This window comes from Rhipicephalus microplus, chromosome 3 (genome assembly GCF_043290135.1).
Source record: "Rhipicephalus microplus isolate Deutch F79 chromosome 3, USDA_Rmic, whole genome shotgun sequence".
In the NCBI taxonomy this organism is placed as follows: domain Eukaryota; kingdom Metazoa; phylum Arthropoda; class Arachnida; order Ixodida; family Ixodidae; genus Rhipicephalus; species Rhipicephalus microplus.
In genome coordinates, this window is record NC_134702.1 from 89,838,068 (window position 1) to 89,910,156 (window position 72,089).

Below are 72,089 nucleotides of genomic sequence, written 5' to 3' on the forward strand. Positions count from 1 at the left end.
GGAAGAATGTGGACGGACCAGAAAGCAGCGTGGCTGACGAACATGGCCCTTCGAACTTTGGTAGATAATAATTCGTAAGAACACTAGCAAAATGTTTTGGTTATATATTTAGGGCAAACTGCACAAATTTTCTATTGCAGAGGTCGCACTCAGTGCGCGAGAAAGTTAGAAAATTTGGTGTCATTCACTGACAGCTTTTTTGTATAGCTGGAAAGTGGTCTACTCCGAGCGTAACGTCAGGTAGTGTAACATCCCCGGAGGGACTCTCCTAGAGCCCCCTGGAGTCTTACCCTTGGGTGAATGACTTCCGATAATGGCTCTATCATTTCCTGGATGGCAGTCGCGTTGTTGACGTATACCAGCATGTTGCAATACTGGCCTTCCGAAAGCACATTCCCAAAGCCGTCACGTACTACGGTGCCGATGCATTCGTCAAACGCCCCCATATCCACGTGGGCGCCTTCAAGTAGTCCAGTGGGGTACTTGCCAGACGCATCGAACACTGTGCACGAAACACATGCGAAGACATTGAGGACACAGAGGAGTTAGAGAGGTTACTTCATAACGCTTGCTGGGAAGAAGTAAAAACAGGGGCTTTGATTGGTCTCACTACCACAACTACAAAAAGTCCACAGATACAGCGAGTCTGATACCGAAGACTTGTGTTTCTGTGGTCAGCCCTTACGAAAGCAGTGTCTAGCTATCTAACAGGTTATAAGTGGACGCAGCTATAGGATGACAATAGAGAGCAAGTAACTCTCATTATAAAACAAAATGAGTCAGGTTACGGGTTTGAAAACTGTATTATGACATTACATAATCAGAGACTGCCATTTGGTTTGATTCAAGAGCCACGTGCAAGTGGCACATGGCTCTTCAGATAGAATTCAACGGCTGTTTTCACGTGTTTGACCACTATAATTTGTCATATCAACAGGTATGCCATGGATAACTAGTTAGGCACCAGGTATCATCACGTGTGTGTTCTTAACACCAAGATTTTCACGAGAGTGTCGCGATAAAATGCAGTAAAAATAGCTGAGACATGGTCCACTTCACTACGTCTACTGTAGGGCAAATGTCTCTCCCGTGTTTTACCAATCAACCCTGCCCAGCGCTTTCTGCTGCCACGTTTGATCAGCAAACTTCGCAATCTCATTTGCTCACCTAACTTTCTCCCTAGCCCTCGCACATTGTTCTCTCTTTGAAACCAGATATTCACCCTTAATTATCCACGTTATCTTGCCTACGCACCATGTGCCCCGTCAATATTCATTTCTTTTTTATTTCAACTATGCTGTCATTAACACTTTTTTGTACTCTGACCCACACTGCTTTATTCCTGTCTGTTAAGATTACACTTATCAATTTCCTGTACATTTTTGGTTGCGTCGTCCTCAATTTATGATGAAGCCTCTTCATAAGCTTCCAGGTTCTTATTCCGTAAGTGCCGGTAAATGCAGCTGTTATATACCTTTCTCTTGAAGAATAGAGGTAAACTATTATTCATAGTTTAAGAATGCTTGCCTAATGTCCCCCACTTCGTCCTTATTCTTCCAGTTCATCTACGTATTGCGCATCGGTGTTCTTTCCAGAGACTATTAGTATTTTCCTTTCCACGAATTCCAATATAGCTAGTAAACTTATGCCTAAGAGGCAGTGAACTAGGCAGGACATTTTAGGAAAAGATGAATAGGCTTATAATAGACGTGCTTTCGTTCATCGTGAGTTCACTGATACATTCGATTAGTATTTTTAGTCTGGTGAGAAAAGAGGAAAATTTATAGTAATTTGCTGCTCTTAGCGGACGTAATGCCGTCAACTGAGTCAACTTGCTGTGACGGCAACATAGTATAGATTATGCAGTTCCAGTAAAGCTTCAAGACACTTTTTGTAAGCGTATGAACAGCATCAACGCACCTGGTTGTTGATTGTCGTTGGCCTGCAATATACGGCAAAGGAGCGGGCGCACGTCAGCCCAAGTGCGTACATGTTCAGGACGTACTACGTTCTACCTAAATTTTGGGGCACAGGGAATTGCCCATCTAGCGCTCATTAAGTGTGGCCAGTGCGGGAAATAACGGAGACCACATCCTCGTGCTTACTAGCACAACGTTATAGGCGCACAGTCACAAGAGTGGGCTTTCTTCACGGGAAACAAAGCCTTTTGAACAGACCATACGAGCCGCACCAAGGCTATACTGCTGGCATGTGACCACAACAAAGATGTACTCACATCTGAACACCCATGGTTCCAGGTTCTGAAACCCGCGTACGGCCCGAAGTAGGCCCGCCATGCACTCCGGTCGCACGTCGGCTTGCAGCAACTTTCGCCTTAGAGACACTGGTATACTCGAAAGCACCTTGGGCAATAATTCCCGCAGCAAGTTCGCATAATCGGTCCCGCCATGATCATGCGGAGAAGTGGTAGACGCCTTAATTGGCATCGTTGTCTCCCACATGTCGACGTTTGATGAATTCGCCGTTCCGTTCCATGCCGGCGAAGCCTGCGACAACTGTGTCGACGCTAACAGGAACAACAGCGCGAGCATCAGATCTTCGAACGACAGCTGGCCGAACCGTCTGGCGGACAAACGTGTTGGTGACATCGGCCACAATTCGGATGCCATAAACGTGCGGTATAGAAAGTGATCCTCGATGTACTCTACAACTAGTTTTCCTCTCGGTTTCTAGTCAGTGCTTTTTGAGGATAAGGCAGGTTTTCTTTCTTCCATAATGAAGCCGGGTGACAAAACTAATACCAGTGCCTTCTTTGTTTCTTGTTTTTCTTTGGATTTTTCGTTCAATGTTTTGAAGCTGTGTGACGTCTCTAAACCAGCGTAGCCTCACGTGTGTGCACAGCAAGGAAAGTCGCCGATCAGTTTTTTTTTTCTCGTATAAGCAAATGGCCTTAGAAGAGAAGAGTGTAAGGCGATGCACGGGTGAGTCAACACATTCATAGAATGGAGCATTCACTGTGATTTTCTGCGCAGCCGACGTAATTCTTTCGGCGTCTACGTTTCAGGAATTCGTAATGAGCACTGCAACTTACCTCTGCGGTTAACTGCTTGTCCAACAGCAGCGAACATGAAAACAAAACATATCGCGAATTAAATAACACAACCCCGGTTCTATAGCCGCACGTTCGGCAGCTAAGATCTCGATGTTTTCTACCCACTCACTCGACTGAAGCGAAAAAAACCTGCGTCTCGCAAGAACGACCCTACCAGAGAAAATAAAAACACAGGTTCGATAACACAAGCGCCAGGATGCTTATGAAAGTACCCATGCTTACGCATTGACCCTGGTATGTTTAGTAAGACGTTAGCATAAGCATTTGGTTTCTGTTTCATGAAGTCAGCATGCATGGACTTTGTGGTTCTTTGTATTGGAAACGGGCAGATAATTTCGCATGATCCGTGATGCATTAGTCGATGATGACTCAAAGGCGGAAGCCGTTTTTTTTTCTTCCCAGTCAATTGTATTAACCTTCCCCTATCCCCGCTCCCCAACGAAACCTTTCTGCACCCGAAGTGGCTTAGCATAGCCGCCGTGACTCGAGACATTGGAAGCTTTCTGCTTCTAACTTGGCTTGACAATGCCTCCGAGATCGACGTAATTTTGACCAAACGGAAACGTCACGTGGTGCCATCAACATCTGGTTCGGTTCACTTAGTTTCACCTTTGTTGATGCCGACGCACTTCCACGTTGGATGAGGAGTCTTAGACCTTCGTCTTAATAGGGCCGTGCTGTAAAAAAACCTACGAAATAGTTTGACGTTCGGCTACCATGCAAGACTGGGCACATCATACGTAAGATTCATCATAGTATTGTAGCATTGATACCAGTGCTTCCGCTACACAATGTTCGAGTATTTGGGAATCCGTAAAGAGAATATTAAATCTCTGAGTCATGAATACGCCGAGTGCGTCTACGTTAGATGCGTAAACGTGCTCATGTTTTGACATTAACCTCATACCAAAAACATACGCGGTTATTGACCTACATATATAGCAGAGCCAAAGATAAGGCCATTTATTCTGTCATCTTCGGTGAACTAATGAAGCTCGCTCATTTTGTGTGGATGCTATAGTATACAGGTATCCCTCCATCGGTACGTTGACAAAGAAATTGTTCTATAATAATTGTTCCGTAATCTTCTAGGCGGCCAGTGATGCCAGCCTATGACAAAAATTTATCCCTACATTGACCCTTGGCAATTGCTTAAAATATAAAAAAATCTCTAGATTACATTTATAATGTCGTTATTGACCCTAAGTGGCTCTTAACCAAGTATTGAAATAGTGCACCCTGTTACCGAGTTCATCTTAACTTGTTGAAATAAGAAGCACCATATTAAGCACCGTTTGAGGTATTTTCTTTCTACATGTTCTGTGGAGTGGCACATAAAGTTCTTGCAGATGGCACCAGTAGCCATAGAGACAGATTTGCTGATTGAAGGCATAGATGTAATCCTACCAGTCAACTGCAATAGTGCATTTCTTCTACTTGCAGCTTGGGATGTTGTGATCGATCTTTAAATTTCTACTTGAGAAATTACTGTCTCATTATTTTAGTAGATGTGCGTGCGTCGTGACTGATAGCTATGCCTTTCCTCTGCACTTCAACTCAGCTGCCCGTACGCCATCGAGATTTCGTCACTTATCACTCTCATGCAAAGGGCACGATGGAAAGACTGAGGACATCCGAACAGTCAGTCGTCTTGCCTCTGTTGATCACGTGGTTTCGGTAATATTAAACCCGTAACACTTTACCTAATCTTCAGTTTTATTTTTGCTTTGCTCCTACCTAAGCGTTCCTGTTGAGATGTTTACATCATTTATGAGGAGGCACGCAGTAAGCGGAAACTTGGCACGGGTTTATAAGCACTACAAGACAAAATTTATGAGAATTTCACAGAGTAACACTCAATCAGGGTGCTTAAAATATGCGCTTACTTGCCTCACCCTTGCGTGGACAGAGTTTAATTTTATTCAGTATTCGGCACATAATATCGGGTTACAGAATGGTTATCCCTTTCACTGGGCACAATAAAACACCGAGACTTTTAAACAGAAAAAACATTAAATAGAAGAAGTGATCATTTTTACGGCCTTTTTTAGTTTAAAGAGAGTGAATATCAAGTAGAGCCTTCGATCACGCCAAGTAATGTGACATTTCCAGCCTTATGAAAATTCCTAGGCCTAATAAAAAAGACGCCGAATCCTCAAAGAACACAGGAAATCCATAATTCTAGAGATATACTTCTAAAGTTGGCATCACTGCCGGCGGCGGGCGAGCACCGCGCGAACGCAAGTCACCGGAAGAGGAGGCTCACGCGCAGCCAATCAAGATGGGCGGAGCACCATGACGCAAGCTAGCGTGACGTAAAGGGGAGGTGCGGTGTCCGGGCCTTTTAAGACATGTGTCTCCACACAGGACAACTGACGCATGGCTCGCCCCAGACCAAAGGGCCTGGTAGCGAAACCATGGTGGCCACGTTCCCGACACTCGATGAGCGCGCGTAAGCGCACGTGCAAGCTTGGGGAACAAGGCGCCAAAGGGGAAGGCACGCTCAATTCCCAGAAAGTCCATTGCTGCTCCCTACGCAGGCGGCGCTGCCGCTGCTCGTTCCTAGTACGTCACGCTCGCAGCAGCGCCAGTGGTGCGCCTTGCAACATATTCGTATAAGCACAGGTGAAGATGACGCCCATCTCGATGTTTCTATCATGCAGTGACGACTCTTTCACTGCATATCGAGCACCAGCCAATACGTCAGTGTTTGCTTGATATTCGCGCTGCACTGCACATATTCTGCATCCATACAGGTGTTTGTAAGCTACATCAGCCAGCACATAAGTTTAACCACTATCAAGTATGTTAGTGCTTGGGATGGAAGTATACCTCTTGTCTTCAACGCTGGTGCGTCCACGTCAAACGATGCCGCAGCTGCCAAACACCAGACGATATTGTGCACGGTTTATTTTTGTCTTAAACCAAGTTCCATGTAAGAGGGATAACCGTGATTTTTCAGGGGACTGATGTGCATCATCTTGCCTTTCGCTCACCCCCGTTCAGCATGCCAGCTAATCTCGACATCCCCACACCCATTTCATTCCTTATGCCTCAACCGCTTCTGCGCGCTTTTCTCTACAAAGGTGCGTAGTTATTACATTAAAGTCAGTAGTTACTGCGAAAAGCAGAACGTCTCTCATCTCTCGCTCGAAAACGAATGTGCAATGGTATTTACCATTTGGAGTACAGATATGCAAGTCGTATGCCAAAAGCAGATTCTCACGGCAACGATTATCTGTTTCTTCCTAAATGGCAAGCGCTCATTTCCAACGTTGACTTCGTAATAACGCAACAGCTCTTTCAGGGATGCTATCTCCGATTGATTTTATCATTTCTTGGTGTTTCTTAGCGTGATGAATTTTTATGGACGCGCGTCAGAGCAAATATTCTTTAGTTGTTCATGCACTTATGTGTTGCGTAAACTGATGGCTCTAATAGAGTTTCCATTTTATAGTTATCGCATTTGTGCCCTCACTTTAGGAAAAATAACGTCGACGTCAGCCAGCGCGTTAATGAATGTTAATTATACACTCACGACTTGAGATTGCACGGGAATCATTCTGGTATTCCTCTCAACTCGATAATGTTTTGTTCCAGTCTTCCCGAGACCCTTTCTTCAAGAGGGTGCAATTGTAAGGTAAGCAACTGCTGTCGCTGCGCAGTTGTTTGTTAACTTCTTTCATAATGATTTCCTCGAAGTCCGCAATGTATAACTGAAGACCGCATAATAAAAAAATGAACATTCGGCAGATTCATCAGACCCTTGCATAAACATTTACTCCTTCACCTTGTCATTTCAAGGAAGACCCGCGTTTAATGTTCGCCCTAAGTAAAGTCACTGAGAAATTACTTCTTACGCGTCTTCGCTAAACCTTCATAAAATAACTGTCCATCAATAACCAATTTGGTTTACGCCCTGACAGTTCCAAAATTTTTGTTGGGCTGTCTTTAACTGACTGCTTAAGGAATCAAATTGATCCCTTCAGGAAGTTTAGTAGAATTTTTTTTTACTTTGTTAAAGCATTTCAAAGGATTAGCCCCAAACACTGTTTAATAAACTTTAGTGTTTTGATGTAGCGGCTCCTGCTCCAACATAACTAAACACGTCTTAATTGAGCGACAATACACAGTGCATGTAGTAAGCATTCTCAGCAGTTAAGTGGGTTATTAAGGGTCAAGGATGTACCACAAGACTTCGTTATGTCATTGGCTTTTTGTATTGTACATTAACGATCTTCCTAATTTCCTCAACTCTTCCAGTAACGACGATTGCGTTTTATACGCAGGGGCCACTATGAAGTAGTCGTCTGATAAGTGTATAACTGCCCTTACTTCAAGCCTAAATATTGCAACGTGTAACATTATAAATTGGTACTACATTAACTTGGTTTTTGATTCTCTCAAAACAAATTGTACCTTGTTTAATACTGCCGAAAAAACCAATAACATCTCTCCCTGAACTAAAACTTGGGACGCATTGTATACCCGCTTGCAAGAATGTTACTTTTCTAAGCATGCATCCTGACCCTAACCTTACGCTCTGCTATCACTTCCACGTATCGACAGAAGCCTTTATTTGGCCACCATTCATTCATCAAAGTTTAACCTTTCCTTCTTGCCGTGGGACCCTCCTACCACGTTACACTCTGCTGTCAATCATACTCACATTAACTACGGTATCGTTTCATGGGACCAGACCTAAGCTTGTCACTTCTCATCGATTCATCATATACTAAATCAATCAATACGTCATATCACTTCTAGTTCCATGCAGTGTAAGGCCTTTGTGTTACTCCTTACTTATAATATCTTGGCTCTTAATTGCTTGTTCCAGTTCGACACAGTCGTGTTATTCCACAAGCGTATTCATAACATTTTGAATGCTACACCGACAATTGGACTTCTGGACCAATATTTGGACTTCCGGACCGAACAGGCCTTGTATAATAAATAACTAAGCTTTTGCTCATACTGGTTTGCATAGAATTCTCACGTCCTTGGCCTCGTCATGATTGTGGCATAAACAGCGTCATAATTGGAATCCAAATGCGAACTATTTTGTAGGTGGTAAACCAAAAGTATTTGTACTGCTTTGAGGCCAACATAACAAAGCATCGGCTGAAATTCGGACAAACGCTATCTGGAAATCTGATGTGGGGCGTTGGCAATGAATGAATCAATCAATCAATCAATTTTAATCAGCTACTTTGTATACAATGTAACGGAGTTAGTGAAGTATTACATTAGCAGGTCCCTTAGTTTGAAAAACTGACAGGGGACTTCCTACGATTGGAACATATGTATGTTAAGTGTCTTAGGCAACATGAAAAAAAATACAGGTGTAAAACTTACAGGAAGCTAAAGGAGTTACGTAAGAAAAATTATCACAACAAACGAACGAAAAAGAAGAAGCAATCAGAAAAGCTGGCATGGTATATAAATTTAAGACTGTAATAAAGGCTACAAAACAAATCACAAAGGTATACTCGAAATCTTCATGACACAGGCGTCATGAATTCATTAAAACAAAGTGAACACAAAGTGAACAACAACAGCAGAGTATAAAAGAATGAATACCACACAATATAAAAAATTGTGGCTACGCATCATTGTCATGTATAATGAAAGCGAAATATAAATTTGGAGATCAAAACTGTCAGTATTTCATTTGCAGCCAAGCCTGCAAAGCATGTTATATGCACATGATACGAGCACGCGAGTAGGATGTTAAGTGGTTTGGGATTTTGGTGGCTATCAATTTCTAATAGAATGAAATAAGCGAAATGGGTTTAGCTCATAATAGAAATAGCCCTAAGCAAGTTCAGCGCGGCTGAATGAAGACTTATGTCAAAAATTTAACGCTCTAGATTACATCATAAAAGTATTTTGCCGATTCTTCTCGTGAACTTTCTTAATCAGATGCTGACGCAACAATCATCTCCGAACATTTCGACTAGCTTGAGAGAAAATACAATTTGTTGAAAAGCGTTCTAAAGCGATCAAAACAAACCGGTATCAGAGCGAACAAAGCAGTACATGGCGTACGCCTAGAGTCTGCGTTGAGCGAGGGGCACTGGCCTAATAAAGGGATGTCATTTCAATGAGCGCCATGAAAGGTATCGCTTGCCACATGTGCGTCATCATTCGTGACAATTTCATTCCTGTACACCAATGCTACCCAATTTGTAATGAGGCCATCGCAGCTTAACTGCAGTTACAAATATTTTTTTCCGCACCCTCCTGCATCTGTGCATAATCTATCGCGATGCCTCTGGTCTTGCTTTTGTTTATGTACTTGAAATGTTTGCCGTCTCATCACAATGAGGCAGACTATGGTTTCAATTCATGTAACGATGATGGCGTTCAGCTACGTCACTCCGCAGCTGAATCTCGTAAACATGTGTAGTTGTTCCAAATCATTACGGATTACAACCGAACGAAACGGCCAGTTGGTCGATACATCACTGGATGGACAAATTGTTTATGTTTATTGAGTTTAGGCATTTAAAACGGTGATTAGCTGGGATAATTTTCTATCCACAGGGAATCATTCCTGGAAATAATAACAAAATCAACAAAATTTCATCACTTTAAATTTTCCTGTAAATCTCGTGGCTGTTAAACAAGTGATGGGGAGATTACGATCCCGTGTTCTTTATTGAAGTTATGGCCAGGCATTTTAGCTCCTGTGGAACTCTGTTTGGTAACAGAAACCGTAGAGCACTATTTTGTATCATGCTACCGGTGCATAATTAGAAAATGACTTCTTGAAAATCATCGTTATAAAATATGGTTTAGTTTAAAATCCGTAGCTGCAGTCACTCCCGATGTTTGGCCTCCGCATATTGCGGCAGTGGTATGTATGTTATGTGATTTGCTGCTTTATTCAAGCAACTAAACCTACAGAAAAATAATTTGTTTTTTTTTTTTGTGAACAGTCGTGAAGTACTAAAGACTAGCATTTGTTATTTCGAGTCGAAATTCATCAGGTCACTTCATAATACATCTTTCTAATTTCATTACGTTATGGCAAGGAGGAAGATTCAACCTTATTCACGCTGAAGGCGCTGGCCTTAGTTTGGCTGCACGTGAGCAGACCCCTTCGGCTTAGGAAGCTATGACAAGCTGTTTTTGCTTCATCGCAAAATGTTTGAAGTTTTAGGGACGAAGGTCCTCTTGTGTAGAGAAGAGACTAGAAAGAAAGCAAGGCATTCTCGTCTCATTTTTTTAGATGGCGCTATTGTGCCGCTGCTATCCGAAGTGCCACTACTCTACGATTGGCTGCTGTGCGTTCTTTGCCTAAGTGCACGGGGATCGAGTGCCTCTCTTTGATTGTATCGTCTCCGTACAGCTCGGATTGTTGGTGGGGAAGGAACGAAGCAGAGCGGCGGGCGCGTTGAAGACCTTTGCGCTTGGCTTCCTTGGCTCATGTCTCGTTGGTGTTACCCGCGCGCCGTCTGCATGCACGAACGCGATCGAACGCATGCACGGAGGGACGGACACATGAACGGATGGACGAATGAACGCACGCACGCACGCACGCGCGCACCGACAGACAGACAGACAGACAGACAGACAGACAGACAGACAGACAGACAGACAGACAGACAGGCGGACGGACGGACGGACGGACGGATGGACAGATAGACAAGCATATGGACGGACGCACAGAAATACAGACAGACGCTTCGACTGTTGCATGGATGGACGTAAGGAAGGACGCTCAAACGGACGAATGGCCGGACGGAAAGAAGCACAGAAGAACGTATGGACGCTTCGCCACACTCATCATCATTCATTCTATGGATATCCTGTGATTTTTTTCTACTCTAATTATTCTTCTTTATTTCGTCTTTGATGTATTTTCTGAACTAACGCATAAATGTTTCGAAAACCAATTCTTGACCATTCCCACAGAGTGTGTATGGTTTTGATGGAAAAGTAAACTAACACTCCTTCCACATCGAAGCAGCAAAATATAAGAAAGCTTCAAAATTTTCATCGAGTCGATCATCAGTGTCCCTACAGAATATTTCCAATAAATTCACCCACTACCACCCTGCATTGCGTATTAGTCTTGTTCACAGGAAAACAATAACAACAAGCAGGTCTGTGTGAGCGCTTTTTTATTGTGGTGTAGGTTCGACGTCGTTCGAACGAGGAATTTGCTCAGTCTATTGAGAGGGGTTCGGCCGCATTTTAGCATTGTCACTTCTTTCTTTTTCTGCTTCACTTTTTCTTTCTGTTTTCCTTTAAGGACAGTCAGTGCCAGGCTGATTGTTTGATATGTGAGGTTTAACGTCCCAAAACCACCATATCATTATGAGAGTCGCCGTAGTGGAGGGCTCCGGAAATTTCGACCACCTGGGGTTCTTTAACGTGCACCAACATCTGTGCACACGGGCCTACAACATCTCCGCCTCCATCTGAAATGCAGCCGCCGCAGCCGGGAAAGTACTCGGCTGCTGGCCAGCAGCCGAGTACCTTCGCCACTAGACCACCGTGGCAGGGCCAGTGCCCGGCTCCAGCCCCAGCCAAGGCTCGCCCTGGTGAGCAAGCCACCCTACTGAGTCGGTACCACTCGATTGTTTGCTTTGGTAGAAGATTCTACAAGCTTGCACTTTTTGCTCGCAGCTTTTCCTGTAGTGGTGGCCGGCGTGTGCACCACTGTTGCCAATGTTAACACTTCCGCGGTGACGCTCAATGTCGCCTCTCCAGTGATTTTAACATTGCTGACTAAATGGCGCACCGCCAGCGAAGGCGCCGGTTTTCGATGGCCCGCGCGCTCACCTCTTAGAAGTGGATTTAAAAGAAAGGGAAGTGAACAGAAAAGTGTGTTGCCGTAACCGTCTTTCTCTCAGGAGGCCACCTCCACAACACCACATGGGAGATGGGCATTGGCGGAGAGAAGGTAATCTGAAAGAGAGGAAAAGAGGAGTGTGTCAGTAGTGTTTGGTACGGCCGAGTGATAACGCGCGCCACCTCCGAGCCAGGAGGAGAGAAAAAAAATTGGCCCCATATCTTCATGTTAATCTGCAAATGTCGTCAAAAGACGATAGTCTTGCGTCTGGAGAGACTGAACAAAACGTTTATTTGATGTTCTGCGCAAGAAAATCGGTGAATGGTTTTCTGGAGGCGCTGCGTTAGAGTGCCTCGAGCATGCAGCGGAAGCGAACGAGCCCAGCAATCACGTCACACGTGAGACATGAGTGCTATCTGGCTGTAATCTTAGAAAACAAAACGCATGGCTCAGAGACGGGCGTGCGCACTCGTCTCAGAGGTGATAAGGTGTAGAACGCAAGGCGACGGGTAGGTGCCACCACCATCTCGTCTTAGCAAAGCGTTGGAAACACTCGCCTTTTCGTGCAAGTGTTGCATGGTCAGCGCAGCGTGATAAGCGCTACGGTCCTTAAAATTACTTATGTATGCCTTTTCTAGTAAAAGGCGAACATGCAGTATATATACGTGTTGTTATAGTGCCTCAGATATGCACGATAATTGCTTTTTAATTGACAATCGCACAAGTATGAACGCTGAATATTGAGCAACATTGGTGGGTTCTGCGGATGGGGTCAGCCGTTAGGGATATTCGCTGGTGCCGTTTAAAGTGCCCGCTACCGTTAGGGTGGACAAACAGACATATGAACAGCCAGACAGACAGACCAAAATTTTTGCGTCGGAGGTCCCCAAGAAAGACTACCGTCTTTAAAAAAACGTCAGGCAGGCCAGGATTGTCACTTCGTAGGCACTGCAGCGCGGGACCAGTTCCCACGATGAGTGTAATGAGGGAACCTGCCTTCCCTCAACCCCGTTGAAGAACGTCTGACCGCTCCATGTCTGCCATTTATGAGCGTTAGGAATTCGAATCACGGCAGTGACCAGTATGGCATAGATTGATTCGATTGATATATCTATCAATCGAATCAATCTGTAGGGTTTAACGTCCCGAAACCACCATATGATTATGTCACAGAACGAGCGCTAAAAATGAGCGCGCCGCCAAATTCTTGCGACAACGGGCGGGAGAAACGCCGCGAAGTCAAAAGAAAAAAAAAGGAAAGAAAAAGAAAACAAACGGCCAAGGCTCCCCGGGCGCGCGCTCTCCCCGCAGAAGCGTGGCTTCATCGACGAACCTCCTCACCCCACAACGGCGGCCGAGCAAGCCCGCGATTTTTCTAGAACGAAGGAGGCGTGGCCACGCCGAGATGAGTCATCCGACGCGGAGGGCAGTCGAACCGTCTCGCGCCTCTCCCCAGCCTTCGCTGCGCATCGCGCCGACGAAATGAGGAGAACTTTCTGGAAGGTGGCGCGGAAGGTATTTAATCGAGCGGCCGAGACGAGAGAGCAGGAGGAGACGGAAGTGAGCGCCAGAGCGCGTAGGGATTCCGCCGTGTAGTCGGCGAAGGTTTTGGTCCGTAGGGACGAAGCCGGAGATGAAGAGGATTTCCACCTGAGGAGTGAAGGCTCGGGCTACAGGCAAGAGCGTGTGTTTACCGCTATCGAGCGAAGACCCGTGGCAACAGCTGCGGGTGTGAAGCCGACGTGTTCCGGCGAAGACGTTGAAGTTTGGAGAGTGGCCAATTGAAGACGCGAGGTTTCCTGGAAGAGAAACTTCAGGGCGCAGCGGAACGACAACAACGCTGGACTTTGAGTGAGTGATTCTAGGAAGAGTATCATTCAGACTTTTGTTCCAAGGACTTTGGACTGAATAGGTTTTCTATCTCTTTAGTCTTTAAGTGTCTTGGTTGTTAAATGCATGCGACTGCACTGTAGTGTGAATTGTTGTCTGTGTCCGTTGTTTCGAGTGTGGCTGGTTGTTCTGTGTAGTACACTGTTTGATTGGTGACAATATTGTATGCAACTATTGTGGAGTGTGCATTCTTGGGTATTGTTTTCGATCTGCCAATTTTGAGAATATAATTTTTGTTCTGTTTATCAACTCTCGGCTCTGACTTGTTCTTTGGGCCACAGCCGGCGTCTGCTGGCGCGCCAATAAGGACCACTTCTAAATTGTCCACGCTTTCGTGGTGCGGTTCGGGGGGCCGATATTTCGGCTCTTGGAATTAGCCCGGCGATCGCCTCCCTAATAAACGGGACATGTGAGAGATTATGAGAGACGCCGTAGTGGAAGGCTCCAGAAAATTCGACCACCTGGGGTTCTTCAGCGTGCACCCAAATCTGAGCACATGGGCCTACAGCATTTCCGCCTCCATCCGAAATGCAGCTGCCGCAGCCGGGATTTGAACCCGCGAGCTACAGGTCAGCAGCCGAGTACCTTATCCACTAGACCACCGCAGAGAGGCCCAGTATGGGATAGAGGGAGAGGTGTTAAAGGGCCGATTGAATTTGGCCAACACTGTGTAGTGCCGGCCGCGGAACGTGCCCCACAACACTGCCTTCGACGTACACATCATGCTCTGGCTCGTTAAGAAGCCTTCCTGCAAAAATTGACCTGGCAATAAACGTCCCGTGCACCTCCTAGCAGCTTCTCTTACATCATTTGCTTTGTGGATATCGTGTAATTTTTTTCATTGATATCTGTGCAGCTTAAACAGGCATTCACTTTGGCATTTTGGAGTGAGCTGCTTCGACAAGACTGGCATACCATGTAAGCCTTCAGATGTTCAGTGTTTCACTTAATTGCTTGCACGTACGAAATTTGCTTACTTTAATGTTCACTGTTTTGTAAAACGCCCTCTCTGTTGCTGTAAAGGCACTGATGGCCTGTTAAACAAGCGTGTTTCTACCAATATCAGTGCCGAGGCCTTCTTACAGATGGTCTCTCCAGCTGCCATGTAGTCAGTTTACAGATGCAACAGTCGGTACGTGATACCCGGGTACCAGCTGAAAGCATTATGATCTATTTATCCAGACTATTTTGTCCATCTGAACTGAACAAAATAGGTTTCTTAGTCCGTGCAGATGCGTTGACAGCTAAGTCACTGCTGTGTCATAGCTTGTGGCGATTAGAGCAATGCTTGCTGGGCCTCGTTGGTAGTGTCTATTGTGGTAGATTGCATTCCGCATCAGATGCCCCGCCGCGGTGGTCTAGTGGCTAAGGTACTCGGCTGCTGACCCGCAGGTCGCGGGTTTGAATCCCGGCTGCGGCGGCTGCATTTCAAATGGAGGCGGAAATGTTGTAGGCCCGTGTGCTCAGGTTTGGGTGCACGTTAAAGAACCCCAGGTGGTCGAAATTTCCGGAGCCCTCCACTACGGCGTCTCTCACAATGTTATGGTGGTTTTGGGACATTAAACCCCACAAATCAATCAATGCATTCCGCATCAGAGGTGATCGCACAATTTGCGTTTATGACGGATCATATGCAGCCACGGACGATATATATCTCGCTAATAATTGCGAGACGCACACTTTTGAGGTTGTGGAGACGCGTTATTTGTGGACACACACTGCATCCTTCATTAAATAGCGTGCTCTCGGGTATGGCGAGACTGCGTCTCGTAAATTTGGGTCTCTAGACGTGCTGCAGAAATTTATGAAGCTATCGAAGAACTAGCAAAACGGCTGTCAAGCCGGTTTGCTAAAGCTTTGACTGAGTTTTTAGTCCCAACTGAAGTCTTGTTCTCTTCTACCTCGCCCCCACGGTCACATTTATAGGTGAGTATGAACCCCACGGCCGTGAATAGAACTTCGCGTACCCAATCTTCGCTGTCGGAGCAGTGATTCCCGTGGTCAATCACCACCGCTATTTAGGGGTCATCGTTGATCGCAACCTGTCCTGGTCGAAGCATGTGACTGCGCTGTGGAACAAACTAATCAGTTTTGTGTATGTTTTTCGTGTTATAGCAGGACTGAGATGGGGTCCTTCAGAGAAAAGTCTTCTGCAGTTATACAAGGCATTGTTTGTGGGCTATATACGGTACAGCTCACCTGTACTTTTCGGCGTGCGTGCAATGTGCCTTCGTACTTTAGAGAGCCTTCAGGCACGAGCACTGAGAACATGCCTAGGCCTGCCACAGTGCACGACAACCTCTGGCACTACAGAGGAGTCCCACACCTACTGTATACAGGTTTACACGTCTTGTGAGCCTCTTCGAGTGCACCTTCGTCTGCTCCCCCGACATGCACAGTACCCGTTGTGTTCGCTACAAGCGTACCGACCAGGCTGTACCTATTCGCGATGCCTCGATATGCATAGACACATGATCTCTTCAGGCTTTGCACCTGTCGCAATCTCTGCAGTGCCTCAAAGGACATTGTCTAGATCACTGGTCTGCCTTCAGATACGTGGAATTTCGTATAAGTCGCGTACTTTCTATTTTGCCCTCAAGCAACTCACCTTGGCACATTTGGATGACCGATACAGCAACTCTGTGCACAGTCACACCGGTGGATCCGTAACTTCGTTCGCCTCAGCTGCAGCCTTCGTGCTCTCTCAACTCGGTATTTCCCGACAGCACAAATTAGATCACAGGTCATCTTCGACAGCTGCAGAACTTGTTGCTATACAGGAAGCCATGAAATTTGTGAGCGACCAAGCACCGCGTAAAAGGACGATTCTGTCCGATTCAAAATGAGCGTATCAAGCTATCAATTCTTTCTCAAGAAGAGGCCAATTTTACGTGTTAGTTTTAGGAATCGTCCAAGCATTTGACCTAACACACAAGAGCGGTCACTTGACTACACTCCAATGGATTCCGGGACACTGCGGCTTGGTTGGCAACGAAACCGCCGATAGCGAAGCAACAGCGGCAATATACCGGGTGTTCAAAATTAAGCTTTATGATTTTTTTAAAATTAGGCGCTCGAAGGCACGTGAGAACCACTTGTGCAAATAAGTTAAGCGGCCAGGGGGACAGAAAGTTAGATGATAATTATCGCTGTCAGCAGCCCAATTAACTAAAATTTAATAATTAACTTTTTACTGGCTGCGGTAAGTTGGCATGTTTATATTGAAAAAATGTAGGCAGTGGTGTTTGTACACAGTTTCAGTTGGAAGATTTTTTCTAGCACGCCTGTGTTCCGAGATATCCGGCTCCAAAGTTTAATTGTCTTTCGCACGATTACGCATGCAAGAGGGTGAGGGTCCGCGCAAAGCTCCTCCCTAAAGTGACGCATCTGTTGCGTGTGGTGTTTAGTGTGTGAAGAGGGTGGAAGCGTAGGCATAGGTGATAGCAATTACCCTTGCCCTCTTCGGCCGGCGAAATCAAAATGTGACAGCGCGGTGCGCCATGAGCCTTACGCATGATCCTGATGAACGCGATAACAGGAGACCATTTTTCGCGACGTTTTTTCGTGACTTTAGATCACACTGAGACATCTTCTTGTGAACGCGTTAGCAGGACCGTCCTGCACTAGGGTGCCTCCGGTTAGAGCACAGCGTCTCTGCATTGAAGGTCTACCAAGGAAATCCACGTGGAGTCCTTTCGAGCTAATATGGCTGCTTCTGGCGTGAGGTATTCTACCAAAGTAAAAGTAGACGTGGTGCTTGCAATGGCTGAAATGAATGGCAACGCTTCGTTAGCAATGGAGCTTTACGCGTCTCGCCACCCACACCGTCCCCTTCCAACAAGGCCCACTTTCACAAACCTGTTTCGACGCTTCTGCACAACAGGCTCTGTCCACCTTCCGAGACGGACCAGGAAGGCAATCGTCGATGAAGACTTTGAAATCGACGTTGTCGCGTGCGTAACCTCGATGCCAGAGCTCAGCATCCGACAGATTGCCGATCAGTGCGGTCGCAGCATCGGAACAGTCACAAATGTTTTAAGAAAGCACAAGTTCCATCCATATCACGTTTACCTTCATCAGGACCTAAATGAGGCGGACTTTGAAAGGCGAGTTGACTTCTGCAATTGGGGCCTCATCAAAACTGATCAAGAAAATGACTTTTTGCACAGAATAATTTGGACTGATGAAGCTCGGTTTTGCCGAAATGGAAGTGTTAATCTTCACAACGCCCATTATTGGGCACAAGAAAACCCACACTGGCTGAGGCAGCACAAGCATCAAGTTCGCTGGAGTGTGAATGTGTGGTGCGGCATACTCGGGGACAGGATCATCGGACCTCACTTTTTTGAGGACAACTTGAACGGAAAGATGTACACAGAAGAAATATTAGGTGTTGTCATTGATGATCTTGTCTGCAGTCTTTCCCTGAATGACCTGCGCCAAGTATGGTTTCAGCACGATGGAGCACCACCACATTTTTCTACCAGGGCGAAGAACTGGTTGGACAGACGTTTTCCACAACAGTGGATTGGGCGCGCAGGAGCGATGTTTTGGCCACCAAGATCACCTGACCTTTCTCCGCTCGACTTTTTCCTTTGGGGCTACGTTAAAGATCGAGTTTACGTAACAGAGCCCAGCGATGTTAATGACATGAAGGACAGGATAACATCTGCCTGTGCGAGTATTCCTGCAGAAGTACTGCGCCGAGTCATCGAGTCGACGCGACAGCGGTTCATGCTTTGCGTTGCTGCCGAAGGCAGGCATTTTGAACACTTTTTGGGGCATTGACGTCTTGAGAGGTGAAGAGTTTCGATGAGATTTGTGCATGACCGAAATATGCTTATGTAGCAGCAGGAAATATGCGTTAGCAAGGATAAAACTGTTTCAGTTATTATTGGTGGAGTTGTTGCTCTTGTTTCAATAAAAGTTACAGTACTCGGACATCAGCAGTCACGCTATTCGCGTAGCCCAGGCAACGACCACGCATGCTTCTCTAGTGATTATTACGCACGCGCACTGGCATCCAGATTCTCCGCTCGCACCATTATCTCGGCATGGTATCTGCCACTATCGTTAGAGGCTCTGCAGTTGCGTGTTACGACACTGGTTGCAAGCGTTCTTCGATTTTTGATTTCGACGGCCGAAGAGGGCAAGGGTAATTGCTATCACCTATGCCTACGCTTCCACCCTCTTCACACACTAAACACCACACGCAACAGATGCGTCACTTTAGGGAGGAGCTTTGCGCGGACCCTCACCCTCTTGCATGCGTAATCGTGCGAAAGACAATTAAACTTTGGAGCCGGATATCTCGGAACACAGGCGTGCTAGAAAAAATCTTCCAACTGAAACTGTGTACAAACACCACTGCCTACATTTTTTCAATATAAACATGCCAACTTACCGCAGCCAGTAAAAAGTTAATTATTAAATTTTAGTTAATTGGGCTGCTGACAGCGATAATTATCATCTAACTTTCTGTCCCCCTGGCCGCTTAACTTATTTGCACAAGTGGTTCTCACGTGCCTTCGAGCGCCTAATTTTAAAAAAATCATAAAGCTTAATTTTGAACACCCGGTACAATGCTCCTGTGTACGTCAAAGTACCGTATTCGCGAAGTGACGTCAACGCATTGTTGAGATCGCTCATGCGTGATTGCACTCCCACTTACTGGTCGCTACCAGATAACCGGAAGAGGCGTCTGTTCGAAACTGACCCCGGTATGACTTTTCGTCTTCCAGCTAAAATCAGCCGAAGACATGCTAATATACTGCACCGAATTCGCCTGGGCGCCGCCTTCACTCACCACTACACCCACCTAATCGGCCGTGCGGACAGCCCGAATTGGGAGCTCTGCGAAGTGCGCGAAACTTTAGCTCACATATTTTGTGACTGTGCATTATACGTGGTGCAAAGAAAAATGCTAACTGCAACGTTGGAAAGCATCGGGCGAACGCCATTGAGTGAAAGCCACATATTGTCAGCAATTAACAACCAAATAGTATCAAAAACTGCTACAAAGGCTGTTTTAGACTTTGTCAGAAGCGCTGGACTAGATACTACACTGTAGGGTACTATGCTAAGTGGCCACTGTACATACGCACCACCTCTTCGTGTCCCCATCATCATCCTTCGGCCCTCTTTCCCTCCCCCTTCCCTTATCCCCTGAGTAGAGTAGCAGGCAAGAGCGAACTAGCTCAGGCCGACCTCTCTGCCTTCTAATAAAATCTCACTCTCACTCACACTCTCGCGAGTCTGACAGATATCCCAGAAAAGCTCGCCAGTCTTCATTTTGCCGGTCTCTGTGAGACCCTCTAAACCATTTGGTTACGTAAAGCTTGGAAACACTATCAATTAGTGAATGAGTGCCCCATTATTCCCAATGCATTCTTCAATGTCGGAACGAAATTGTGCTATGAAGATAATAAACCCCAGTGTTGTTGATGATAACTGGTGCTTTATGACACAAGGAACACTCATGGCCAAAGAATTATAGTACACGATATGGTACATGGACGATGATAGTGTTAAGGGGGGGGGGGGGGGTACTAAAGTTTTGCGCAGTAAAGTGCGTGAGACGTGTAATAGAGGAAATTATATGAATGACATGAGAGAGAATGATAGGAACGAGTGGTGAGAAGTCACACAGGTAACACTGTAAGAATAACGAATAATGTAAAGCTCACCTGCCTTTCGTCGTTTTCTTCCTCCAGCTTGGCCAGCATGCTCCCTGGCAATAGCGACACTGTCTTCTTTACAATAAGCACGACAGGCTGAGATGTAGGTGCTTTCAAGAAGAAAAATACCGCTACCACAGCATCTGTTGAGAGGCTGCGCTAAAGATTAACTGAATATATGACCATAATAGTATGCACATCTTTTAAAAATGATAAAATTGATTCATGTCAATTGAGAAGCTTGTTACCTGAAAACATTATATAATGGTTAAGAATTTGGTACTTGTAAAGTAATGGGAAATGCATTCTTCTATACGGCTATTCAGTGGCTGAGAACATACATCGCTGCTAGGTGACTCAACCCCGAACAAAAGGTGTGTGTGTGTGTGTGTGTGTGTGTGTGTGTGTGTGTGTGTGTGTGTGTGTGTGTGTGTGTGTGTGTGTGTGTGTGTGTGTGTGTGTGTGTGTGTGTGTGTGTGTGTGTGTGTGTGTGTGTGTGTGTGTGTGTGTGTGTGTGTGTGTGTGTGTGTGTGTGTGTGTGTGTGTGTGTGTGTGTGTGTGTGTGTGTGTGTGTGTGTGTGTGTGTGTGTGTGTGTGTGTGTGTGTGTGTGTGTGTGTGTGTGTGTGTGTGTGGAATTTTTCATCTGCCAACTGTGACTTCTGTACGACGTGTCTTTGATGTAGGTGGCAAGTTACCGAGCTCTGTCTCTACCATGTGCATTTTATTTTGTGTTTCGTTGCCCCACCGATGTTACCAATGTGACTTGGGGTCTTCTAAAAGCAATGTTTGTGTCTTTTAAATAAACGTCTTTGGATGTGCCGTAGCTGTCTGCATGGAAAGATGGGAAAATCATGTCAGTGAGCTCATTGCTCTTAATATCTCGATGCCCTGGCCCCCAGCATATCACAACATTCTGCTAGAACTAATAACGTCTACATAAAAGAGAATATAGCCGCAAGATTACTGAATTGTCGGACACGACACTGTTGGTGTATAAGGAAAGCACTATATTACAGTTGCCACCGGTTCCTATATCATTCACTTGGTATAGAGAAATATCAATACTCGGTGCTTCTGCATGAAGCAGTAAAACAATAGTATGCATCCGCCCCAAAAGAATATAGGTCACTTTACAGATGCCCCCCCGAAAAGTGACTATAGTACAAAAAATGTGCGCAAAGAAAGCAGAACTAGAAACCAAAAGCTAATAATTCACGGACAATCTGACAAAAGTTCCAGTATACGATGCAGTTCACTGCACCAATTTATTGATGATGGGGAATTTTGATGACATTGCCCAGGACTTGTAGTAGCTTGCAGAGCCTCAGCGTGGTCGTGATGAATTCCATGGCACTGTTGTTATCTGCTTCAAGAATGCCGTTTTCTTTTGCAGAAGTCTAACTCTTCCCCCTCGCCCAACATGCTAAACGCTAAGTCCCGCATCACAATCACATTGATGGCGGGTGACACCGCCACTTTCCATGAGTTCCAGCGATGAATAAAAGCAAGATTTTAGAACTCGTCTACCTACATGATGATTGGCCTACTGCAAGGCGTGCGCTGTTTCAACCTATTCTCGCTTAAAACACGGTATACGCTTTCCGTCGAGCAACATTCCGTGCCAGAATATGGGCTCGCCAGGCGCTAGAGAAACCGAAGTCCGGCATTGTGCTATAGGCTTAGCAGCGATAGACCACGTTGTCTTCTGAGTTACGTGATTTCTTCACGTCGCTCCCATTCATTCGAGTGTTTCCGGGTAGCACCTTGCGCGAGTTGTTGATAGTTTCTTCATTTCTTCCACCGCCCATTAACCTCGTAAGTACCAGCTTGTCAAGTGCAGCAGTCGGAGCCTCGCAAACGAGGAATGCTAAATAGGAAAGTAGGAAGCTCCAGACGAGCAGCGCGAACAGCAGCGTGACCTGAAACAGAAGCCCAAATAATGGCAGATTGTTTGTTATTGTTCAATAAAGATGTTGAAAAAACATTATCTGGAAGAATTTATAGAAGTTCCGGTTACAAATTTAGTGTTTTTGTATAGCGACATCCGTTATGTTGTTGTTGTGCTGAACGGGTTAGTCGGAAGGGCAGGCGCTTATACAGCCCACAACGTTCTTTGGGAAACTGCGTTTTTATCTATTTCGGCTATTGTAGCCAAGCTTGCACACACAATTTTCAGAACAACATTGGAAACTATTTTTACTCTAAGTTTGATGACATTTATACCAGTGTCACCTAGTATGACGTTGCTGCTTTTACTGTTTATTTTGTGGTCATGAGTTATGAGTAGTGTTTCTACTTGCATTTTTACCAAGCCTACAGTTACACTGTTTTCTAAATCTGCCGTGAGCATCCTTATTCATTCCTTTACGGCACAAGAAAGGGTTGAAACTTTCCTATGATTGAGTACAGCTCCACCTACTTACTTCTTCTCTTTGTACACAATCCTTATATTTTGTTCTCTCTAAATTATTTATTAGCTAGAATCGTATAAGTAAAAAATAGTGTTTCACACCCACTCCATAAGGCCTTTGGCCCGAAGGGTATTACGAAATACGAATACAAGGGCAGTGTGCCCACCTTACAGTTAATGTTCATGAAAAGGGGGGCAGTGACAAACAGAAACCAAATTAATAGGCGTGGTTTTGCTCAAATTCTGTTGAAAAGCCTTGCAGTAAGCAATCCTAGCAGAATAGTATATTCTCAGCGAAGCAACCAAACACTCTGAATTGCAGCACTTGTGCGTGTGTGTCTTTAAAAAAGTATCTCATAATGAGGCACACCACAAGGAGAACTATAGGGGAAATGAGGCACCTTTTGGTTTTTATTGAACGTTTATAAAAACGAGTAACAGTGTTCTGTGATCCGTCACAAAGGGAACCAGACTCACCGCTGCGTCCTCATCGGGGCGTCAACACAGCCACTCAGGTGGACAGGGGTAGATTCTTGTAACACGAAGTATCGACACCGACCCTCGGCATCATAAAGCTTACAATATCCTTCATTCATTCGCCTAAAGCAGCTCAAAGGTGGAATTCGCCTCTTTTTTGTTTTTCTCCATCGATTTGCTTATTCCCAACTGACCACCGACCTCACTTAAAGCTTTCTGCAGCTAACGTGCGCCTTGGTACGAATGGATGAACAGCGTGTCGAAAGTGTCTCACCTTCACGTGTGACGGGAGAGTTTCACCCTTGAATATGATCTTCACGCAGCGTGACGTGCCGAGACGAAAAGCACTTGTGATGATGGTGCATTCTGTAGCGGGCCTAATCCGGATTGGCAAGTCTGCGTTGACATTGGTCTCGTTAACATCATAGATTACTACAGTGCTGACTTCTTTGTGCAGCGCTTGGTAAGAGCGGACTCCCATGCCAATAATGTCTTTGAAATTGCGCAATACATCCAGCACAGCCATGTGGTTGACGTCAATCACTGAAACACTCTTGCGCGTGATCACTCTGACATCTTTGGTTTCGTTTGACACCAGTGCCTCTAGCTGTGCAGACAAGGCTTGTCTCTTGAGGCGCCTCATATTGTCTGTGGCGAGAACTGGCATAAATAGGACGGTGAATGCCTCAATACTACGCGAAGATCTTATGGGGGGCGCCCTCGAATCAGATGGCGTGCCCAGAAACCGTCTCTCAGCCTTGCGGCTCCTCACAAGCTCGAAAGTGTCGTCACGGGTCTCTTCACTGCGGACAAAGTAGTTTCATGGCATCGTCGATGTCACTGTCACTCACGGTGCCATTGCGCTTCCTGGAGGCTGCTGCTGCAGGCTTCGTGGGGTCTGGCGGACGCATGTGCGACTCCATCTCCATCGCACACCAGCAGGAACCCACATATCGGTATTGCATCGAAGATTGGAGGCGTTGCGAGCTTTCTTCACTTTACCTGGTTTTACATAGCATCCGTGATCAGCTCACCTTTAACCAAACTACGATGTAATATGATGACGTCAATTACGTTGCAAGAATACCTCATATGTTGGCGTTTGGTGACATCATGAAGACGTCGTAGGATTACGCCGTTAAGTGACGAAGAATTCTTGCATCATTCATGTAACAGCCGACTCCGTGGATGCCTACGGTAAATTTTCGCGTTTGATGAGGCTCGTAAGGTTTTCTTCGTATACACATACTAAAAAAATTGGCAGCATATCCACGGAGTGAATGATGGAGAGTTAGGCGAAGCATTCGCCCGTCCATTCGTTCTTGCTTCCGTCCGTCCATGTGTCTGTCTGTGTGACCGTCCATGCGTCCATCCGCCCGTCCGTGCGTGCGTCTGTTCGTGCGTCCGTCCCTGCGTCCGTTCATGCGACCATCCATGCATCTGTCTGTGTGTCCACTCGTCCATCTATTCAACACTCGAAGTACCACCATCTAGCATCTTTTCATCATATATTCCTCATATAGAAGCACCGCCATCCAGCAGACATTCCAAAGACTAAATGAGAGGTGGCACACGCACACTTTCTTATGACTTGCGCTTCGATCTACTTCCCACCTTTAACCACCTCGAGTTCGTGGTATATACTAGTTCACTGTATTCATGGCACAGCAGCCCAACGCTCGCTAAACCTTTCTAAAACCAAGGAGGTTACACCCAGCGAGTATAAAGTAGCAACCTTTTCTTGTCAAATAGTGCTCAATGTTCATGCCAATGGCTGCTAATGGGAAATGCGAGACAGGAGAATTCGGCTTTTACTTTCTTACGGCTTGCGCTTCGCATCTTTTTCCCACTTTTAACCACCTCGAGTTCATTCATGGTATATACTAGTTCAATGTATTCATGGCACTGCGGCTCAACGCTCGCTAAGCCTTTCTAAAAAACTAAGGAGGTTACACCCAGCGAGTATAACGTAGCAACCTTTTCTTGTCAGATAGTGCTCAATGTACATGCCAATGGCTGCTAATGGGGATCGCAGTGTGCGCGTTAACTAAAAGTCGAATGCTCCTGTCTCTCATTCGACATTAGCAGCCATTGACACGTACATTGAGCACTATTTTCTATTGTTCAACAATGCACAGAAGAAATCTCTCACCGGCACCACCTTGGAAGTCAAAATGTTATACTTGTTACACACTACAACGGCTACGATGGACGAATGGGTGCTGCTATAAAAAGCTTCGCCCCTAAAATAAAGCCTCGTACGGGAACTGCAGGCTCAGGCGGTACGGTATAACCTCCTCGAGACATGTGTTGCACACTCACTACTAATACTTCTGACATAAAACACACCATTCACCTGATTGAACACTGACCAGAACCTTCGTTCTCTGGACGAGTAAAACCACAGGTGCAGGAAAGGCACGTGAATGAGGTAGACGCCGAAGGAGAGCTTACTCAGGGGCACGTAGGCGTTCCAAGACAGCAGTTTGGATAGAACTCCTACATAGACAATACGAGTGAAAACAACCACATTGGCTTTTAGCGAAGTCGTATACTTGAAAGTTACCTGAAAAAACGTGAACTACTCTACATGTAATATGCACGCCCGAAAAATGCTTCTATTGGTGAATGAAAAGAAATCGTACCCATTCAACTTGCTTCTGCGAACTGGATTTGCTCTAGCCACTTGATGCCACCCGCACTAAAGGTGGTGGCCTCTCTACCATTGCACGAAAAGCAAGCAAACTCCCGTTGACTGTTCAACTTTTGATAATTTCTTAAAGGGACCGTGCCACACTTTTCCGGGTAACCTTTGCACGGTTTCATTAAAATAATATGACAGGGCATATCCCCAAAAATCTTATTTGCAATTTTCACGCTGAACAATGGACTTCACACTAAGGAACAACAATACGCACCCTCTGTGGCTGTATGTAGTAATTTTATTTGTTTTTGACAAACACTCCAAGAAGGATGCGTACTTTTTAGTTGAGCTATAACCTACGAGTCTCTACAATAACGCAGCTGAATATCATTAAATTCGTTTCAGTGGCTGCAAAGAAAAGGTAAACGGAATAGGTGAAACCACCTTAAAATTTGGGAGTGGGCCATAGGAAGGCTTGGCAGTCTAGCCATAGAAAAGTTTGTCACGTGATAGCCAGTGGCATTCTTCGTAGGCACGTGAAGCTTTATGTTAATACTTGCAGCAGTTTCTCAAATACTATGCAAAAACTGTCCTATATCATTTAACCACCATAACCCTACCGTAACCCCCTAAGTAAATGTATCGTCTTCTGAGTCGCCCATTGCAAGAACATGCAGTTATATATTTTTCACACGTGCTGAATGTTTCGTCGCTTTTCTCGCGTCGACGAGCCTGCTGGAAACTAAAGCAAGGGGTGAAGAAGTTGCTTTACGTGCGTTATAACCCTGTTTTTTTTTGTTTTTTTTTCTCGAACGTGCTCTTTACCTTCAGGACGATCACGAGCGCATTCGTGGACGCGTGGCGGCCTCTCACGGCGATTGCTTCAACTATTTAGATCACGATGTATAGCTCATGATGCGCCTTACGATGGGATCATTAAGTTATATGACATCATAAGCAGAAAGAAGAGGGAATGAACTCCAGTTTACCGTTAGAATTGTTTGTAAACTCGATGTCGTATGTTGGGCTTGAATGTTTTGCTCGCGTGTTTACTGAAGTATCTACTCCTGATCGGCAGGGTTCTCTGCCAAAACAAAAAAAAATGTTACAGGGCCCCTTTAAATCACTGAGAAAGTCCACTCAATATAAATCATTTTAGGCCTCAGTCTCATGCTTCTAGTCACAAGCTGAGAGCGGTCTTTCAGCGCTTTCAGCTTCGAGTGCTCTCCGGTTTTCGTGGCTCTCTAAACTAACCGGGCAAATATATTACTTATTCCTGCCTCTTGAAATGCCTCGAAGGCAACTATTTCGCGAGAGTGGTTCAGAACACATCGTGGCTCTGTGCCAGCGCTTTCTTTAATGTGAAGTAATTTGTGGGGAGCAAGTGAGTGTTTTTAGGGCAACCTTTCGGCCAGTTTTCTGCCCAGCATAATAAAAATTGAATGTGTTGATGTGCAATAGGGCATACCTGTAGGATCAGAGAAATACGATCGCAACTTACGCTGCAACAAGAAGTACGTTGCTATAGATTATGCAAAATATGGGAAGCCTACAGAACTTAATCCCATGTATGTTTACTACCATGTTCAATGTCGGCTTGGGCTGGGCCGAATGATTTTTTTTATTTATTTCGCCGTGTGGGAATGGCATAACGGCTATTCTTGACTAAATTTACGCTACATTTTCTCTCTATATGCCATTGCATGTATAATTCGGTCAATACATGGCCTAACTTTATTACACAATCTCGCCCTTCATTTTATATATGCTAGCTCATCCATCTGTCAGAACAATTAGCTTGTTTGTGTAAGTTATGGACGTATCACGCGAACAAATTCAATGCACGTCAACATACTGGCCACTTTGGAATTTTCGGGCATCGTCACGAAAATTTTAAGGGTACAGTAAGGAATAAAAAACAAAACGTTGGCAGAAAATTATTGTACGAGATCCTGTACACCTGTAAACGTGGCATCCATTTAGTACGGAAGAAAAACATCGTGAACATCAAGAAGGATATTGTTAAGCATGCTTGATAAAATTAAATCATTAAGTGGTGGGTGTCAAGCTTCTCAAGTGGACTCCTAGACTGCAGACAAAGGCTTTATTGGGAACCATAGCTTCGTTTTGTCGCCAAATGAGAAAAGGGCACAGGAAGACAAACCATGCACAAGAGCGTGAGCATGCTTTGCCTTTCGTGTTCCTGTGCCATTTCATTCGGCGTAAAAACGCAGTCACAGGGGACGGGCGCCAAGATTATCAAATGCCTACCTTACCAATATATAGTGAGGATATTGTTGTAACATGGATGCGGATTGGTATCTTCGACGTTCATGTGAATTCCAAGATTGCAATAGTTTATTGTTCTGTGCCCAACGGAATGCTGTCGTTTCAGGTAAAATCGGAAGAAGTGTCCTTTTCCTTAGGCGATGATTGCGATAGTGAGAGTAACAGCGTGGTTTCCTTTATATTGGATCAGAGCACAACAGAAAGAAATAATTCTATAAGTGATCTAGACAACATGGTAATAAGGGCTGCAGCGCGAGCACGGATGTGCTAGAAGAAACAGACAAAGTCGAGGTACGAAGGCAAAAGAGGACAACACGAATTACTATGAATTCAAACCAACTAGCCCAAATCGCCATTCTTCTTCTAGACAACATGGTTTCACAATATTTACTTTTACTGAATTTCATTGTGTGCCCTTTTTCTACATAGGTAACCACATTTGGTCCATCAGCCAAGTGATGTGTACATGTCAACCAAAGATGTGAGATAGCGTCATCAGACAGCGTATAGCACCTTGTCGCCTTACATCTGGCTGAAGGGTGCATTTATTTGCGCTGAAAGGCCTGTACCCCTCCTCTTCGGCTATACATCAACAACGACGAAATAAAACAGTGAGCTTTGGCGTGTTACAACTCCGTATGCAATATGTCAAAAAAAAAAACTAAGACAGGCAGCCTTACCCCCTCGCCCCATGCAGCATGTGAGCGTGATCCATGAAAGGAAGAGCGTCCACAGGATGCGGTCGGAGAATGCCGCTAAGAGTGCCACACCCATTGGCACGGGATTGGGGCTAGTGTACCAGGCGAACTTCACAAATACGCAAAACAAACCGCAGGCAACGGACCCACACCAGCCAACCTGCTGTAGCCTCTGGAGAAGTAAACGCAAAACAGAGGCATCACTTTATCACTGTACTAGCACAACATACATTATATCTATTGTACTACACTGTATATAAGGTGGAACTGAGTCCTGCAACGAATGACTCGGACTCAATCCGAAGAGCGATTGAGATTTTGCGTGAGTTCGGCTATGCAGAATATTGATTAGCCCATGTGTCAAAAAGCCGAACTGAGTATATACAACTATTATAATTGGGAAAAGAAAGCAGAACGGTATGTTAAAAAAATAATACAAAAAACGGCATGTCTCATCAGTAATATGCACAAAACTGAAGTTTAAAATATCATGGGAGAGAACAACGCCTTGCGATATGACGCCATGCAGCGAAAGAGATAAGGTATACGTATACGTAGAGGAGATGTAGTGGCCACAAATTCGGGAGATGGCATAAACTTGAAGAATAAGAATGAGCTGGAGTCCACTTGGTGGGTACCCTTAGATCTTTGATGGCAGTTTTTCGGTATTTCAAGAGAAAGCCAATATAGCAAATGCGTCCTACCGGTAAGTTAATTACGTAACAGAAACGTGTAAGCTTAAAAGACAGTTCATTTTAAATTGAAGACAACGCAACAAGGCATGGAAAGCAAAATAATAGGTATAACCTTCGGCGAAATCAAGAGAGCTGGGTGGGCCATGGGAAGCACACGTGTAAAGTGCACTTTAGTCTAAATGGCGAGGGGGAAAATGAACATGGGTAGCGTACGCAGCGAGGATGCAAGATACCCGCTTGTCACTACGGGTAGCAGACTTTAGATTCCAAGAGAAGCCAAGCATAGAGTTTCTCAAAATTAACTAGAGGGCACTCTGGCGCTGCGATTTCTCAGCGACCATGGGTAGTACACACATTTGCCTAGTACTCGTACTTGCGGCTTCGTTACGGTTTTGTTTTGAAAGAAAGATTGAACCCTTTTGAAATTCGCGACCCAGTTTGGAAAGGTAAGTCTAAACCAACAAGATGGTGAAGCGCAACCGCTGAACATTTGCTGATTTTCGTTTCGTGACAAAACAGCTCCAAGCCACACGAACACACACGGAGCCAGAAGCAGGCCAGAAGTACGAAAATTAGTCAAATGTGTGTACTACCCATCATTCCCATGCTCGTTGAAGCGCCGTGTGTTGCAACTCCCTTAGACACTAGCGCCAGAGTTCCCTCTAGTAAGTATTGTCGGAAACTTTATAAAGCCAAGCAACGCAGGAAGTTGGGTGGGCAGGTGAGATCGAGTTTTCGAGGATTACTTCGGCACAGCAAGCACCGGGCCGGATCCGTTATACGACCATGGGCGATGTCATTGCTCTGCTATAGGTGTTGTAAGGTTGACAATATAATATTTTTAAACAAAATACTTCATCTGTCTAAACTCATCCAGAGTTAGTACACACTGTATCTCAACGTGTAAAGGTTGGTGAAGCATTACCTTGGATATCTTGGACTCCCTGAAGTCATCTACGATGAGGTACGTCATGCAGCCGCCAAAGAAGCACACGGCGTGGTAGTAAGGCCGGATGTAGTATTCGCTGAGAGTTCGCAGGGTGAGGCTGCAGTGGTTCACAGAAAAAAAGAAGCAAAGAGCTAAAAACAGAAATCAGGAGCCCTTCCTCAATCAGAAAATTGGAAGATGGGCAAGCGAAGCTTTGCGCATCTCTCTCTCTCTCGGTCGGTCGGTCGGTCGGTCGGTCGGTCGGTCGGTCGGTCGGTCGGTCGGTCGGTCGGTCGGTCGGTCGGTCGGTCCTCAGGGTCCTGGTGCAACGCACCATGGGAGATCGACCTGCTAGCATCTACTTCCTTTTCTTTCTTTCGCCTCGTGCAATGCTCCTTCCTAATTGTTTTGCTTACCAGAGGCGGCAGTCTGACCTTCATATTCCTGCTCAGCAGTGCAAATACAAGGTACGAATCAATGAAACGCAACAATTACACGCAACAACGAAATAAGACATTGATGAAGTCGCAATCCGTTTTGCTAAAACATCAGATTTACACATGTTCAAGAGAACATCGGTTGCTGAGGAACAGTGCATACGATACAGGTGTGAGTGGCGCAGCATGAAACTAAAAAAAAAAGCGACCAAAGTGGGAGCAATGGCTGCTTTTAGTCGTTACAACCAAGTGTTACTCCCGAAAAAGACCAAGCGGAATAACATGGCCTACATGTTTGAAAACGGGGGAACAACTGTTTTGAGGGGATCAATGGAAGGAGGAACGGCAGGAAATGTTCTCGTCACAAAGTTTTGGCTCTGCTAGAGGACACCGTCGACAAATATGCATTCCGCCCACATTGATAATCAGGGGCCACGTTATTTTTCTCTTTCGTGCACCGAACTGCACCAAACCAAAAGAGTTATTTTAGCATCCACGGATAATAAAAGCAGTGCTGGTCGAAGACAGAAGGCCTGCGAATACAGCTGCAGCAACACGCGGAACATGCGCATGAACAGCATAGAAAAAGTTGGCATATCAAAGCCGATCAAACGCTAAAACACGTACAAACCAAGACTTCAAAAAAAAAAGAAGAAAAAGCACGCCCAGACACATCTTTCGTCAGCCGAAAAACTTAGTAGTCCACTTCAACGTGAAGTTTGAAGTGCACAATGACAAAACTGCTGCACACGACAAATGTCGCGCAAGCATAGCAAGCGATTTACCTTACGTAGTGATCATTATATTATATTTACTGGGTCCTGGTACTATATAACATTTTCAAGCTCAGTTAGTTCTTGATTATATATTAGCTGTGGCATAGGTAAATTTTTTGGAGTAGTAAAAGAACACATTAAAAGCATTGTGCTGACGCCCGTGCTGCCACCCATTGACGTTTTTTTTTTTCGGTTTGACTATAGGCTCGCATTCACACTACTCGTATTCATATGGTCTGTGGTAGGCGAGCACAAGAACGGCTAAGCCGGTGTGCTATACTCATTCCGGGCCCCGCCACGGTGGTCTAGTGGCTAAGGTACTCGGCTGCTGACCCACAGGTCGCGGGATCGAATCCCGGCTGCGGCGGCTGCATTCCCGAAAGAGGCATAAATGCTGTAGGCCCGTGTGCTCAGATTTGGGTGCACATTAAAAAACCACAGGTGGTCGAAATTTCCAGAGCCCTCCACTACGGTGTCTTTGATAATCATATGGTGGTTTTGGAACGTTGAACCCCCCATATCAATCAATCAATACTCACTCTGGAAGTGGCCCTGGAAACATCATAAATGGCAGCAGCTGCAAGCGCGCAACGACGCATGCTCCAGCGACGCAGCCCAGTAGAGACAACGCGCCGAATACTCCGAAGACCAACGTCTTGCGGCTGGGAATAATTAAAAACAGGCTTTATCGTAACAGCACCATGAGCATTGCATTGAGCGCTTAACGCCGCCCCATAATGGCCGCAGGGCACTTGGGTAAAAGGGAACAAAACAAAAATGCGTGCTTCTTTAAGGTCACTTTATTCGAAGTTGGCAACCTCAACAGCAGCTCGTAGAATTATTGTGAGTGGCTTTGTTTATCTGTACTAGTTGTTATAAAAGAGCTGCGCTATATAGCTTTGGTGTCTTTTATGCAACTCATTGAATCACCCATTTCAAATTGTTATCGTGTGAATAATGCCACCCGACTAACGCTGTTTTTGTTTCATATAATATCCTCACCGTTTCAGTATCAGCAGGACGAGAAGCGAGATGACATACAGCTGGAAATCTGCCGATAGGTACCATGTATGCGGTAAGACATCCTGAAAGGTAGAGGTTATTTTTATTCACACAAACATTGTTTATTTTTCTATGTTCGCGAACATGATTCCGGGAGGCAAATGCAATTCAATTATCCTCTGCCTATTTTTTTTCTCTAATGTACGACATACGTATGTTAAACAGCAAGGTATTTTCTGTGCGTGTGTACTGAATTGTTGCTCTGGTTTAAAAGCAAGGCGACAGAAAAATAAGAGGTGACAGACGACGCCGGTTCGGCAATGCACTTTGGGCGTCGCAAAATCGCTCAAGTTGCCGCCTTTTTTCCGCAATGTGTCAGCAAGGGTAGCCCGGGTTGCTTTCTCTACTCCGGCGCGTTTCACGAAGCTGGCGGTCATAGCGAAACTGCGTTTTTACGTCTTCGGCTCTTCAGTAAGGCATTCCAGGGGCAGTGATGTACACCAGAGAGGTCTTGGGTAAGACTGAAGATTTCCCGTTGCTTAGAACGTGTTATTATACAGCCGTCACATTGGGTTAACGTCAGTGTTACTTAGGCGCCATTCGCTGACGCTTATGAATATTAGTGTCTAGGGACCGCTATCCTCGCTGGCATACGCGCGACAAATGGGCGCAACGTATCAGCTTACAGCTTTTGGTGTCGCTAAAACCGATGTTGGTGTTCGTATGTTTACTCAGCAGTAAACATGCGACTTTGAACATATGTCTCTGCGTACATTTATGCTTATGTTTGGCATCATTTCGTAACGTTTCGCTGAATAAAACTATTACTATAAATTCATCTTTCATCCGCATGCTCCCCATAACATCGATTTCCAAGGTACATGGAATGCGCCGTTTTTTTATCTCTTTATTTTTCTTCATACGAATTTGCTGTGAAAACCTTGCTGTGACTAACGCCTCCTTACCAAATGAATCGTGCTTGAAACAAATGAATTTTTTGTGTATTCTTGATCAAGTCTATCTGTTTCTTCTTCCTCGTTGCAATGCAGATAAAAACCATTTCTAGACCTACGAATATGTAGAAACAGTGTTTCTTCTCCAAACTACTGTCGTCACGCACAAAAGCAAGTGACCACACGTGCACACACATATTAAACAATAAGGATCCGCAAGCCAGTAGATCTTAATCTATGTCCATAAACTGAGCTCTATCTACAGTAATATGAAAACGAAATATTTTTTACTCAGTACACTCGCCGGAAAAGAGTACCCCGCTTCAAGAAAAGTGCATGCGCGTCTCTTCCGATTGGCAGTCTGTTGTGAGTCTCGTATAGATTACGCGCGCCGACTAGAAGTTTTTCTCTTTCTCGTCCTCGCTTCCCTCAACACATTGAAACACATGGCAGTGCTAAGCGACAATCTGTCTCTTTTTCTCTTAAGCGTTGGCAGGGTTCCCCTTCAGAAAAGGAGGGAGGGGGCGGTCTCAAAGGTGTGTAGGAGCGCCCCCCTCCTTATATTGTCCATATAAGGGGCCCCTTTGCGCCCCCCTCTAAGACCCCCTACCCCCCCCCCCCCCGCGAGCTCGCGTTCCCTTACGTAGTTTTTCACTTACGTAATTCACTCACTTACGTAATTTACGTAGCTTTTCTGCGATGAGCGCTGTTTGTCAGTCTTAAGTGAACTTTAGTCATAAAACATGTGTGAATGGGCTTATGTTTTACAAACGATTCTCTCTCTCTCTCTCTCTCTCTATATATATATATATATATATATATATTGTTAAGGCGTTTAATAGCCGGTCCACAGCGAGCAAGCACAATGGCGACAGTAACGGCCAAGCACGGGCTCTCAGTGCGAGCGGCGTCCTTGTTGGGTAGCCCCACTAGAAGGTACTCAAGAGTTCGACCCATTTCATAGTTCGGAAGCTTCGCTACAATTACCCCGGGGTCGAAGAGGGAGCCGCCTGGCGACCTAACAGCTTGTTATTATGAGCGGGTCATAATAAGCCTTCAGGCGCTCCACGTTGACGATGTCTCGCCCACGGCGGCGCATGTCCGAAGATTGTTCAACGGGTTCGATCAGATAGTTGACGGGTGAAGTGCGCTCGATGACACGGTAGGGGCCTTCGTATTTGGGACGTAGTTTGGAAGAGAGGCCAGCGGCAGAGGTCGGGATCGAGAGCCATACAAGCGCACCAGGAAGGAACGTGGGCTCAGAAGTGGTGCTGGCATCACGGATACTCTTCTGCCGCTCTTGCGTCGTAAAAGTCTTGGCAAGCTCGCGACACTCTTCAGCAAGCCTGGCTGTCTCGGAAATAGGTGTACACTCAGATGGATCCGGCGTGTACGGGAGTATCGTGTCCATAGTGTGCGATGGGTGCCTTCCGTACAGCAAGTAGAAAGGTGAAAAACCAGTCGTGCTCTGAGGGGCGCTGTTGTAGGCGTAGGTGACGAAGGGCAGTATATTATCCCAATTAGTGTGGTTGGCAGCGACGTACATAGAAAGCATGTCACCGAGGGTGCGGTTAAAGCGTTCGGTGAGGCCATTCGTCTGTGGGTGGTAAGCAGTAGTTTTGCGGTGGACAGAATGGCACTCCGTCAGAATGGCTTCGACGACTTCCGACAAGAAGACACGGCCTCGATCGCTGAGAAGCTCTTGGGGTGGTCCGTGGCGCAGTATAAATCGATGCAGCAGGAAGGACGCAACATCGCGCGCAGCAGCCGCAGGGAGAGCGGCGGTTTCGGCGTATCGCGTTAAATGGTCAACGGCAACGATGGCCCAGCGGTTACCAGCCGACGTCAGAGGAAGTGGTCCATACAAATCGATACCTACGCGCCCAAAGGGACGGTCAGGGCAAGGTAACGGTTGTAGACTGGCGTGCGACATGTGAGCTGACGGTTTACGGCGTTGGCAAGTGAGGCAAGAGCGAACGAACTGCTGCACATAGCGGTACATCCCGCGCCAGAAGTAGCGTTGTCGAATGCGATGGTAGGTTTTGAATACCCCAGAGTGCGCGCATTGCGGATCAGAATGGAAGGATTCACATATCTCTGACCGCAGACTGCGGGGTATCACGAGTAACCACTGCCGGCCGTCGGCGTCGTAATTGCGTCGGTGTAGAAGGCCGTCACGAATGGCGAAATGGCGAGCTTGACGACGCAATGCACGCGTGGATGGCGTTGCCGATGGATCAGAGAGCAAGTCGATCAGCGGGCCGATCCAATTATCCTTTCGCTGTTCGGTAGCGATTATGTCAACGTCAATGGCAGAAACAGCAGCCGAGGATACTGAGCAGAGCACATCACTTTCAGGCAGAGGGGAGCGCGAGAGGGCGTCGGCATCAGCATGCTGGCGTCCATTGCGGTACAGCACGCGGATGTCGTAGTCTTGTAAACGAAGTGCCCAACGGGCGAGACGGCCTGAGGGATCCTTCAATGATAAAAGCCAGCATAGTGCATGGTGGTCGGTGACGACATCGAATGGGCGACCATACAAATACGGTCGAAACTTTGTAAGAGCCCAGACGATCGCCAGGCACTCTTTCTCCGTGACGGTGTAGTTTGTCTCAGCTCTCGTGAGCGTACGGCTTGCATATGCTACGACATATTCAGGGAATCCGGGTTTGCGCTGCGCCAGGACAGCGCCGAGGCCTACACCGCTGGCGTCTGTGTGCACCTCCGTCGGGGCCGTAGGGTCGTAGTGGCGTAGAATGGGAGGAGATGTCAACACATGGCGGAGCTTCGCGAACGCGTCGTCGCACTCAGACGACCACGAATTGAGGGACCCGTTACTTCCAAGGAGCTTCGTCAGCGGTGATATGATCGTGGCAAAGTTTCGTATGAAGCGTCGGAAGTACGAGCACAGGCCCACGAAACTACGCAGTTCTTTGACGGACGCAGGTTTGGGGAATTCGGCCACGGCCCGAAGCTTGGCTGGGTCAGGAAGAATGCTATCCTTGGACACGACGTACCCAAGGATGGTGAGTTGCCGTGCTGCAAAGCGGCACTTCTTCATATTTAGTTGCAAGCCGGCATTGCTGACACGTGCAAAAACTTCTTTCAGACGTTGGAGGTGCGTAGAGAAATCTGGAGCGAACACCACAACGTCATCGAGGTAACACAAGCACGTGTGCCATTTCAAGTTGCGCAGAACGGTGTCCATCATGCGCTCAAAGGTCGCAGGTGCATTACATAGACCAAACGGCATGACGTTGAATTCGTACAAGCCGTCGGGTGTGATGAACGCAGCCTTCGGTCGAGCGTCATCAGCCATGGGTACTTGCCAGTACCCCGACCGCAGATCGAGAGAAGAAAAAAATTCGGCTCCGTGAAGGCTGTCAATTGCGTCATCGATGCGCGGCAGTGGGTAAACATCCTTGCGAGTGATCTTATTGAGCCGTCTGTAGTCTACACAGAACCGCGCAGAACCATCTTTCTTCGCAACAAGAACAACAGGAGACGCCCATGGACTGCCCGAGGGCCGAATAACGTCGCGTCTGAGCATATCATCAACCTGCTCGTTAATTTCCCGACGTTCAGCAGGCGACACGCGGTAGGGACGTTGCCGTAATGGTGGATGGGCACCAGTGTCGATACGATGCGTAACAGCGGACGCACGACCGAGAGAACTTCGCCCGACATCGAAAGAAGAACGATATTCTCGCAACAGGTTCAGAAGCTGGGAACGCTGTACCGACGTGAGGTTGTCATCAATGCAAGGGCCAAATACATCAGGAGATGACGAATCAGAAGTGGAAACAGCACTGATGGTACGCAAATTGGGACAACGTGAGTCATCAGGTACGTCCAGGACTTGTGCGTTATCCACTGGTTCCACTCTGCCGAGACATTCCCCTCGAACCAAGGTATTAGTGTACGGGGATGGGTTGGTCACGAAAATAGAGGCGTTGCCCTGGGTGATTTGCACGGTCGCGAAAGGTACTAGCAACCCTTTCCTTCGGCAAGCACGGTCGGATGGCGAAACGAGTGCAATTGTGTCGGAGAGTCCAGCGCAGTAGACAGATACACCCATCGTGGAGCTTGGAGGCACTATGGTATCGTCTTTCACGAGAATCTTGCTCACTTTCGAAGAACTGTCTTCCGGCGTCAAATGCGAGAAGGGGGAGAGTTCAATTTCGGCGGCGGCACAATGGATGACGGCGTCGTTGCGGGAGAGAAAATCCCACCCCAGGATGACGTCATGAGAGCATGCGGGAATGATGATGAATTGGGCGACATACAGAACGTCCTGAACGACAACGCGAGCTGTGCACCCTGCTGTAGGATGGATACGATGCAAACCGGCGGTACGAAGGGACAATCCAGAAATTTGCGTCGTCACTTTACGAAGCAAGCGGCAAAATTTTTCGTCCATAACAGATACTGCAGCTCCTGTGTCAATAAGAGCAGATGCGTGAACACCGTCCACAAGCACGTCAATGACATTAGATGGGCGGCTCTGAGGGCTTTCACAATGCGATAGCATCGCAGTCCTTGCCTCGGGGACTGCGACGACTAGTTTTCCCGCTCGTGAGCAGCTGAACTTGGCCGCATGGGGGACGGGGAACGACGTCGTGGAGACGGTGACCTACGAGAAGATGAAGCTAGGCGAGTTGGCGGTGGCATAGACGGCGTTTCCTCGTGATAGGTACGCCTAATCTGGCCAGCAACAGGCGACGAGATATGGGGCGTCTGTACGCGAGTGCAATAACGTGCTACGTGGCCGGCGTAACCGCAGGCAAAGCAAATGGGCCGGTTGTCGGATGTGCGCCATCGGTTCGCCGGGGTAGGTCTTGTCCATGACACAAGAGCCGATGGACGGAACGGTGGCTGGAAAGGCTGCAGGGGGTGCTGGAGCTGAGTCTGAGAGGTCACGTCAACATACGTAGCCGGCATACCCGCTGCAAAGGATGGAGGTCGTGCGGCAGCTTCGGCGTAAGTCAGTGGGGCGGGCGCTTGAACGACTGGAGGCGGCCTGGCGACCACTTGGGCGTAACTTGGGGGTACAGGAGCCGGAAGCTGTTGTGGGTGGTACGCAGGCATAACCTCCGCTATTTCCTGCTCAATCGCTCGGCGGATGGGGGGGAAAATGGTAGTGGCCGATTGTTGAGCAGCCGGTGGGTGGGCGAAGGGCAGGAGAGAGAACTGCCGTGCGATTTCCTCACGTATGAAGGACTTGAGGTCTGCCAGCAGTGCCACCTGGTCACAGCTCGCCTCCAAGCCTGCAAGCCCTGCATCTCGTGGTGTGGAGCGACGGGTCATCGAACGCTGCCGGCGGAGCTCCTCGTAGCTCTGGCACAGCGTGATGACCTCAGCTACTGTGCCTGGGTTTTTGGCCAGCAGCATCGTGAAGGCATCATCGGCAATGCCCTTCATGACGTTCCGGATCTTGTCTGATTCGGACATGCTGTCGTTGCATTTCTTGCATAGGTCCAAGACGTCTTCAATGTAGCTGGTGAATGATTCACCGGCCTGCTGAGCGCGTTCGCGTAAGCGCTGCTCGGCTTGCAGCTTACGAACGGCAGGGCGGCCAAAAACGTTGGTGATAGCGGTCTTAAAATCGGGCCAGGTTGCGAAATCAGACGCGTGGTTGTTATACCACATGCCGGCCACACCCGCGAGGTAGAAAACCAGGTTGCCGAGTTTACCTGCCTCGTCCCGATGATTGGGCACGCTGACGCGTTCGTACATGACGAGCCAGTCCTCGACGTCGGTGCCATCCGCGCCGGTGAAGACAGGTGGGTCGCGGATGCGGGGGACACCGGAACATGGCGTCGGCGCAGGAGGAAGCGTTTGCTGGGCGGCGTCTTGTTGCATGGTTGAAGGCACGGTACGGGATCTAAGCTCCAAGGGCATCGAATGTGAACCGAAGATGTTTGAAGGGCACAGCACTCTCCACCAAAATGTTAAGGCGTTTAATAGCCGGTCCACAGCGAGCAAGCACAATGGCGACAGTAACGGCCAAGCACGGGCTCTCAGTGCGAGCGGCGTCCTTGTTGGGTAGCCCCACTAGAAGGTACTCAAGAGTTCGACCCATTTCATAGTTCGGAGGCTTCGCTACAATATATATGTATATATATATATATATATATATATATATATATATATATATATATATATATATATATATATATATATATATATATATATATATATATATATATATTTCAGACAAGTCCATGCTGATTCCTTTCTTTACCAGATTGATGTGCCTAGTTATGTTGCTATCATGTTTTATTAAATATTAGATCAAGACAACATAAACGCTAACTGTGCTTGAGCTATCTAAATAGCGGCACATCATTTGCATCTCCGAAGTATTACATGTCATCACAAAACACACCGCATTGAACGTCTAGCCTTGTTTATCAAGCATGTTTTCTCTCAAAAGATGCACTTACTTTGCCAGTGATGTTGTAAAAGTTTCTTATTTGAACAACCAAGTGCCACCAGTGACAGTACACCTCGTTGTGGAGGTTCTGGAAAAATGCCTTCGTGTTGGGACCGTCGACAAAGGGCTCGAGTGCGTACAAGCACATAATGGTGAAAAACAGAGGAACGCAAGTCCTGGGCAATGAAAAAAGTAGATTGAGTTCGTTACCGGCTGCCAAAAGCCTGTCTCTTCTCATATAAAGTATGAAGGGTGCACCAATACTCGCAGCTCACCCCTCTTTTCTACTAATCTTTTACTGCTATACACTGAGCTATAGTGGTGACTTTGAACTCTCTCTCATTTCTTGTAGCCGTGTCTTACATAATAGAAGATTTTAATCTATATGCAGTATAGTTATTTCTGTGTTCACTATACGTTTATTTATGAGATATCAAAGTACCTCTTTTGTTCTTGCTCTAATACTCTTGGTGTGTCTACAATGATCGGCATTTAACGAGATATGGTTATACAGTAATGCTTCTGGCTTATGATTTTATTCCGCACGCATGTCATGCATTCAGTGGTGATTATGATGATATGCGGGGTTTAACGTTCCAAACCCACCATATGATTATCAAAGACACCGTAGTGGAGGGCTCCGGAAATTTCAACCACCTGTGGTTTTTTAACGTGCACCCTAATCTGAGCACACGGGCCTACAGCATTTCTGCCTCCATCGGGAATGCAGCCGCCGCAGCCGGTATTCAATCATGCGACATGCGGGTCAGCGGCCGAATACCTTAGCCACTAAACCACCGCGGCGAGGCGTCATGCATTGAGTGGGTGTGATGATTACCTAATGTGACTCCTCATTATCGAATGCCCTTTATGAAGCTTGTAAGGGCATCTCCAAGTAACTTTGAATGTAATGCTACTAAGTGATCACAGCTAAGCTTGCATAGAATTTTCTCTGCCGGTGAATAATCTTTTCAAATACATCAAGCCACAGTGTGCGTGCCTCTGATGCCATGAACTTAGCCCGGAAACTTCTCAGGCGAAGTGTTTTGACGGAACACCACCTGTGAGGGTGTACGGAAGACCAGCTCGTGAATCCGGTGTCCCGAAAACCCTCCCCACCTACAGCTGGCATGCCCCAACGAATGAATAAAACTAAAAAAAGTATTTTCAGAGTTATAACGTTTGATGAAAAAGCTGGTTCCCTTGACCACTGTTCTTTATGGTGTTTATGCTTGGTATACGCACAAAGTTGTCATCTGGAAACTACAGTATGGCAGCACTGGTCTAACAGCACAGACAAGCATGTTACGGCCACTGTGTGAACATCTTTCAAGGAGCTGTAGGAGGCAGATCAGGCTACAGTTCATAACTCCGAGTACCTTCGGTACCTTGAGAGAAGCACAATTAGTTTCAGCTTGCATATGATTATGAGTGCTGCAACGCTAAAATGTCTAAGCGCATATTGTTGGAAGGTTCCCACTTAATCAGTCTGTTAGGACAATGGTCATGCCTAACAAATTTTCATAATTTTGGGGGGAATACACCTCCACACTTAATACGCGGAACCATTCACCGAGCTTCCTACCTAATCAGACGTCTTGTAGCTCCGATAATGAAAACGAGGGGTCCGTTTCTCCTCTGCTTCGTGATGGTAAAGCACAGGAAAAATCCACTGCCAAGAGAGATGCAAATTTCGCTATTTGAAATAGCAACACTTTTTTTTCAAAGATCCAGAAGTAAGATGAGTGACAAGTCATCGTAAACCCAAGTCATAGTCTCAAATCCAACCTCAATTTTTACCACAGTTATCCATACAAATATAACACCACTACTTCTTTTTTATTGCGCAGACTGCTGGCCTATTTTCCGCGGGAAAAAAATGTCAAGCAGGCGTAATTTAATGTGGCGGCCTGCTCACCATTTCGGCTAATGATAACACGAAATTCGTTAAAAAATGAGTAGATTTCTACTTGGCGAGTATTGCATGCAACAGTAGATGTGACGCTTTTATTGCATATCTGAATATTGACAAAAAAATAAGATAAAGGAGATCCTATATTGATTAGTAATCAGCTTTGACACTCTAACATCAGGACACTTGTGTACATGCGTCCTAACAATTACTGCCTCTCTCTCTTTTTTTGTGGGATTGAAGTTTCAAATTTAAGGAACATTTACGTCGCTATTTTTAGTATGCTACAAACAGTTGGATTGCGTCTGTTATTAATAAATTATACAGCTTGCGACGAGAGGTAACGCAGCTTCGTTTTGGTTAAGTTAGCACATTTTTCTATTTAAGGATTACGCTTTGAGCATCATAATAACTTGCTTCGTTGACTTTGAACACAAACATCACGTAGATTACTCTATAATTTGTATTCTTCATTCTGAATTATTTACCACAATACATGTAGCCCTTTCTATCTTTAACGGGGTTGTCAGAAAAGCAAACAACAAGCCATACATGAAGTACGACAACGCATAATCTTTCGCCACTTTAAGTGACCTTAATAAATGCATCAGGGCTTGTGCGTTAAATAAACTCCTGATATTTCAGACGAAAATCATACCTAGAGCAAGATACTTAATCAAGAATTTCATAGTAATCGAATACCTGCGACAGAGACGTTGCCATGTACTTGCCTCAGAAAGAAGAACGTGTCCACGCTGCTGAAACCAGCTGCAGTGATCATATATGACCACCTCGCTGAGAAGGTGAACAAGTTCAAAATTCCAGCTGAAAAAACAGTCGGATCGCAATACATGAAGTCCTTTCGAAAATGCAGTGCTACAAAATTGATAATGTCGTTTAGAACAGCACCAATGATCAGTTATGCTGGATAATTAATTATTTTGTTCTTTATTTATCTCTCTATATATTCAAATGCCTCGAAAGATGTGACGCTTATTTCCACTGAGTTAAGTTGTTTCGCTGCGTTTAGCTGCGGTGTTGCTGCTGCGCTATCTGCAGCAGCAAAACTGGGAAAACGTTAAAATGGTGCCCATTGCGCGGATAGATTGCGTAAAGAGACAACGTCGCATGTGTTTGCACTTGAATTGCGTTCAAGCCTACGTTCGCTCGTAGTGACGTTACGATTGTCTGGTGTTACAATTCACAACAGTACCCTGCAGCAGCCGACGTCATTCACGCCTTTAATAAAGCAACTAAAGCGACGAAAGAATACTTAAAGAAAACGTTTACTATGAAAAAGGTAACGACCCTCGAGACATACTCACACCAGGTGTCCGACATTACCGAACCGCAGTGTCCCACGACAATATGGACTATGCCGAAAAACCGCATTCCGTGCAGGAACTGCAGGGGGTAATGGTCTGGCTTAGCCTGGTCGCCAGCTTTGAGCAGGCAACGTGTGTTTGACGTCGCCGAGAAAGCTGTGATAAAGTGGACCAGAGCACCTGGAAATAAAGATCCACATGAAAATTTGCAACAGAGGGTCGATTTGATATATTTTACATTACTAGATGATGATGTGCTATAGCTGTATAAGCAGCCCCTGCAATTAAAGTGCTGACACGTGACGCAGTACTTCGCCGTGTAACTACGGTTGCTAACCAGATAAGATGACCGACCTGTCCACTACTCTGCTCCCGTAGGGAGCATATACAGTAACTCTATGACGCCCCGTAGAGTAACACCTTATGGACTCGCGTGACGAAAAATACACCTTGCTGAAGGTCATCGGCGAACACAATCTGCCCGTGGCCTCTCCTTACTCCTTACGTGGAGCAGTGAGTTTCAGCACCTATCTTAATTTTAGACCGCGTATATATAGTGTATAATTATATATATGAAGCTTCCAAAGCAACGTTGAATGGCGCTACTGCTCTTATCGTGACTGGGGAATTCCATGGCGCGTCTCCTTAAACCACACTATGCACCAACCCGGTCCCCACTTCTGCGCATGCGCAGAGCTCTCGAGCTGCACTGGTGCGTCACGAAGTAGTCCTTGCTGACTAGCAGTGTTCCGAGCTGAATGAGGAGTGCATGCGCACTCGTGGCCTTGCCGCCGGCACTATCTGTTCCCAGCGACGCTTGGGTTCCCTGTTTACGAACGTGCACAAAATCCGACCTGCTTATTTCGCGTTACCAGAGTCTCGACTGCTGTGGAGGCGTTGCAGACTCCCGCGTAACACTGCTATATAGCGTCGCCGTGTGTCATGAACGCTCTCACCTTCACTCCCAAAAGTCACGCACTGCGTGTGTCAACGTTTAAATCACCAAGCGCCTGACATCATAAATTCTGAGTAACCTTGCAAACACGGACACAGAAAAAAATAAATAAAACGAGATCATGCAATTTCGTCGTAGATACCCTCCTGTTCTCCTTTCTCGAATATCGGGAATCTCATCGTTTTCGAATTTTGACCATTTTCGAAATGCGACCACAGTGACATTGATCAATCCAACGCCTGTTTCTAGCGAAATTAGAGTCGGCAGCCGAGCACCATAACCATAGTTCCTATGCGGTGGCGTATACCTGCCCTCCAATTTTGTTCAAATAATGAAAGGAGGGAATACGTACTGTGGTTGTTATTACACTTCGTGTCTTTGTTAGTGAAGTAGTCCACGTAGGTTCCAACTGCAACGGCAATCAAAAGAATGCAGAAAAATGCCCTGCAAGCGAAAACATTTTACTTGTTGAAAGCGCACCTTCAAACATCAATGTCCACATGTGGTGGCAACCAAGTCGGCACGCAAACACACTAAAAGCAGAACTAAGACGACACCAAACTTAACATGTAGTTTTCTATAAACGTCGCCCCGAAGGAGGTTGAAAACAGAGACCACGTTCGGTCGCAGCGAAAGAACAGCGTGCGCAAATATTGGTCGTATGAACGCTGATTACTGGAGGTTTGGGCACGTTAGTTTTTTATCGTATGTACTTTAAAAATGGTAGGGCACTAAACGAGTACAAGACAAGATGGATACAGAGCAAGCGCTTCTCCTCTTTTCATCTTATCTCGTATTCACTTAGTGCGATATGGTTCTGGATGCCGTCACAGCGATTAGATTGGCAGAAGCGGTGGCACTGTTAATACCACAGAATTACTGTATTTTCGTATACTAGTGCTTTGCGGGGCCATTTTATGGCATTATGGTATTGTATTCATTACGGTGGTACTGCACGTCACTACATGGTGGTGTTTCTGAGACGAGTGTGGTGTACTGCACGTCGGTGATGGGAATATTATAAAATTCTTTTCCACTTTCAAGAGCTCTCTAGGAGAAAAGCAGATTTATTCATAGGGACATCCCTTGTCGCGCGTTGATTAGCATTCTGAATTCGAATTAGTCATCAGCCAGGGGTGCTCAAGAGATGGTTTCTCTATCATAAGTGTAGCCAGGCTGCCCACTACCAAGCTTTTGAACTGCAGCTTGCGGTCACAGTTGTACAAAGGGCACCACCCATAGCACATTACTCAACATTGTGGCAAAGACTTCAGCCGCCAAAAACATGCTAAGTAAAGGGAGGGTCCAAGTTCCCAGGGCACTATACCATGCATTTCTACGGAAGTATGGTCTACGAACTTTCGACAAACACTGTACATCCTTTGACTCATTCAGCATAGTTTTACGCACGTGCCTTTCTGAAATTTTTCATGTTTTTTTTTATTAATCTGACTAAAACTCAGTGAGGACACATATAGGTTCCTCAAAAGTATATGCTGTAGTTATGCAAGTGTGATTGTAATGACGATAACGTTCTTCGATCAGGTTCTTGAACTCTGTGGGTGACCATATGGTGTCATCACTTTTTATGTGCTTTATCTAAGCACTCCAAGAAGAAACCTTAGGGTGAAGTTACTTACAAGATCCCTGTTTCTCTTTTTCTCCAAGGTTGCTGTTCCTCTGTGACACAGTCAGCCAATTCAAGGCGTACGTAAGGCGAAGTTACTGTAAGGACAACAACAAAAGTTTGCGGCAGTTATATGTGGTTAAACCGCGTTTGTCCAGCGATAGCTCAATTTTCGCGCTAGTAGAAAGCACAAGACAATTGGTTGGCATAAATGGAACTTTTTATCGAATGTATTTGCTTCGGCAGACAGTCGCTTTTTAGCAGTAACTTCAAGCTCTACTACTAATTGATATGTGTGTTTAACGTCCTGAAACCACCCCATGGCTATGAGAGACGCCGTAGTGGAGGGCTCCGGAAATTCTTACCACCTGCGGTTTTTTAACGTGAAACCTAATCGGAGCACACGGGCTTGCAGCATCCTCGCCTTCATCGAAAATGCAGCCGGCGCCGCCGGGATTCCATCTGAAGTTTCTAATACTGGGCATCAAGGCAACCAACAGACGAAGCTCGACACCATCGCTGCTCTCGGCGCGAACGAGTACTGAAGTTGGGGCAGCCAACGTCTCTTGCGTTGGTGGCACGACACGACAGATTAACCTTCAACAACTTTTAGGGGCGAGGCTCCCCTTAGTAGTCTAATCTTGTCCTGCGTAAAGCGTAACCGAGAGAAGAAGAGACGATAAAAAAAAGAAACCCAGTGTCTCCCGAAAAGTATAATAGACGGCGCCGTCTCATAGAAGTACTTTCAAACTGCAGTTCAGTGAGGATAATCTGGATGGAGCTGTACTGCGGCTACTCTCTGATTGGCTGCTGCGCGGGTTGTGCCTGGATGCGTGAGGAAGGAGTGCCTCTCTCAGTCTCCTGGATCGTCGTCGTCCGTGGCGGAACGTTGGTGGGGCATGGACGGCGGCTAGTACTCGTCACCTCGTCGGTAGGGCATGGACGAAGCTGAGTGGACGAGACGGATGGACGCATGCGCGGACGAACGACCATGCGGACTGATGGACAGACACACGCATAGGCAGACAGACAGACAGACAGACAGACAGACAGACAGACAGACAGACAGACAGACAGACAGACGCTTCGCCCCACTCATCATAATTCACTCCGTGGATACGCTGTGATTTTTCAGAGGACGCGTCGTATTAGCGTTTCGCAGAAACTCTTTGGCCGGTGTAGCGATAAGAGGCGTGCAACGAAGCAAAGGATCAGTACAGTGCTACGCTGGAACAACGCGGGGGCGGACTCGTCGGCGAGACCATTGCGCCATCTTACGGGCAGTGTGTAATCAGTTTCCTTCGCAGCTGTCACAGCTCAGAGATGCCGGTATGACCTAGGTTCCACTTGAAGCTGAGATTTGTGGAGTGGGCCTTTTTTTTTCACTTGATATTTAGACTAGTGCCGCTAACGGTCCAAAAACCCCCTCGCTTTTCAACATCCCCGTAATTTCTACTCCAGAAACCAGCTTTCTCTATGTTGTTCGTGCATTTGATTTTTTTATTACTCACGAGCATAACTCGGCACACTGACTCATGAGTACACTCACACTCATTTGAACACGAACAATGTGAGTGTGAACTTTCATGAGGGTGAGTGGACATGAGTGTGGACGTGAGTATTCATTAGTGAGAGTGGACATGAGTATGAACGTGAGTGTGAACGTGAGTGTGAAATGAGTAGCCACGACTATGAACGTGAGTACTTGTCAGTTCGAGTAGTCATGAATAGGACTCATGAGTGTCAGTACTCTTGAGTATGAATGTGAGTGTGTACTCATGAGCGTGCGTAGGTATGCTCATGGGTATGTATAGGCTCAGCATCATCGTCATCGTCATTATCAACATCAGCTTCACTGTGCCCACTGCAAGTTAAGACCTCTCCCATGTTCCGCCAGTCAACTCAGTCCTGTTCTTGCTGCTGCCACTTTATACCCGCAGACTTCCTAATCTCATCTGCCCATCTAACTTTCTGTGACACCTTCAGCTACTTGCTTTGTCTTGGAACCCATTTCATGATCTTTAATGACCCGCGGTTATCTTACCTTGTCGCTATGTGCCCTGTCTATGACCATTTATTTCTTCTTGATTTCGGCAATGATGTTCTTAACACCTGTTTTTTTCTCGGATACAATCTGCTCTAATTTTGTTCCTTATTGTCACACTCATCATTTTTCTTTTCATTGCTCGCTGCGTCGTACCCAACTTAAATAACCCTCTTCGTAATCCTCCAAGTTTCTGCTCCATGAGAAAGTACCGGTAATATGCAGCTGCTATATATCTCCTTATTGAAGGATAGTGGCAATCTACTATTCATTATTAGACAATGCTTGCCGAATGTGCTCCACCGCATTCCTATTTTGTGCTTCGGCTCTGTGATTGCTACCTATCCTAAGTGGACGTGCTCTTTTAATACTTCAAGTGCACTGCTACCTATCGTAAAGCGCTGTTCTCTCCCGAGGTTGTTGCGCATACTTTTGTTTTCTGCAGAAGAATTTTAGACCTACCTTTCTGCTCATTTTGTCTAATTCAGTAATCATGAATTGCGATTTGTTTCCTGGGTTACTCAGCAATGGAATGTCATTGGCGAAGCACTGCTTACTAAGGTACTCTCCATTGATTCATATCCCTAACTCTTCCCATATTACACATCTGAAACCCTCCTCTAAGCAAAGGATCCAGCAGGATTTCGTACAGGCTACTCAACAATCGGCCACATGTGAACTATCAATCAGGTGGTAGAGAAATGCTCAGAATACACCCAACCACTATAAACAGCCTTCAAAGATTATGAAAAGACATTTGAGTCAGTAGAGATATCAGCAGTCATGTAGACACTGTGTAATTAGGCGTCAAGGAAAAATACAAAGTCATCCTCGTATAAATCTACAGCGGATCAACCGCCACCACAGTGCTTCATAAAGAAAGCGACCGAACAACACTAAAAAGGGTGTAAGACAAGAGAATACAATCTCCTCAATTCTATTTAATGGCCTATCATGAGGACCGAAAAAACCGTTAGAGTACCATAGCCCATTCAGTTCGGTTTTGTTCATGCAGTTAAGCACTATATTGGCTGCCCTTTTGCGAGCGTGCTTTACCAAAGTGTAAAGTGTATCAAATTCCCTCCGACAAAAGAGAAACGCACTGCTAGCCATGATTAGGCTCTTTTTAAGCAAGAAAACAAGAAAAATTGAAAATACAGTGACACCCTCTTAAAGTTACCATGCCAAGTCACCGCGACGTCACGGATTTATGCTGCGCCTGGTGAAGCCTAAATGAATGTTTCAATAAAATTGTAATTGCACTCTGTTTTACAATAACAATATACTTCAAATAACAAGTTCAAGAACACTTCCTTGAGCCTATACGAATGAAATACGAAGACTCGAAAATGCAAAAAGTTTCGGTTATATCTATCAATGTGTAAGGTTTCGGCTCTACATTTTAAGATGACCATTTAATGTATCTGGAACTTTACCTGCTAATATGGAACCTACTAGTGCAATGCAAACCGCTTGTTCGCAAGCCTTCACGACGAAGACCGAAACCATTGGAAATTAAGTTAATGTGCGTGTGTGTGCGTACGTGCGTGCGCGCGCGCCTTCGTCCTTACCGTTTTTTCTACGTACCTGTATCGAACAAGCAATCTTAATGGCATTCGTTAAGTTTGATGAGCTTCGTAAACCGATTATCGAAGTCTCAATCTTGACCCCGCGTGGTGTCGTAGAGCTCGCTGCGACCATGCACCACTAATGACATTTCGTAACTTTGAGCTGCTGGCTCGCTCATAATGTCAACACAAACACAATCCAGCTGCCAGAAGCGTAAGACCTTTTCATCTGGGTTAATCATGTCTTTTTACTGTGGTCCGCGCTTAGGATGTCCACGCTCGCCCCCTTATGAAGGTAAAAATAAATTTCTGAAGATGTGAACATTATGAGATGGAAGGCCTTGTCTCGCTGTCATTATCTCGTGCAAGTTCTGGCTTCTAATGACGCTCCCTAAGCTCGCATAACGAGGCCCAGGCCTTGAGGCTTTTATTTTGTGCAGACGTGTCTACTCGGACCAAAGTAGTTTCCCCACGTTTAATAGCCATGAAATTCATCAATGTCATACTTTCGTTCGCACGCTTGCATTACTTCAAACTCGTTGTTGCGAATACAGACAAAATACGTAGGCATGCCCAGTATTTTAAGGGAACGTGTTATTATAGATGATGAGCCTAATTTTTCGCTCACGTAAGGACTCTGTCGCATAGCTTTGTGGCAGCTACTTCTTGTTGCCATCGTCACCGCCGTGTTTTCAGCGTATCTGCATCGTGCATTGGCGCAGTTCGGAAAAGAACTCATGGCTCTAACTTTACAAAAAGTTAGTCACTATTTAAAATCTGCAGAAACCACACTGCGCGCGTGGCGACAGTATGGTTCATTTAGAGCGTGTGGGCGACAGAGGAACACTGCTATTTGTTCCTATTTTCGCCAACTCCTACTCACCTTCACAAAGATTTTAAGGACACAAAAAAATACTCCCCATATATGGAGCAATCCTAAGCGCACACTTCAAATCACCGTGAAATTAGGCTAAACTCATGACACGTACCTGTTCCCAATAAAGTTTGCAGGTCATGTTGGTTGCAGTCACTCAAAAAGCAGACTGCTAAGCGACCAACGGGCAACTTCTTGTACGAAAAGTAACTTTTGAAATACTGCAGCTGCAATAGAAGCCAGAAAATAATATCGCAAAACCAAATATTGCACACTTTACACAAACAGCTTAGCATTATTTAATTATTTCATGCAGCCATGTATGGAACTACAAAAAAAAACTGCATTTTGACAACCACCTCTCAAGTAAAGGTGCCTGTTGGACTATGTTAACTTCTCAATAAGGTAGCTATGACAATGAATAAGCCTATTGCAGAATCTAGCATTGGGGCTATTATTTATACAGCTATGTTTGATGAAATATTCAAGCTTAAACTGCGCTTGACATGGGACACCGGACTAGGCGGCAAGACGAACGCATGTTAAAATAGCGCAATGCTTCCACTGTTGCATTTCTCCTATTCATGTGCTAGTCACTGAACCATGTTCTGTAAAGTATCAAGTTATGATACGTGCGTTTATCGTAGCTTTGCTTTCTTTATCTCAGGTAACTTCTCAAGGCGTATGAACAGTGTCTATCTAGCATTTTCGATAGCATGTTCATTACCGGGACATTTTATCGAAGTTTATGTGTACGTGCACTTCTGGCAAATACTAGTTGTAGTCGCAAGGAAGTTGGCAGTTACAAATCTATACAATACAAGTTGGCAGTTACTGTTTAAAAACACAGCCCCTTGATGACACTTGGTTTCATCCCCCGATGTTTCTTAACAGCATCGCTGGGCAAGAAGAGCTTTAAAAAATAGCCCACTGATTTTCTACATTGTCTTTCCCTTATTTGTCAAAATATATTCAAACAAATGTTCTTTTGAGCTACATAAAAATTACAAGAGATTTCCTCGAACTTTACGCAGATTTTTTTTCTCTGAAAAACTAAAGAGAGGTGATTCCACGAGAGATTGACACGGGTGCAGAAGTTGATATTTTATATTTCACTGAGTATTTTATATTTCGTGCACCTTTCACCAGGTAGCCTGAAAGTCAACTTCGTTTTATGATTAACGGCATAACTTACGAGAAAAAAAATATCAAACTTCACCAACACAGAGGCACCAATTTCGTCACCTGTCATTTTCGAAAATTGCAGATGCTATAAAAAAGACAAATATCTTTTTTTAAAGGAAAATATTTTTTATCTGAAATGTATGTCTAATGAAGAATGAATTCATACGGTTTCAAGTTTGCAGACATTAGGAAAGAGCTTTTAAAAACAGCCGGCTGCATTCCGCTGGCTATCCCAACTCTGTCTTTGTGTTCGTTTCCGCAAAGACTCCTTCAAAAGGTGAAGGGTACGCGGAAACAGTCCATGCTCAAAAGACCTATAGGTCGTACCGTATGTTCATACGGTCGTACCGTATGTTCATACAACCTTACTAACATGACTAACAGGTACTACGTGTCTAGATTGTTTTTGTTTTCTGCCTCACGTAAACTGACTGGCCTATGCCCACGTACTGACAAATCACCAAGGACCACCACATGTGGAAAAAAGGCGCGCTTCGGCGTATCGGGATTGCTCTGTGGAAGTGTGGCAGCTTGGGCTAGTTGGTAAGGCATGACGATAGTTATAGCGCGAGAACAAAACGACGACACAGAGACAAGAAGGACACGAAAGACATGAGCGCTTTCGTGTCTTTCGTGTCCTTCTTGTCTCAGTGTCGTCGTTTTGTTCTCGCGCTATAAGTATCGTCATGCTCTGTAGAAGTGGGGTACGAAACTTCCCGCAATCGTGGTCGGGTTTACATCAGCCAAGTTTCTCGATGTTTGAGCGCCAGAGTAAGGAAACATGAACTGTCTCTTCGAAAAGATTCAGCGGCACATTTGCCTGCACATTCCCATACCTGCTCTTGTGAGCCGAGGTTTTCAGGTGTTTCTGTTCTTGCCAAGAGCTCAAATGCTCTGGTCTGGGAAGTTATGGAACTGTTTTCGGTAAAAAAGAAACGCGACTTCTGAATAAATGACACGTCCCTGTCTTTTTGCATGACTGGCTTCATAATTCGCTCTTCATTGCTTCAATAGATATATATATATATATATATATATATATATATATATATATATATATATATATATATATATATATATATATATATATATATATATATATATGCCTTTCCTATGGCCTCGTGTTTTTGTGTGTATTGATTAGGCGAGCGAGTACTGTTGACGCATGTCTGGTGTGCCGTATATATTTTCTGCGTTTCTCTTGCGAATAAATTAGTTGCAAGAGACGCTCTTTCTTTGTGCTTCTTTATGGTCCCTGTGTTGTTTCAGGCATGTAGACTTTTTTCTTATTATGATAAACCAACTAGCCCTGCGAAAAGTACTCCTAAAACCAAATAACTGTAAAGGTAATCAATGAAGCACAGAACAATAGTAGGCCGTATGAATGCAGAAACGCGGGTGCCCCTACCCAAAACTTATGTAAAGGCTAATGTTCACCTCCAACACAACAAAAACAAGTGTCCCTATGAGAACACCCGGCGCCAAAGGAACGAATCAGCCTTTTATCAAGTTGATTGATTTGTGGGGTTTAACGTTCCAAGACCACCATATGGTTATGGGAGACGCCGTAGTGGAGGGCTCCGGAAATTTCGACTACCTTGGGCTCTCTAACGTGCACCCAAATCTGAGAACACGGGCGGGCCTACAACATTTCCGCATCCATCGGAAATGCAGCCGCCGCAGCCGGGATTCGATGCCGCGACCTGCGGGTCAACAGCCGAGTACTTTAGCTACTAGACCACCGCAGCTGGGTTTTTATCAATTTGCATTGAATGCACGTGGATATTGGAAAACCTGGAGGTATCTGCTGGTGGCTAGTATTCATTTTATTGCTGAAAAAAAATTTACCTAAGACGTCCGATAAATTAGCAACACAAAAGGGAGCTCCAAGGACTCTTACTTACCCTTGGGTGCAAAATTTCCGAGAATGACTCGAGCATTTCTTCGAAGGCAGTGCCATTGTTGACATAAATCAGCAAGTTGCAATACTGGCCTTGCGAGAGCACATTTCCAAAGTCATCACGCACAACAGTGCGGAGGCATTCATCGAATGCTCCCATGTCGACGTGAGAGCCTTCAAATAGCCCCGTGGGGTACTTGCCGGATGCATCAAACACTGTGTACGAAAAGTTCGCGATGACATTCAGATCACACAAGCGTCTACAAAGTGCTGGAAGGACTAAAAAGCAGGTGGATTCAATTCGTCAAGGTTTCGCACTACATCTAAAGCTTACAGATACTAAAATTGTACCAAAGTCCAAAATAGAAGACAAGTGGTCCTGCATTTTGTCATAGCTAAACCAAGGCCACTGTCTTCTTGCTCACGTCGACACTACTTCGTAATAGCTTCATCGACCCACTGACTTTGATTACATCACAAAGAGGCTATCGAGTTCCAAGTTCAGAAAACGTATAGCAACCATAGACCCCAAATGGTTATAGAGACGCCATAGTGAAGTGCTCCATAAACTTCGGTCAACTGGGGCTATTTAACGTACACATAAATCTAAGTAAACGGCCCTGCCGGCTTCAGCCTCCATCTAAATGCGGTCCCCCGTGGTCAGGACCTGATCGCGTGAGCCTTGGGGCAAGAATCGAGTGCCATATCCACTAAATCACCATGGCCGGTCACTAAGCAAGCTTGAACAAAGTGACAAGACGATGTGCGAGAATTGTAAATTATATGTTACCTTTTAAAAGTAACTTCTTGGGATTTGAGCCAAGCAAAAACGTGGTCCACATCGCTGGTACAGTAGTTACAGCAATGGGCTGTTGACCTGAAAGTCGCGAGTTCAATCCAGGCTACGGCTGTAACACTTCAGTGGAAGATAAATGTTAGAGGCCTGTGTGCTCTGCGATATGGGTACACGTTAGTAGGTACCAGATGCTCGAAAATTCCAGAGTCCGCAGTACTTAACTACGGCGTGGGTTATAGCTATACCGGGGCTTCGGCACCTTAAACACCTGATAGCTTTACCAAAAAGAAGACATAACTATAAAGGGGGATGGGGGCTGAAGTGCTCAAGGTCAATTCTGACCACCGAGATTTCTTCGGCATGCCCCAAAATATAAGAGCACTATCACGTCTGGCCCCGCCGCGGGGCCAGGCGTGATAGTGCTCTAGTGGCTAAGGTACTCGGCTGCTGACCCGGAGGTCGCGAGTTCTAATCCCGGCTGCGGCGGCTGCATTTCCGATGGAGGCCGAATGTTGTAGGCCCGTGTACTCAGATTTAAGTGCACGTTAAAGAACCCCAGGTGGTCGAAATTTCCGGAGCCCTCCACTACGGCGTCTCTCATAATCAAATGGTGGTTTTGGGACGTTAAACCCCACATATCAATCAACTATCACGTCTGCTTGCCGCTAAACTGTGTCCACCACCGCAAGGAACTGTGTCACGAGCTTAAAAGAGCAACCAAGGCTATTGCGCATATTTTGACATGGCTGGGAGTTTCAGGACCAGTATACTAAATTTAAAAAAAAAGATGAAGGGCTGGAGGTATAAAAAAATAATTAATATGGGATCCCACTCGAGCCATCGTTTGCACACGTGTCTTATTGTCTCCATAAACGCATCCTGGAAGATTACATGAGCCATTGCCAAAACTTTGCAGCAAGGAAACCTCTTTGTTCGAATATTTTTCTTCTATCAAAATCAAAGTGGCAGTTAGGGTGAGTTGCTCACGCATTTGAAGGAAACAAACGCTTCTGTGCCTATAATAGCAGAGACAGACGCCACGATTCTGCCGCTGGCAGACAGCCACGAAGCAAAAAACGTGCCCCTGTGAATAGCACGCGGCTACTCACATCTGATCGCCCACGGTTCGAGGTTCTGAAAGCCGCGCAGCACCCGCAGTAGGCCGGCCGTGCACTCAGGCCGCACTTCGGCTTCCAGAAACTTTCTCCGCAGGGACGCCGGTATGCTGGACACTACTTGGGACATCAAGCCGTGCAGCAGCTGGGCGTAATCGATCCTGCTGTAGTGTTCTGGAGAAGCCGACGATACTGTCATTGATGCTGCTGTCTCCCGTATGTCGATGAGCGATGAATACGGTGTTTCATTTCGTGCTGGTGAAGCTCGCGCCATCGACGTTGACGTCAACAGGAAGACCACAGCAAGCATGACTTTGATTGACGGCTGGACAAATAGAGCGGCATGAGTGTGTTTCGATAACATGCGTTAGGCCGCAAAAAACGTAACCCTAACTGGACTCAACAACTATTCCTCACAGATTTTGGCCTGCGATTTCTATGAGTAAAACAGGGTATACCTTTCTTTTTTTATATTGAAACCAGACGTCAAGGAACCGCTTTTTATGCGTTTTTCTTTCCTCTTCAACCTCCCCAGTGGCAAGTTGTGACAGTACCAGTGGAGTTTCTCTTGTGAGCAGACGTGGGTTGCACATTGGTTTTATGCTCTAAAAATGCAAAAGAAAATATAACAAAAAGCTGGTGTTTTATGAAGGATCCAAAATAATCCCTACGTTTGAAGTCGTGCTTAGTTTAACTATCGGCCGAGTTGTCAGATTTATGTAAGACCGAGCGCTTCATGACTTCTCAATGAGGTCTTCTTCTTGCAGAGCTATCAGTCCCCTCTCTGATAACTGCTAACATAAAGAAAATCACGACGACAAAAGTTATGCTGCCTGCTCAGGAAGCACGCATGCTTGCGTCAAGGTCAACTTACATTACACGTGCTGCCAATACGACTAAACTGGAAGTACTCGTGGGCCAACCTAGTGTAAAAAAAAAGTAGTGATGACGCCAAAATCAGAAATGACCAAACCATCAATCAATATACGTGCGTATCGGTTCATCTGAGTATTATCGGGAGCGTATTAGCTGAAGCGCTGAATGTTTCCTGAATTAAATAGCGCACCTGTACTGATTCTGCGGAAAAATACAAAACCACAGACTAGTACTATTACGTCGTGACAAGAAAGAAGAGTAGTATGAAGAGGAGGAGGAAATAACGTTTATACAAAACGGTAAGACTGGTAAGCGTGGGCCTCCGTGCCTACGTGTTTGCAATGACTTCTTGTGCTTTGGCACCATTTCCGCGGTTTTCCGAAGGGCTTGGAATTGCAATTCAGGTTCCGAGCTTAGCTGTGCGGTCTCTCCTGTTCTCCGTTAACGGGTTTTCTGTTTTGCCCTCTCGCTCTGTGACAACCCCGCAGTATGGGATTTAGGTCTGCCCTTTGTTCACAGAACCTGCATTGATTAGTGTATAGCTTTCGGTAGTAGCAGTTATAAGCGACCGGATTCAGGAACGTGTTCGTGTGTAACAGGCGCCATGCCGTCACCTGCTGCTTGCTTAGCGGTGTGCCGGGAGAAAGTGGACCCTTCGTGGTCTGTAATGTTTAGCAGTTACCTCATAACTATTCACGCAGTAGACGCAGAGCAGGCTCTTAATATGAAAATAGTATGTGAATTTTTTGGATTCCAGGTCCTTTTTTTTGGAATTTTTTGGATTCCAGGTACGATGAGGAAGGACGCCAGAGTGAGAAACTCTGGCGTCCTTAAACGTCCACTCATACAATTCACAAGATAGTGCACTATACACTCCAGAAAATACAGCTGGGATGTGATCATGGCCTCTCCGGGTCATCGTCGAGCACCACAATCGTTAGGCCACCGCGTCTGGTTCTCAAAGTAAAAGCGGTGCTTGATTTCCCGCTCGGAGTTGACACATACGAGGGCCAGGGATTGAACACGTGGCCCCAAACTTAGTAGGGCGTCCCCTAAGGGCTAAGCTGGGGCCGTTGGTAGTTTTACAGGGCAAATTTTTTTTGTTGGGGCGGGGGATAAACAAGGCAAGGGCGCACTGGTTGTTATAGACTATTTTACTAATTGGTCTGAGTGCCGACATACTGGACTTTTATCCTTTGTGTTGTCCACTAAACGAACGCTGTAATCGTTAAGGCAGACACATGAAAACGGTGGGGTCGGTGCATGCGATTTTTTGTGTCTTTATTAAGTCACCTGCCGATAATAAAAAACAAGAAAACATCGGCACAGCGCAAGATGATTACGTCCAGAATTGTCACGAAAAATAGTATATCCTTGGCGACAATAATGTAGCAGATGAGCTGTGAAAAAAAACACTACTACTACGTTCGGGTAGCAATAATGCGGTACAGATCTAATAACCATGCAACAACACGAACTGTTTAGATGACAGTTCCTGCTCTAACGCTAATTTTGCAGTCGGCCAAATCTTTAACTACCATGCAGTGCAGCGACTTTTGTGTGTGCCAGCAACTTTTTAAATGTGAAGCATTTGTTAGCGAACCTCGGCGACTTTGAGTGTGCCCATCTATCTATCTATCTATATAGCCGCTTACGTTTGGGTGCTCTCGTGGTCACCTACTTAACTTGGCGTGAACCAAAATTAGCATAAAAGGGTAAGATGGTTTGACGAATTTGACGCACTGGTCAAGACATAAATAATGTCGCAATCCCGTCGCGTACGTCATCAAACACTTCTCACCAGACATTGACGCATATACCCTCGGACGGGTATGTGCCACTGGTATGTAGGTAAGTGCCACAGGTGATTGGCACTTAGTATCTACTCAGCAACGACGAGAACACGCTTAGGCAATTTTAATGCACGAGCGTTCAGAACTACCTGACATTGTCGACCTGACCAATGCAAAGAATAAATGTCAGGGTACCAGCTGGAATCGAACCCAAGCATACTTCGGGGCAATGAAGCATTTTACCATACAGCTACGCCAGGTCTCGAAACTACTGTGCAAATAGACGGTAATCTTCGTGAAACGTCAATAGTGGTTTTAGTGCGGCCTACCCAATTTTATAAGCATTACTTATGTAGTTTTTTGATACAGCCGTCACATCAGGTTAACGTCAATTGTGGTTAGTGGTCATGCGCTGAAGTTGATTTTTGTAGCAGTGCCCAGGGCTAGCATCTTCGCGAGCATCAGTGCTTCATATCAGCTTCACGTGTTGCTAATGCGCGTGCTCCAGTTGACATCGTTGCGCAAGTGCAAACAACCGGTTATATAAATATCTGAAACTCTTCAACATATGTCTGTGCGTGCAACACTTATACATATATTTAACGTCATTTCATGACGTGTCACTGAATAAAAAAATTGCAACACGCTCACCTTCCCTCCGCATGCTTCGCGTAACATCGATTCCCGGGTACGTGCGATCTGCCTAATTTTTTAAATGCGAAGCATTTCTTAGTGAACTTCGGCGACTTTGCCGAAGTGGAGGGCTCCGGAAATCGGGAGGGCTTTGAAGTGGAGACGCCGTAGTGGAGGGCTCCAGATAATTCGACCACCTGGGGTTCTTTAACGTGCACCCAAATCTGAGCACACGGGCCTGCAACATTTCCGCCTCCATCGGAAATGCAGTCGCCGCAGCCGGGATTCGATCCCGCGACCTGCAGGTCAACAGCCGAGTACCTTAGCCACTAGACCACCACAGCGGGGTGGCTGAAGTGTACCATAACCGTTTATGCTATAGCACTTGGACCGGAAAGTTGATGATTAATAAATTAATTAATTAATTAAAAATAATTAATAATTATTGATTGATTGTTTGTTTGATTGATATGTGGGGTTTAACGTCCCAAAACCACGATATAATTATGAGAGACACCGTAGTGCAGGGCTCTGGATACTTCGACCACCTGGGATACTTTAACGTGCACCCAAATCTGAACACACGGGCCTACAGCATTCCCGCCTCCAGCGGAAATGTAGCTGCCGCAGCAGAGGTTCAATTCTGCTACCTGCGGGTCAGCATCCGAGTACCTTAGCCACTATACCACCCCCGGTGGTGGAGGGCTGAAATGTGAAACGAGGGCCAGGGGGAGTCACGTGAGAGAAAGAAGAAAAGTAGAAAGATGAGGGGCAGCCGCTGCATCAAAAATGGAAAGTTAATTTTGCCGCCATGGAGGCTTAGCTGTCCACGCGGTTGGAACGCTAGAGCGCGCTAGCCAGTGAACACGAGTGTCGCTGAGGGAACTGGCGCTCACACAGGCTGCGCCCACTCTGTCTACTTAGGATATCTCTTCCTTAGTGCAGTGCGAGTTCACGTGATTTCTTGCAAACTAGCTCCCCCCCCCCCTCCCCATGCTTCTGGAGCTCATCGCTGAACAGGTCACGGGATTGAATCCCGGCTGTAGTGGCTGCATTTTCGATGGAGGTGAAAATGCTGTAGGCCCGTCTGCGCAGATTTGGGCGCAAGTTAAAGAACCCCATGGGGTCGAAATTTCCGGAGGTTTTTATTACGGCGTCTCTGATGGTGGTTTTGGGATGGTAAAGCCCACATATCAATCATATCAATCAATCGGGCTCATCGCTAAAGGACAGGAGAACTATCACTCTACACTTACTACAGCCCCAGGCTCACAAAGTAATTCACAAGATAATTAAATGAGGTAATAATAAAAGCCTTGTGCATTACAGAACATACCTGATGCTTGTTTGGCTATGCATAACGTAGGTGTCTATAAAGCCGTACGACTGTCCTATGCTCGTCAACACGTCATCGCATGTCTCTGCCACTCAGGTGGTATTCTCTACAGAAAGAAAATAATGAAATGATCACTGGTACTCATTCATTATTATGATTGGTACAGGCAACGTGCGTGCACTCTCGTTTCTCTTCCGTCCACTTTCGGTTTCTTGAATATCTGGAAAAAGTATTGCAGTAAATTTAAACTGCTAAAAAATCGGTTGTTTCCCTTCAAATTAGTAGCAATATTTTATACATTTGATATTAGAGCAGGGGTTTACTTATATAAAAACAAAGTAGCTGTCAGAGTACGTAATGACAAATAATTGAGTGAATTCATTCAAAGGGTAGGTGGTTTTCTAGTGAGCAGCTTAGATGCTTGCGACGCCTAGCGGAGCGACCTCAACTACGCACTTCTTGCTACACGGCCTCTGAGATCAGCTGCGGCGGCGTGGCGATGCAGAAAGTCAACGCAAAGAATACGCCAGTACGCACTAAAGGTGACGTTTGAGCGCTGCTACCAAACACCTAATTTGAGAATTAGGGCAGTATCCAATTTTCTCAATGACGTTCACGAACCCAACCAACCGAATACTCTTCCCTATAACATTGTTTTTTACCCTTGAGAGCGTGAACTGCTGGTCTTCCTTTTAACCTCGAAGCAGGTTTTGGTGGACCCTTTTATGTCCGGGTTCTGTGGCAACGCCAGTGGTCATGATAAATCGGTAAGCGGTACAGACATTCCGTAAGTCGTACTAATCACCACTGGGCCGCTAAAAACGAAGGCAGCGCTTATCGCAACTAACGCCCATGTCCCACAGAAGTATGTGCGGCCAATCAGAAATCTATCATCATCACAAAGGCGTAGTAAGTGTCACTGAAGTTTGGTAAATCAGACTACACGGATCTGACACTAAAACAGAAGAGGGCATCCATTAGGCTACCAAATGGTATGTAGATAGTCATAGCCACACTACTGTCACACAATACTTTGTGGTTATAAAAATATGATGGCTATTCCACTACATCAAAGCTTAAATGTTTCGATCCCGCACGAAAACGGTTATTTTTAGTGTGTCTTGGGAAGATTTCTTGCTAGTTCGAGAAGTATTGCAGCATGCATTGTGGCATACCAAGTTTTTCACAATAAAACATTCTTACCGAAAAATAAAGGCTGTAGTGCTAGAAGATTATTTTGGAATGAATAAAAATGTTAAAATTGTGTAATTTTTGCTTGCAAGCGTGTCAATAGTTCGATAAAAACACTATATATGCAAAAATATCCTAAACAAATAAAATTCAGACTTAAAAAACAAATGACCCATGAACACTACAAAAATAATAAATGTTATACAAAGTTTTTTTGTTTACATAGATGAACAAAATCTGAGCAAGGGTGTTGTTTCATTGGTAGTGCCTTAAGATGGAGCACTGCTTCGTTCTTCGTCAGGCACAAGTGAACTCATACACTTTTGTCGGTCGGTTATTATTTTTTTTTAGATAAGAGCCTGCATGTGTTCATGATGTGAGCAATCCCTCTATAAATGAGATGTGCAATATTTGATATTTCATCTGGCGCCACCTCTTTCCATGAGCCTCCTGGTGACGCATAGGTCAGCGTTCCAATACATGCATCCAAAATAGTTTTTTTTTATTTTTGTAGTGCGTATTAAAGAAAAACAACAATATCGCCCGCAAATCTAAAACAATTCACGCTGCTCCGTAGTCAGGGCCAACATCTGCTCCGGTAGCCTTCTTGTCGTGAGAAAAAGCTCTGCAGCTGGTGCCAGCACACCACGCCCCAGCGATGCGAAGACCTCCCAGGTAACAAAAGAAGCTATAAAATTGTTCACAAAGGTCAGCTGTTACGAACTTGCGCGGGAGAAAACAACTTCAGGCCGTAAGCGAAACATACTCATCAAAGGCTGCGGATGTCTCAGCGTCACGCAAAACATCGTCGCTGTAGGACTTGAAGCTAAGGTGCTGCCATCCTCGTACCCTAAGCTCGTCCTCTCTCAATTAAGGTGCGAGGCGGATTCGAGCAATGCGTGTTCTTTGCAGCGCAGGTGTGCACTCATGCTCGCGTGACGACGACGACAGGAGCGACTAGTGATACTTATTTGCCATTCAGGAAACCTGGCTTGCTAACGGTAAAAGATTTTACATGAAAAATTATCGATTAATCCGGCTGGATCGGCCGAGTAGAGGTGGCGGTCTGACTTTCTTAATATCAACTAAATTTAGTCACAGAGCCAAGATATCGTATCAGTGTATGGATATGAATTACGAAATTCTGGTGTTAGACATAACACTACCAGACTGTTCGCCTTTCTCTTTTGCAAATATATACTTTCCTGCGGGAGTTCAAGACACGAGATGCCTCAATAATATGGTAGCTTGATGCAGAAAAGAAATAGTACTGTGTGGTGATTTCAATTCACACCATGTGTCTTGGGGCTTCAAATCTGATGTATGCGGAAGACGTTTGTGGGAATGGACGCTTGATAATAACTTTTCCTGCTTGAACTCACACGTTGCTACATTTGTAAGAGGTAACTCTAAATCGACTATTGATTTCACATTTTCCAGCTCCACTTTAAGCATATCCTCGTGGAATATATTAGATTGTGCTACAAACAGTGACCACCTTCCCATTACGTTTCAAATTAAGTTCCCGAGGTTTAGTTTGGCAGGAAAAGTTGGCTCATTCGTAAATTATGCTAAATTACAAAAAGACTTAAAATCTACTTTAACTTTTCGCGAGAAAATGTAGGAAGACCTTAGGGCTATGAGTCTATGTGCGGTGTTGAAACGATCATTAAAAAATTCAACGTTTACTGTAAACTCGAACACAGCGGGATCTTTTAGCCCGTGGTGAAATCTAGGATGTGTCAGGGGGTATAGAAAGCAAAAAGCAACTTGGAAAAAGCTGTTAATTAACCAATGCCCCGAAAATTGGAGTGGTTATAAATTCATGACCGCCGATTTTAAGCGTCAAGTGAGCAAAGCAAAAGAAGACTATGATATGAATAAATTTAATTATCTGTCTAAGTCTAAAAACAAGAAAATGCTTTTCAGGTTTTTACGTGCGAGAAAAATGATTTCACAGACCGAAAGCAGTCATTCCAACATTATGTCTCCTCGCGAGCTCTCTGATTTCTTGGAAAATATTGCTAAAGGCTTGCAAACCAGGTTGACTACAATTATGCCAAAGTCCATGGTGAAATTAAGGGTGGATTGTGATTTCCAGGAGGTATCTTTAGCTGAAGTGGTGGATGTGATGAAGAGCTTACCGCCCGCTGCTCCCGGACCTGATGGGGTGACCTCTACAATGATTAAAGTGCTATACGAAATATCCCCACATGAAATCCGTAATATAGTCAATTATTCACTGAAAAATTATTGATTCCGGCAGATTGGAAGCTTTCCAAAATAATTCCGATACTTAAGAAACAGGGAATGGAGTTTACTCTGGATAACATAAGGCCTATTTCATTGACATCTAACCTGGTCAAGCTTGTAGAGAGAGTCTTAAATGCCCGTATAATAAACTACATCAATGAACATACAATACTAAACCCCAGACAAATTGGCTTTAGATCGGGATACTCCATTTGGTGTGCACAAGTGGATTTGGAAAGTCGCATACAACTGGCTCGGCATCGCCGCGAATACTGTGCACTAGTCACTCTAGACTTAGCTAAAGCGTACGAAAAAGTGGAGTATCTTATCCTAATCCAGCACATGCAAGACTATCGCTTTCCAAAATATATAACAGCACGGATTACAGAGTTTGTGAAAGACAGATAATTTTATTGCTTCTTGGATGGATGCTCTTCTAAAAAATATAAGCAAACACGAGGTGTACCTCAGGGCTCAGTATTATCCCCAGTGTTATTCAACATATTACAAAGTTCCATTCCAACTCGTCAGGATATCCAAATTTACGTATATGCAGATGATATTGCTTTCTTCGCAACAAACAGTGATCTGCACTCATTGTATCAGGCATTACAGAATTACATGAACATGCTAGAAGGATGGCTTGGCAATATTCATATGTCATTGAACGTCAAAAAAAAAGTGCGCTTCGGCCATTCTCTTTTAGGGATCATGTCAAAATTTTCCTGATGTATCGTACCAAGCTCATTCCCCAGGTCGATTTCCTGAAATACCTAGCAATCGTATATAATAGGACGATAAATTGGAAAAGCCATATAGAGGAGTTAGCTGTAAAGCGTCACGTGCCTTGGGGTGGTTACGCAAATTGATTGATTGATTGATATGTGGGGTGTAACGTCCCAAAACCACTATATGATTATGAGAGACGCCGTAGTGGAGGGCTCCAGAAATTTAGACCACCTGGGGTTCTTTAACGTGCACCCAAATCTGAGCACACGGGCCTAACACATTTCCACCTCCATCGGAAATGCAGCCGCCGCAGCCGGGATTTGAACCCGCGCCCTGCGGGTCAGCAGCCGAGTACCTTAGCCACTAGACCACCGCGGCGAGGCAATACGCAAATTGGGAAACAGAAAAATAGGATTGCGTAGGAATACATTGCTAATGATTTACAAGATGTATGTGCGGCCTATTATGGAACTCGGGTGTGTATTATTTTCAGGCAGCGCGGCTTACAATATGAGACAATTAATATTATTAGAAAAAGAAGCTTTGTGCTTTTGTCTTGGACTCCCCAAATTTGTGGCAAATAATATTTTGTATGTGGAAGCGCGCCTTCCACCTTTGTTAACTCGGTTTAGAATACTTACAGTTCAAACTTTCTTAAAAATATACAATTCACCTCTGCGACAACCTTCTTATGTTTTTATTCAAGAACCAACCACATTCTTCGGAACACAATGGTCTAGACTACACTACCCTCAGATTAGGTTCGTTCAAACGCTGCTAGAGCCTCTCAATGTAAATATTTATCAGATTGGCATAACGAAGACGCCTAATTCAAAACTTGAAATTAAATTTGATGAAATTTTCCCCTCTAATGCGAAACAACTGCCCCTTCAATATTTAAATACTCGGTTAAAATATTACTTGACTCATCTGTCCATAAACAACATTATTGCGACGGATGCATCCGTATTGAACGAAAAGGCTGGAATAGGCATCTTTTGTACTTCTCTCGACTGGTCTTACTCAGTTCTATTACCAGATTACACGCCTATATTCTTCGCTGAATTATTTGCTATATTTCTAGCGCTTCGTAAACTTCCTGCAAGCGAATCAGAAGCGGTCATGCTTACCAATTCTCTCTCAGTATGCACTGCACTATCTACAGCAAGAAAATTTGACATTATTGAGTATGATTAGCAGTTTATTACCAGAAAACCTGAAAAAATTTTACTTGCTATGGATACCTGGCCACTGCGGGATTTATCCAAATTAGATGGCAGATTCGTTAGCCAAAGCATCTTTAAGTGGACCGCTCTTACCTATTTTACCTGATTTCGCCTACGTAACAGCACTCAGATATAGAAATTCTTGTTTGCACAAAGAAATAGAAAAATTATCATTGGATAAAGTCAGAGACTTCGTACATCTAAGATAATGCTGGAACAAACAGTGGTGTGTATCTCGGCAGTTAGAAATTACAATCACCAGATTACGATGCAGAATTACGCATCTAAATTACTACCTACGTAAACCTGGACTAACAGCATCTCCGTTGTGTCTGTTTTGCAAGGAATCGGAATCAATAGATCATTTCTTTTTATCCTGTCAATGTTAGGCTTATTAAAGGAAAAGATACCTGGTCGAACCAATTGAGAAGCTAGGTTTAAAAATAAACGTGGAACTAATTTTATCCTTCGGAGGGATTACATTAGGTTATAGCCACAGGGAAGTTTTCTCTGCTGTGTGCGAGTACATAAGGGCAATAAAGAGATTACCCTGTTAGCCTATTGTTATAATCTACGGCTACGAGACTACCTGATTGCCTGACTTAACACACTTGATGATCCGGCCGCCCGGTTCTTGGCCGATCCCCCTTTGTGGGCGAGTGCCAGCAAAGCTGAAGGTCCATCATCATCATCAGATGCAGCCCTATGTCTGATATAATAATAAAAGTGAAACCGAAATGTCTGGAAAGTGGCTGAGAAGGTGACCTCCACACTTCATGCATGCGGTGGGCCTTCGAAAATATTGTTCGTAAAATAAACTTTCTCTGACTTCTAGCAGCAGCTCTCTATTAAATAGCTAGTATAAATTTCTAACTATTATTACTGGCCAACAATATCAGATTGTGAAGTTGACACCTTAATTTATTATTTGACTTACAAAGGTGCTTTTGATGAAAAAAATTTTGAGGTTACCATAGCATAACCACGAGAGGCACGTGCTTCAGTCAAGTTCGCCAGCCAAGTGCATTTTCCCAACAACACACGCACATTGGTTTGCGCAAAGGTCTGTAAAAAAATTACTATGTTGCCAAAACTAGCCAATCAAATTCATTCTGAAAGTATAGTGACCGAACTAAGTACTAGAAAGTGCTGAGTGCACAAGAAGCGAACTCAACATGCCAAAATCTACGATTCAAAGCGTCGATCACCGGTGATCAGTTTGAATAGGCGTGGTAACAAAACAGTTAACAAAGAGAGTTTAACGAAGATCAGTGAATGAGCATATCGGAACATGTTAAGCAAAGGCTTCTTCAAAAAACTACGCATAGGAGTGCTATGGTCAAGCTGCACTAAATACTCTTTTGCCGTCTCAGAACTGAACGACGAGTGCTTAATAAAAGGCAGTGATATCACATATTTTAAACATTTGCAAAATATGGAGAGCTTAAGCGGGATGAAGAGAAGGCTGGCAGCTTCGCTTTGTAGTCAATTTCCGGGAAGCGGAGCTCGTTGAACATTTTGCATTTGAGAGATAAGCCCCTGTCCTCCTCTGGGAAGGAGCACTTCGAATGATTGATCGTATTTCACGCGAAGAAGAAACGACCTGAATAATCTATGCGATGACCGTACTGCGCTCTGTAATAAAGAAATTGAAGTGAGGCACGTTATTGTTAGTTTCCGTGGCTGACACGTTTCTTTATTTATACGTTAAGGGTATCGTGGCTGACCTCAGAAGCGCGCAGGGGTTTGCTGAGACATATTACTTGCTCTATAGGCTCGCAATTACGCGTTCTACTCAGCTCGTAAGCGTGCCTTGCGTACTGTGACCCGTTTGGAAACACGAGTTAGCATGGCAACTGCGAGTAAATGCTAATGCCGTTGTTTTGCATAAGCCCCGAGCAGTACTTCCTTGGTCCTTGGATATTCGAATGATAGAGCGCGTTTTACAGCGACTGTTTTTGGGAGACTGTTACATTGCTCACTTATAAACTACATAAGGCTTGCTAAGGCGCATAAAGTAAATGGATCGCTTCTTATGATTTTTTTTCTACTGCGCCCTCACAATGTGGTGCGCTGTCATTTTTCGCAACTCGCAAACATGGATCGGGAACTGATCGGACACCAATAAATACAAGAATATTGAAAGACTTAGTTATTTACTTGTTGATTTTAGAATATTTAAATAAACTTTCGCACACTAACAATAGTCAGTGTTGATGTCAAAGCAAGGGTGACGATTTAGGTATAAAAAGCAGCAGAAGGCGGCGAAAGTTAACATTGACATAAAAATTGGGCAGAAAACTTAGCTGTCACTCGCAAAAAAGCTGTGGTTTAGTTTCCACGTGATAATAATAAAATCCTTGGAAGTAGCCCACACGGCTAGTTCTACTTTCTTGAAGTCAGATTTCTTGACAGATCAAGCCACCTCTCAGAACGTTTCATCTGATTGGTCTGCCGCTGTCACTCGCACGCTGATAAAACATGAGGGCCACGATGGCGCCCACTTGTTCAACAATTCCTGAGACCGGCTGTTTAAAGGCTCGACCACCTGTACGAATTTTTCGCTCTTGCGTAGGCCTATTCGTCGCTGTCTCTTGTTGTGACGTGGGTTTCTGAAAAACCAGGAAAAATTGCTTGCCCCCGGAAGCGAGCATGACCATATCCAGCAACGTGGCAGCAACTACTTGCTCGATTTGATTGCAATTTGCTGCTGATGCTTGTTATCAGATCCTACTTCAGATAATGCAAGGAAGACATACCTTTTTTTGGAGTCGCATGTCACGCGGAGAATGAGGCAGCGCCGATAGTTCGTCGTTAATACTGTAATCTATGGTTTTGACTTATTCGTTGTAGCTTGCAGCAATGGTGGCAGCATACTGCAATGTCAAAACTGCCATCATGTAAGTGTGCGAAAAATAGAAGAGTGTGAAAAATAGGAAATCGCGCACAGCTTTATATTTAATTTTTAATTATTTACATATACCGCAGGCCATACTCGGCTTCTTTACCCCACACAAAACGATAATAAATTTGGCATGTTGCCAATCATCTACTCTTGAAGTAATTTTCGTAATTCAACGGCATGCACGTGGTAGTTTCAATCTAGCAACAATCGCACTTTATCGCCGTTATGTGGTTGCACCCGTCTCGCCGCGACACTGTGGCAGAGCTCGTTTTTCGCTGCCACTCGTCGCAGTCGCACGAAAATCGCATGCATGGGGTTGGCCCTTCATCAGCGGAAACAGCGCCAAAATGCCCGCAGCTAGCTAAGCGAAAAACAAAACGCGAGAGTGACCGCATAACAACATTCACACGTGTCGAAAACGTTCACATTTGTTCTACTATCCCTCGTTTACCAATAACATTTCCCATACTTTTTTTTGCATCATTGTTCGTTAGTTCTCTTTATTTGCGTTATTATGATTACACTAATTCACTTTAGTGCTCTTTCATACTTTCAGACGACCAAGAACGAGTAAACAGACATTTGCTTGTTAATGTAGGAATTGAAATAAATCGCAAATGATTACTCCACAGAACGTCGTAATATTTCATATCACCATCGTGCATCCCTTTTTTCCTCGTGCTCTCGACCTTTACTATTCGTTGGTTAAGTTTAAGTGCTTGCGATGCGGTTCCACAGCAGCTCCTGAAAAGAAAGTGGTCTCATCAAAGGTTGTTGCCTGCAAAGTTGGCATCATTTGTTTGAATGGCATCCCAGTTCGTTTGTTATGCGAAGAAGACGATTGAACCGAATAAGCGGACTTGGCAACCGAACACACCCAGAACGCGTTGCGCAATAACGAAGACTCAGAAATCGTGGAGCCAGAACGCTGAAGCCAGTGATCGAAAACGGGCCATGAAATTATTTTCAATTAAAGCGAGTCTTTATGAGCGCAGCGAAACAGTAAAAAAAATCATCATACATACAGCGGTACACATTCACGGCTAGCAAACGACACCAAGATCATTCGACACTGATCGTGTTGATGACGGCAACTCCACTCGATTTCGCAGGACATTTTTGCTTGAACATTTGGTACAAATTGTTTAATGAACTTTTGCACTAATGTTTCAATTACTCTAGCAGTACGGACCAGCCGGCAGTGTGGAGCAGCCTTCACGTTGCGAACGCGTCTAGTAGGAGCTGCACCCGTGTCCCACCGCTGACGTCACAGGCAAGAGTTTGCAACTCAAAGATCTCGAAGCGAATAGCAGCGGAACCAATATCAGCAAGAAAAAATTTGAGAAACAACAAAAATCAAAGAGAATGCGGGAGTGCGGGAGACTGAATACACTTAGGGGTTTATTGTTCTGTGTAGAAATATGCAAATCGATAGGTGTGCGTGAAACAGGCTTCCACGGTATATATTATCATACGCGTGCTTTTTTTTTTTACCGGGTGGCAAAGGAAATGATGGTCTCAAAGGTGAACTACATGGTGATGCAAGAGCCTTTTCAGAGACGCCAAGTTATGCTTATAACATTGTGTATACTTGCCTCCCACCCGTAGTGATCGCATTCGCCCTCGTTAACAAGTTGCCTGCGGATTAGCGTCAGCTCAATTAGTTAGCAATTATCTGCTTGAAGCAATGATTCATCAAGTTATAGCTCTAACAGAGTGTTGTCTTTATTAGTGTCGCATTTATGCACGCCATTAAAAAACAGGGAACCGACGTTGACTGATATGTGGGGTTCAACGTCCCAAAACCACCATACGATTATGAGAGACGCCTTAGCGGAGGGCTCCGGAAATTTCGACCACCTGGGATTCTTTAACGTGCACCCAAATCTGATCACACGGGCCTACAACAATTACGCCTCCACCGGAAATGCAGCCGCCGCAGCCGGGATTCGAACCCGCGCCCTGCGGGTAAGCAGCCGAGTACCTTAGCCACTATAGACCACCACGGTGGGGCAGGGAACCGACGTCAGCTAGTGAGTTAATGTATGCTAATTTATACCCTGACTGCACGATATTCTACAGGGATCATTACGACATTTCTTTCAGCGCTGTAATTAGGTGAAAATATGTGCAGTCCCACAATATACACCTTTTATCGCCTTTTTTTTTAATGCGGAGCATTCCTTTGCGTGCTGCAAGGACGTTTGTCGTCTATCTATCTATTTATCATTCTATCTTTCTGTGTAGCCAGTGACGTCAGGGTGCCCTCGTGATCCCCCTTCTAACTTGGCATGAATCAATATTAATATTGGGGGGTAAAATGGTTTGACGAATATGACGCGCTGGTCTAAGCCTGAATAATGTCAGAATCCCGTCGCGCACGTCGTCAGACCCTTCCCGCCAGACAGTGGTGCCTATACCACCCGCGGGTATGTACCACAGGTATGTGGGTGTGTGCCACCGTAGATTGAAACCTAGAATTCATAGAGGAACGACGAGAACACAGTTGGGTAATTGTAACACGTGAGCGTTAAGAGAAAAAAACTGACATCGCCAGTGTTTACCCCACGAATGCAAAGAATAAGTGTCAGTGTACTGGTAGTAATCTAACCCCAACATTCTGCGCGGCAGTCAAGCATTATACTAAAGAGCCATGCCAAATATGGGAACTAACTTTCCAAAGGCCCCGATGTTCGTGAAATTATTGTTTGATACGTGGGGTTTAACGTCCGACACCATCATATGATTATGAGAGAGGTTGTTGTGGAGGCCTCCGAAAAATTCGACCACCCGGGGTTCTTTAAGGAGGATCCAAATCTGAACACGTGGGCCTACAGCATTTTCGCCTGCATCGAAAATGCAGCCGCCGCTGTCATGATTCGATTCCGCGGCCTGCGGGTCAGCAGCTGAGTACCTTTGCCACGAGACCACCGTGGTGGGGAATGTTTGTGAAACGTCAATTGTGGTTGCATTGTTGGCTATACAATTTTATAAACATTATGTACTCATATATGATACAACGGTCACGTCAGTTTATCGTCAATTGTAGTTAGGTGCTATGCGCTGAAGTTGATTTATGTAGCAGTGTCCAAGGCTATACTACTCGCGAGCCCAAGTGCATATATATCAGCTTATCGCTTCTGGTGTTGCTAATGCTCATGTTCTTGTTGGCATCGTTGAGCAAGTGCAAATAACTTTAGATATAGAAATCCAGATATATTGAACATATGTTGGTGCATCCAACATTTGTACATAATCTTACAAGGAAACATATATTTGCGGATATTTACTATGTTTACACGCGCCGTTAATGGCTGGCACACTGGCCAGCTCGGAGCAACTTCGCTTTGCTTTGCTATCCAAGATACATGGCGCGTACCCACCGGATTGGGCAAGAATGCAACGTAGAGACTGGTAAATGTTATTTTAGGTAAGTTTCAAAATTTTAAACCAAAAATAAAGAAATGAAATGGCAAATATACGTAAAATATTTCATTCGACTGCAAGAAATATGCTTTTGAGCATGTATTCCAGACTGCCGTAATAACCTGACGGGAATAATTTAGAAACTTAAATTTCAACCTAACAAAATGACGAAGAATTTTAAATACCAGGTTAAAATCGCACTCTTTGAGTATTTATAATGAAATTACACAT

General features: G+C 45.2%; 1 protein-coding gene and 1 long non-coding RNA gene across 2 annotated transcripts; both read right to left on the reverse strand.

Moving 5' to 3' along the window:
• Positions 1-21,496: 21,496 nt before the first annotated feature.
• On the reverse strand, positions 21,497-32,455 carry LOC142803825 (nose resistant to fluoxetine protein 6-like). The gene is made up of 5 exons (XM_075889963.1): positions 32,338-32,455; positions 30,583-30,703; positions 28,945-29,134; positions 25,688-25,830; positions 21,497-22,363 (listed from the first exon to the last, which is right to left on the reverse strand). Exons 1-5 carry the CDS (start codon positions 32,361-32,363, stop codon positions 22,124-22,126), a joined length of 720 nt encoding a protein of 239 aa, XP_075746078.1. The 5' UTR covers positions 32,364-32,455; the 3' UTR covers positions 21,497-22,123.
• A 345-nt stretch (positions 32,456-32,800) lies between these two features.
• Positions 32,801-41,839, reverse strand: LOC142803826 (uncharacterized). Its single transcript, XR_012894317.1, has 3 exons — positions 41,775-41,839; positions 40,200-40,365; positions 32,801-32,883 (listed from the first exon to the last, which is right to left on the reverse strand). It is a non-coding gene; the product is annotated as an uncharacterized LOC142803826 (long non-coding RNA).
• Between the last annotated feature and the right edge of the window lie 30,250 nt (positions 41,840-72,089).

Bases quoted from the DNA above. Each gene is read 5' to 3' on its own strand.
- LOC142803825 (XM_075889963.1), bottom strand. From the start codon at position 32,363: ATGATGTTTCCAGGGCCACTTCCAGA. The intron at 30,704-32,337 runs GTGAGTATTGAT...GAACCACTGCAG, and splicing joins TTTCCAGGGCCACTTCCAGA to CCTCACCCTGCGAACTCTCA. The intron at 29,135-30,582 runs GTAATGCTTCAC...TTACTTCTCCAG, and splicing joins GGGAGTCCAAGATATCCAAG to AGGCTACAGCAGGTTGGCTG.